The 71,052-nt window shown below is 51.4% G+C and overlaps 3 protein-coding genes across 11 annotated transcripts in view; 1 reads left to right on the top strand and 2 right to left on the bottom strand.

Annotated features, from left to right (window-relative positions):
* The window catches only part of LOC116973062 (polypeptide N-acetylgalactosaminyltransferase 14-like), a 26,029-nt gene extending 16,022 nt beyond the window's left edge, over positions 1 to 10,007 (bottom strand). The window contains 3 exon segments of the mRNA XM_033020718.1: positions 2,323 to 2,421; positions 4,245 to 4,414; positions 9,559 to 10,007. Coding sequence (XP_032876609.1) covers positions 2,323 to 2,421; positions 4,245 to 4,414; positions 9,559 to 9,705 — 416 coding nt within the window. The 5' untranslated portion in view covers positions 9,706 to 10,007.
* Positions 10,008 to 12,568: 2,561 nt separating this feature from the next.
* LOC116973061 (calpain-8-like) lies at positions 12,569 to 43,237 on the bottom strand. 3 transcript variants are annotated; one of them, XM_033020715.1, is made up of 22 exons: positions 43,020 to 43,237; positions 42,152 to 42,221; positions 41,330 to 41,448; positions 36,228 to 36,364; positions 35,645 to 35,819; positions 34,811 to 34,882; positions 34,472 to 34,560; positions 32,905 to 32,979; positions 31,900 to 32,060; positions 30,977 to 31,137; positions 30,600 to 30,611; positions 27,881 to 28,089; positions 27,039 to 27,105; positions 25,026 to 25,118; positions 24,197 to 24,280; positions 23,711 to 23,768; positions 20,679 to 20,740; positions 19,143 to 19,211; positions 17,342 to 17,420; positions 15,324 to 15,440; positions 13,877 to 13,932; positions 12,569 to 13,139 (listed from the first exon to the last, which is right to left on the bottom strand). In XM_033020715.1, exons 1-22 carry the CDS (start codon positions 43,218 to 43,220, stop codon positions 13,113 to 13,115), a joined length of 2,193 nt encoding a protein of 730 aa, XP_032876606.1. In that variant the 5' UTR covers positions 43,221 to 43,237; the 3' UTR covers positions 12,569 to 13,112. The 3 variants fall into 3 exon arrangements, with proteins under 3 accessions (XP_032876606.1, XP_032876607.1, XP_032876608.1); XM_033020716.1 differs by lacking the exon at positions 24,197 to 24,280 and having other exon boundaries at positions 12,570 to 13,139; positions 43,020 to 43,236; XM_033020717.1 differs by lacking the exons at positions 24,197 to 24,280; positions 25,026 to 25,118 and having other exon boundaries at positions 12,570 to 13,139; positions 43,020 to 43,236.
* Positions 43,238 to 70,129: 26,892 nt separating this feature from the next.
* Positions 70,130 to 71,052, top strand: part of cdc42bpa (CDC42 binding protein kinase alpha) — a 301,642-nt gene continuing 300,719 nt past the window's right edge. For all 7 annotated transcript variants that reach the window (XM_033020707.1, XM_033020706.1, XM_033020708.1 and 4 more), the window contains exon 1: positions 70,130 to 71,004. In XM_033020707.1, the coding sequence (XP_032876598.1) occupies positions 70,830 to 71,004 (175 nt within the window). In that variant the 5' untranslated portion in view covers positions 70,130 to 70,829. The remainder of the gene's footprint in view (positions 71,005 to 71,052) is intronic.

Below are 71,052 nucleotides of genomic sequence, written 5' to 3'. Positions count from 1 at the left end.
CTCAACTCCAGTGCCCCGCGAGGAAGCATTCTCTGTCCTCTACTATATAGTAGGGGGTATATAGTAGCGTTGTTACAAAACCTACCATCAGCGGCGCTCCAGATCTGTCACTGCCTGTGCGTGCAATTCCGGAGGCTTTGGGGGGGGGGGTGGAAGTTAAACACGACTTCTAACGTCTTCAACATCACGGATCGCAATATCAGGACAAAACAAAAGGTATGTCGTTTAGTTAATCTTATGATGCGAAAAATGTTATTTAGGCATTTTACGAATCGGCCGTGTCTTGCCTGCTGATATGGGCTTAAAATTTATGGCAACGTCAACATTCCAATCGTTCACATTCCAGAAACATCCACTCTCAAGATAATCAAATTCATTATTTTTTCGCACAATCACGTCATAAGAACATCTAAATCATCTATATTTTGTGTTATTGTCTATCCATGATCAATATTTTCATACTAAACAACAGTTTTAGTCAGATGTATTGTGCAAAAAATAATGATTTTGATTATCTTGAGAGTGGATGTTTCTGGATTAATTTATGGGAATTAAACATTAGATTCCTTCCCTTTGGCATATAAATTCATGACAAAGTGAGATTTAAAAAACATGTTATATTGTGAATTCTTGTGTGAATGGGATCAGTTTGTTATTTGGATACTTAGGCTATTTAAAATGTTTTGCCTTTTCTTAAGAAATGGATAGATGTTTCGATCTAGTAATTGAATTTAAATGATTCGATGAAACTGATGAATATGAACTTCATGAAACTGATGAATATGAATTTTTAAACTTTATAATTTCTACCTTTTTTTCCTAAAACTGCAAATAATAACTTGTTTCTGTTAATGCTGTTCAGTGTGTTTTTTTTCTTTACATTTTGAACAGTCTCCGAAGAAGAAATGCAAAATTGTCAACCCAAATGCCCAGCAAAGGAGACCGATTTAGACAGCATTCGCAGAGATTATCCGAATTTGGACTACTCCAAATGTGATGATCTACAGGACATTCTTAATGGGAAAGTAGAGGGAAGAAAGGCATGTCATGCGTGGTTTGAAGAGCAAAAACTTGTAGTTTACAATGCCAAAATTGAAAAGTTGAGGAAAAACAAGGTGTACAGAGTTGCTTATTGGTTACAATCTGAGGAGTATGATGATGCTACTGATTATGATATGCCAATGTACCAACTAGCAACTGATCTTCTCCATAAAGACTTGGTCTTTTGCTAGAAATTGTAATGTATTTACCTATCTGTTACGGACTTACAGCATATAATACAATAATATTAAAGATCTGATCTTGAGAATATCACATTTTTGAACTTTCAAGGCAGTCTGGGTGTGTTTTACTGTTTCCGTCACAACGGTCAATTTTGTAATTAGCTACAATAAGGTAACTAACTAATTATATGCTTTAATTTCAGCTCATCCAAGTAAGATGTTTCATATTTGTTTCAGAATGCTTCAATCTATAATAACTGAACATTTCATTCAGTTCTCTTAATTTTTAAGAAAGTTATGGGCTTTTGACTCTCCTCAATCACAGCTTTTGTGTTGTCAATGGAAAAGCAATAGGGAACAAGATGCTAATTACCGAGTATGAAAATGGCCATAACTTTTTTAATACTGAAGATATGAAAGTGAATTAGGTATCAAATTAAAGTTCTTTTTATGCTTTATCTGATGGGATAAATTTGTAAAATCTCAAAATGTTGTAACATTCCTATATATGGTCCTCTCCTATACTCCCTGCACAATCACCACTTCATCTCCATCTACCACTAAAGTGGGCCGGATCACAAAGAATAACCAGACCAAGTACAGGAAGAAGTTAGACAACTTAGTGGCATGGTGTCAAGACAACAACCTCTCCCTCAATGTCAGCAAGATGAAGGAGCTAGTTATCAACTTCAGGAAGCTTGGTGGAGGACATGCCCACCTCAGCATCAACTGTGGCGATAGAGAGTCTGGGAATACTGACAAGGTGCAGGGAGATTCTTACTGCAAACACTCACACCCTGCACTCTCCCTCACTTCACAACACCTCTCTCCACACATTCACACTTCTCTCACTCACCCTGCCTCTACTCACACCCACACTCTTGCCGTCACCCACTCGCATACTAGCCACCCTCACTCACTCCATCCCTCCCTCTCACACACAGCCCTAGCTCTCTCATTGCCCTCTCTCCATACCTCCTTCACACACTGCTCTTTGCCAACCTTTCCAGCCTCCCTCACCCCGTTTCCCTTCCACCCCCCCCCCCCACCTCCTCCAAGCAACCCCCTGTGCCCCTTGCCCGGCCACCCTGCCCCTGACCTGCGGATGGTGCGCAGCAGGGCTGCCCGCTCCTCATTGTGGACGGTGATGATGATGCTGGTCGGAGGCAACTCCCCCTCCCACGGCTGCAGGGAGCACCTGGGGTGAGAGAGGGGGAGAGGGGTATGGGGAAGGAGGGAGGAGGGAGGAGGAGAGGAGGGGAGACAGGGAAAGACAGAGGTGGGGAAAGGTGAGAGGGAGGAGTAGAGGGGAGAAGGGAGTCAGTCTGGGCACCAACCCCTCTCACCCCGTCCCCTCCCCCCCTTCTGTTCAACCCCAGACACCCACCACCATCGCCAGAGGTGGGGATTGATCCAGCACTACCCGCTGTGCCACAGTACCAGTGTCCGGACCAGAGGCAGAGCTCAGTGTGGGGGTAGAGTAGAAACACATGTCTCTCTTTCCCCCCCCCCCCCCCCCCCCACCGGCTCAGAAACACCGCCTGCCTCTCTCTCTCTCTCTCTCTCTCTCTCTCTCACCCACCTACGAGTACTTCCTGACCTGCAGGTGGGTGAGAGAGAGAGCGAGAGACATCCCTCATCCCGTAAACGTTTAAGTTCGTAGGTTAATTGGCCGTCTGTAAATTGCCCGCAGTGTGTAGGGCCTGTTTTTCTGCTGTATCTCTAAACTAAACTAGGGCAGCATGGTGATGCAGTGGTAGAGTTGCTGCCTTACACCTAGATTCGATCCTGACTACGGGTGCTGTCTGTACAGAGTTCGTACATTCTCCCCATGACCCAGGCACGGAAATCTCTATCAAAACATCGGGAGGACACAATTTCTTGGCGGCCGTGCATGCGCACACACGCAAGGCTTCGGCCGTGGGCCCTGTGGACGGTAACATCGGAAACTGACCTGGTTGGTGACCGACTCCGAACTCCAGCAACAGCAGCTTTGTCCGCCCCGAATCGTGGGGCTTGAAGCGGCCCGTTCGCGGGGGGCTTTCATCGGCCGGCGGGAGCTTCAACATCGGGAGCCTCAATCGCCTCGATGCAACAGTTTGATTTTAAGCCGGGCCGGGCGCAGAAAGGCCCCGCGAACGGGCCGGTTCAGCCCTTAGAAAGCGCCTGATAAAGTCCGGGTTACAAAACATGGGGGGAGTTGTCCCCCACCTCTCAAAGCATGGGGGTGTCCCCGCCCACCAGGATTTCCACCCATACCATGACCGGTGTGGGTTTTCTCCGGGATCTCCGGTTTCAGATTTGTAGACGCACAGGTTTGTAGGCTAATTGGCTTGGTATAATTGTAAATTGACCCTAGTGTGTAGGATAGTACTAGTGTACGGGATGATCGCTGGTCAGTGTAGACTTGGTGGATCGAAGGGTCTGTTTCCGCGCTCTATCTCTAAACTAAGAACTAAACAAAAGTGAATGAAACATCCTGTTGGGGGAAAAAAAGGCAATACTTTCACGATTTCTCCCCCACCCCCAGGTATTCCCAGCTGTTCCCTGTTAATCCCATAATTTGCAGCATTTGTATTCCCATCATTCCCAATGTACCTGTTACTCCGATATTCCTGGCGCTCACTGCTGATGCTGACATTCCCTGCTGTTCCCATCATTCCCTGTTATTCCCATCGTTTCCAATATTCCTGGCATATGTGATATTCCCAGTATAAGCGAGTTTGTTATTCCACCATTGCCGAGACTGTTTATAGCTAGTAACCTATGACCTGGGCATGCGCAGTTGGAATACCGAACTCGCTTATTCCCATCATTCCCAGTATTTCTAGTGTCCCCAGCATACCAACCATTCCCAACAATCCCAGAGCTCTGAGTATTTCTGGCCTTCCTAGTATTCCCGCTGTTCCCATCATTCACGGCATTTCCAGTATTCCCGATGTTCCCGATATTCCCAGCAATCCCAGTATTGTATTCCCGACATCCCTGCCGTTCCCGGGCAGAGCCCCGGACCCCACTCACCGGTAGTGCCTGGTGTCGTGGACGGTGCGGGTACTGGGCACCCGCCCACTCTCCCTCTGGTTGAAAGCGTGCCGTCGGTACGGGTCTTCCCCCCGCCTCCACCGCTTGCCCGCCAGGTAGCCCCGCTCATCAAACGCCTCCAGCTGCTCATCTGGCTCTTCCGGTAATTCCTGAGAGAGGGGGGGGGGGGTCATGTGCCGTAGGGGGGGGAAGAGTGTGGGAACAACATTAAACCAGCAATGCCGGGAGCAAAGGGCTCCTGTATATCGGCGAGAACAAGTGTAGACTACCTCCTCCTTGCCCTGCCTCCATCCCAGGAACACCTGCTTCTGCCTCCATCCCGGGAACACCTGCTCCCCCCCCCAACCCCCAGAAGCTGCTGGAGTTCTTGCTATTGAGGGAGTGCAGCACAGGTTTACAAGGTTAATTCCCGGGATGGCGGGACTGTCACATGCTGAGAGAATGGAGCAGCTGGGCTTGTATACTCTGGAATTTAGAAGGATGAGAGGCTATCTTATTGAAACATATAGGATTATTAAGGGTTTGGACACGCTAGAGGCAGGAAACATGTTCCCGATATTGGGGGAGTCCAGAACCAGAGGCCACATTTTAAGAATAAGGGCTAAGCCATTTAGAACGGAGATGAGGAAACACCTTTTTCCCCAGAGAGTTGTGAGTCTGTGGAATTCTCTGCCTCAGAGGGCGGTAGAGGTCGGTTCTCTGGATACTTTCAAGAGAGAGCTTGATAGGGCTCTTGAAGATAGCAGTCAGGGGATACGGGGAGAAGGCAGGAACTGGATACTTATTGTGGATGATCAGCCATGATCACATTGAATGGTGGTGCTGGCTTGAAGGGCCGAATAGCCTACTCCTGCACCTATTGTCTACTGAGTTTAGAAACATAGAAAAATAGGAGCAGGAGTAGACTGTTTGGCCCTTTGAGCCAGCACCGCCATTTAATATGATCATGGCTGATCATCTAAAATTATTACCCCTTTCCTGCTTTTTCTCCATATCCCCTGATTCTTTTAGCCCTGAGAGTTAAATCCAACTCTCTCTTGAAAACATCCAGTGAATTGGCCTCCACTGCATTCTGTGGCAGAGAATTCCACGGATTCACAACTCTGGGTGAAGAAATATTTCCTCATCTCAGTCCTAAATGGCCTACCCCTTATTCTTACACTGTGACCCCTGGTTCTGGACTCCCCTAACATCGGGAACATTTTTCCTGCATCTAGCCTGTCCAATCCTTTAAGAATTGTATTTGTTTCTATAAGATCCCCTCTCAGCCTAAATTCCAGTGAATACAAGCCCAGTAGACCCATTCTTTCCTCATATGTCAGTCCCACCATCCCGGGAATTAACCTGGTGAACCTACGCTGCACTCCCTCAATAGCAAGAATGTCCTTCCACAAATTAGGAGACCAAAATTGCACACAAATGCACTCAGCAGGGCACTGTACAACTGCAGTAGGACCTCCTTGCTCCTAAACTCAAATCTACTCACAATGAAGGTCATTAGTTTTCTTCACTGCCTGCTGTACCTGCATTCTTACTTTCAGTGACTGATGTACAAGCACACCCAGGTTTTGTTGCACCTCCCCTTTTCCTAATCTGACACCATTCTTGTAATAATCTGCCTTCTTGTTCTTGCCACAAAGTAGATAACCTCCCATATATCCACATTATACTGCATCTGCCATGCATCTGCCCACTCTGCCCAAGTCACCCAGCAACCTCATAGCATCCTCCTCGCAGCTCACGCTGCCACCCAGCTTTGTGTCATCCACAAACTTGGAGATGTCACATTTAATCCCCTCGTCTAAATCGTTAATTTATATTGTAAATAACTGGGGTCCCAGCACTGAGCTTTGCAGCACATCATTAGTCACTGCCTGCCATTCTGAAAATGACCCGTTAATTCCTACTCTTTGCTTCCTGTCTGCCAACCAGTTCTCTATCCATGTCAATACTCTACCCGCAATACCATGTGCTCTAATTTTACACACTAATCTCTTGTGTGGGACCTTGTCCAGATACACCACATCCACTGGCTCTCCCTTATCCATTCTACTTGTTACATCCTCAAAAAATTCCAGAAGATTAGTCAAGCATGATTTCCCCTTCATAAATCCATGCTGACGTTGACAAATACTGTCAAATTCTTCATCATATTCCCCTCTGCCATGTCAGCATGTTTTATGCTAACTAACACGTTTCTGATCCATCACACAGACCATACTTCCCACCAGTGACTCCATCTACACTTCACGCTGCCTCGGAAAAGCAGCCGACATAATCAAAGACTTATCCCACCCCAACCATTTCTTCTTCTCCCTGGTCCAGCTGAAGGTGCAGAAGCTTGAAAGTGTGCACCACCAGACTCAGGAACAGCTTCTTCCCCTCTGTTTGTCAGGCTTCTGAATGGTCCTTCCATAAGCGAGGGTTTAGTCCTGAACTCCTAACCTACCGCAATGCAGACATTGTCTCTTCAACTGTATATTTTGCACTCTGGTATCGTTCTCCCTGAACTGCCTATTGTATGGCTCGATTGTATTCATGTAGATCAAGATTTGACTGGATAGCACACGAAGATTCTCACTGTATCTCGGTACACATGACAATAATAGACCATGTCTGTGAGGTTGTAGGGACTAGTTAGGCCGAAGGGCCCGTTTCCATCCATAGGACCCCAAGTAAAAATGTCCTGGTAAACAAGCTCAGATTTGGTTCTTGATTAGTAAGGCAGTCAGAGATCACAGGGAGAAGGCAGGAGAATGGATTTGAGAGGGAAAGATAGATCAGCCATGATTGAAAGGCAGGGTAGACTTGATGTGCCGAATGGCCTAATTCTGCTCCTAAATTTTATAATCTAATCTCTGATGTTAACTAGACCAGACTGGTCTGTAATTGGGCGGCTCAGCGCCAGAGAACTGGGTTCGATCCTGATCTCGGTTGCCGTCAGTGCAGAGTTTGCACATTCCCTCTGTGACTGCGTGGGTTCCCTCCGGGTTCTCCAGTTTCCTCCCACATCCCATAGACGTGCAAGTTCGTAGGTTAATAGGCCCTCTGTAAATTGCCCGTAGTGTGTAGGGAGTGGATGAGAAAGTGGGATTACATGGAACTAGTGTGAATGGGTGATCGATGGTCGGCGTAGACTCAGTGGGCCGCATGGCCTGTTTTTCTGCTGTTTCTCTAAACTGAACTAGGGCAGCATGATGACGCAGTGGTAGAGTTGCTGCCTTACACCTAGATTCAATCCTGACTACGGGTGCTGTCTGTACGCAGTTCATACACTCTCCCCCTGACCTGTGTGGGTTTTCTCCGGGATCTCTGGTTTCCTCCCGCACTCCAAAGACATAGAGGTTTGTAGGCTAATTGGCTTGGTATAATTGTAAATTGACCCTAGTGTGTAGGATAGTACTAGTGTACGGGATGATCGCTGGTCAGTGTAGACTTGGTGGACCGAAGGGTCTGTTTCCACGCTCTATCTCTAAACTAAGAACTAAACTAAACTAAAGTGAATGAAACATCCTGTTGGAAAAAACCCCCCAATACTTTCACAGTGCAAAGGTGAAAAATATTCTGGACTAAACCCATGGCCAAGTTGTCAGAATGATTTATGAGTGGATTAGGAACTTCCTGCTGCCTAGTAACAGGAGGATATGATCAGTCACCCCATCCCACACCACCAGACTCAGGAACAGCAGGTGCCACCCTGCTGCCAGCCCAGAGTGGGGATTCCGGGAATAGAGATTCCTGTGGGTTAGACCCAGCCGCCGACTCACTCCCACAGAACGCTACAGCACCCTGTGAGTGGGAATGCTGGCCACGGAATCCACCTGAGAACACAGTGGCACAGCGGGAGAGTTACTGCTTCACAGCGCCAGTGACCCAGGTTTGATCCTGATTACGGGTGCTGTCTATACGGAGTTTATACGTTCTCCCTGTGACCAGGCTCCAGTTTCCTCCTGCACTCTAAAGACGTAAAGGTGTGTAGTTTAATTGGCTTCTGTAAATTGTGTATGGGATGCTAAGGTGGGATAACATAATTCTAGTGTACAGGCGATCGATAGTCATCGCGGATGGTGGGCCGAAGAGTCCGTTTACACACTGTATCTCTGAAACTAAAACTAAAATCTCCCTGTATAGATGGATGAGGGGAATAGATAGGGTGGATTCAGAGTATATTATCCAGAATACGGGAATCAAAAACCAGGGACATGGATTTAAGGTGAGAGGGGAAATGGGAAAGATTTAACAGGAACCTGTGGGGCAATGTTTTCACAGTGGGTGTGTGGAACGAGCTGCCAGAGGAGGTAGTTGAGGCAGGTACTATAACAACATTTAAAAGACATTTAGACAGTTACATGGACAGGAAAGGTTTGGTGGGAGATGGGCCAAACCCAGGCTGCAGGGACTAATGTAGATGGGACATGGTGGTGAACATAGACGAGTTGGATGCCTCTATTAACCCCCCCCCCCCCCCCCCCCCCTCTCCCCTCTCCTCCCCTCCTCCCCCCCTCTCCCCCTCTCCTCCCCTCCTCCCTGCAATTTCTCCAGATTCTAGCATTTGCTGTTCCTTGTGTCTGCATACAGAAACGCCCTTGTTCACACACACGGTATTCACACCAAAGATCCTATTCACAGACACACACGGGTTCTCAGACACACATGGACGCTCACTTGCATCCACATGCACCCACTGGTTCACACACACATATGGATAGGCTGATGTACACAATACACACGCACTCGGCTCACACTCATACACAAGGACAGACTGGTTTGTACACACACTGGTTGACACGCATATCGTGTACACACACAGGTTCTCAGACGCTCTCGTGCACACCCATTGTGCCCACACACTCACATAGGAACACACGCACACACGAGAATAGACTGGTTTGCACACACACAGGGACACAGCAAACTCTCTGGTGTCTGCACACACGGGTTCACTCACTGCCCACACACGGGGACGCAATGTTTTACATGCTGGGACATAGGGGTCACACACACGGGAACACACTGCCCCCACACACACACACTGCCCCCACACACACACACTGCCCACACACACGAGAACACACTGCCCCCCCACACACACACACACTGCTCACACACTGCCCCCACACACACACACACACACTGCCCCCACACACACACACACACACACTTCCCACTCCCACACACACACACACACACACATTCTCCTGCCCCCACACACACACACACACACTGCCCCCACACACACACACACACACTGCCCCCACACACACACACACACCCCGGTCGCTCGGTTCCTTACCCGACTCCGGTGCTCGGCTGCGTGCGGCCCCGGCTCGGCCCCCGGCATCAGGCGCCGCAGCTCCGGCCACAGGGAACAGAACAGGGCGGCGGCGGCAGCGGCAGCGAGGACCAGCAACATCGGCCCGGCTCTGCGGACCCGCCGCATCTCCGCTCTCTCAGCCCGGCTCTCTCTCAGCCCGACTCCCGCTGCCTCACTCAGAGAGAGGGGAGGAGGGGTAGAGAGAGAGAGAGAGGAAGGTGATTGGGGATGGCCCGGGGCAGTTTGGGGGGAGAGGAGGTAATGTTGTGGGGGGGGAGGGGGGGGGTAGCGGTTGTCGGGGAGAAAGTTGTGGAGGAAGAATGGGAGGAAAAGATGGGCGAGTGGTCGGCGGGAGACGGGTGAGTGGTGGGGAGGTTGGAGGGAGAGTGTTGTGTGCAGGAGTGAGTGGTGGGGGAGGGGGACTGATTGGGCGGAGGGAGTGATGTGAGAGAGAGAGCGCGGAGGGGGGTGGTCAATGTGGTTGGGTGGTACGGGAGTGCGATAGAGGGTGTGTGTGTGGTGGCCGGGGGAGGGTGTGTGTGTGTGGTGGCCAGAGGAGTGTGCGTTCTCTCTGCAGCCTGTATGTGGACTGAGCACAGCTTCTCTCTTCAGTTCTACCACCCGACCAGCTCTCACCCCCACATTACACGACCTGAGGAATACAATTGCCCTTGAGTTGCCCACTGATTTATGACTTATCCCACTGGCCTCACCCTACCTCACGTATTTCCAGTGCATTGTCCACCTCTCCCCAACGCCCCATGCAATCTATTAATCATTGATCAACTCTCTTTCCACTTCTGACAAATCCTCAACTGATTCACTCTCCACAGATGCGGCCTGACCTACTGAATGTTTCCAGTATTTTCACTATTATTGCAATGGTACACGGGCTTTGTGGTCATACATCACGGAAATAGTCCCATCTACAGTCATATTTGCCCTCCTTTGGCCTATAAACCTTTCCTATCCATGTACCTGTCCAAATGTGTTTTAAATGCACTTCCAGTACCTGCCTTAATTACCTCCTCATGCAGCTCGTTCCATACACAATGTGTGAAAACATTGCCCCCCAGGTTCCTGTTAACTCTTACCCCTATCACCTTTAATCAATGCCCTCTAGTTGCTTTAAACCTACCCTGGGTAAAAGACTGTGCATTCACTTTATCAGTTCCCCTCATGATTTTATACACCTCTATAAGATCACCCTCATCCTCCTGCACTCCAAGGAATAATGTCCCAGCCTGCTCAACCTCTCCCGATAGGGAGGTTGCACGGCAGTCGGATCACGACCCATGACCCGTAATGTTGCTACGCTACGCCAACTGGAGTACACGCGATGAACTGCAGGTAAGCACTGACCATTGTTTCCAGCGTAGCGGGCCCATTAAAACCCGCCGAAATGGTCAATTTTTGCGCTGTAAATAATTATGGAAATTGGGATAAGCGTGAGAGACATTTAGCCTACTGCAGAATTCCAAAAGTGAGAAGTGACGGTAGATAGAACCGAGAACTGAAGGGACAACAACAGCCAAAGTGCTTGGCGAACATTGGCCGTTTGCTCAGAAGTGATAAATCTGGATGTAAAATTTTAAAATCGGCCATGGTTCTCAAGTGGGTTTTTACATACAAAAAGAAAACGCCTCTGAAGCAAAATTTACAGCCAGATTTAACACTTCTGAGACTTTTTAGATACCAAAGGAATCAAGAAAAAACACAAATAATGCCTTACTGTTGATGAAATGCAATGAGCAAATGCGATAATTCCCAATATTTTCAATTTCAATATCTGCACAGCCAATGTTCGCCAAGCACTTTAGCTGTTGTTGTCCCTTCAGCTCTCGCTTCTCTTTACCTTCATTTCGCTTCACTGTTGGAATTCTGAAGTTGGGTACATGTCTCTCACACTTACCCCGATTTCCACAATTTTTCACAGTACAAAGATTCACCATTTTGGCGTTTTTTAACAGGTAGGAAAGTACGCGTTTTGTGTATTAACAACATATACCGGAAGCTGCGATGCCCTCCAGATGGATTGAGCGGCTCCGTGCGTCAAGCCCTATGACCCAGTGACCTTATGTGCAATCCCTCTATAGCTAAGACCCTCTAGTCCTGGCAACAAAATCGTCTCTGCACTCTTTCCAACTTAATGGCATCCTTCCGATAGCAGGGTAACCTGAACACAATACTCCAAATGTAGTTTCACCAATATCTTGTATAACTACAACATAACATCTCAACTTCTATACCCAATACAATGACTGATGCAAAAGACTTCTTGACCACTCCATCTACCTGCGACATCACTTTCATGTTCCAGGATCCTTCTACTCTACAACACTCCTCAGGGTTCTGCCATGGCTCGACTTCCCAAAATTGAGGTTGGGTTTATTATTGTCACAGGTACCAAGGTACAATGAAACACTTTGTTTTGCATGCAATCCAATCAGATTAGATAATACTATACATAAATACAATCAAGTGAAACTCAAGTACAATCGGTAGAGCAAAGGGGAAGATACAGAGTGCAGAATATTGTTCTTGGCATTGTAGTGCATCAGTTCCAGAGACAAAGTCCAATGTCCACAATGGGGGAGAGGTGAATCGGACAGTACCCTAGCTTATGGAAGGACCGTTCAGAAGCCTGATAAACGATAGGAAGAAGTTGTTCCCGAGTCGGATGGCGTGTGCTTTCAAGCTTCTGTACCTTCGGCTGGACGGGAGCAGGGGGAAGATGAATGACCGAGGTGGGACAAGTCTTTGATTATGTTAGCTGCTTTCTCTAGGCATTGTGAAATGTAGATGGAGTCGAAGGTGGGCAATTTGATCTGTGCAACATCTCACACTTATCTGCATTAAACTCCATTAATTATTCCTCAGCCCACTTGCCCATCTGATCAAGATCCTGCTGTAATTTTTGACAACCATTCACTTTAGTGTCATCTGTAAACTTACTACTCGCGCCTAGTTCATTCTCATCCAAATCATTGATGCAAACGCAAATTGATAAACACGACATAATACACGGCCACATGGTTTAATCTTTTTTTTAATCAAAAAGAGATGAAATACAGATTATTTCAAAGGTCAAAGGTGAGTGAGTAATATAAAAGTTATATTTATTCTTTCACCGTGTGAAATCAAGTGTCATTGCAAACTGGGTTGTGGGACGGGGCTGGCCAGTGTCTCAGGGGAGGGGTCACTGCGAGTGGGGGTCACTGCTGGAGGGGTCGGTCGGGGAGGGGTCACCAGGGGAGGGGCCATGGGGGAGTGGGCACTAGGGCAGTGGTCACCAGGAGAGGGTCATGGGGCACTGGTCACCGGGAAGGGGCCACGGGGGAGGGGGCACTTGGTTAGTGGTCACCAGGGGAGGGGGCACTTGGGTAGTGGTCACCAGGGGAGGGGTCACCGGGGGTGGGGGTCACCGGGAGGGCAGAGGAATCGCCCACGACCCCATGCTCTGATCCGGCCGATGGCTTCCCATGAACGGCGTCTCCGTGCCCGACTCTGACATGACACAGCTCCTCCAATCGTCAGAAGTAGGTGGTGAGGAGCATCCACTGCAGGGAGAGGACACATGGGGTTACTGAAGTGGACACTGGAGGGGAAACTGGGGGACGGGTTACGGCAGACACCAGCGGGGACTGGGGGACAAGATAGGGCCGGACACCAGCGGGGACTGGGGGACAAGATAGGGCCAGACACCAGCGGGGGGGAGGAGGGAACCCCCACCCCCACTCTGAGTTGAGGGTCCTGGACCCACCACGGTCATCCACTTCCTGCCCTGGGCTTCAGGAACCCGGAGCAGGAGTGCCCACCGGCCACTGCCCTCAGGAACCTTCACACTCGCCGCCACCCTGGGCCTCCGCCCCCAACTCCATCCCTGAACATAGACACCCTCCTCCTACCAGCTCCACAGGGATCTGGGCCAGGGGTCTGGGATTCAGTGAGATTTGGAATCCAGAGGGATCTAGGATCCTGGGATTCACAGGGGATCCAGGGGTATTTAGTTCTATAGGGATCTGGGATCCAGGGGATCTGATGATCTTTGAACCAGAGGGATGTGGGATCCAGAGCGGTCTGGGGTCCAGGAAGATCTAGGATCCAGAGGTATGTGGGATCCATGGACATCTGGTTCGAGGGATCTGGGATCCAGGGAATCTGAGGATCTTGGATCCAGAGGGATGTGGGATCAAGAGGGATTTGGGGTCCAGGGGGATCTATGATCCAGAGGGATGTGGGATTGACAGCCTGCTTTGGAGCGGAGGGGGTGGAGAGGTCCAAGATTCACCCTCACCTCTGCTGCATTTAGATGGAGACCGGCCCTGCCTCGACTTAACTGGGTGAACATCTCTGCAAAAAGCAAACACAGTGATTATGTTCTCCAGAAATCAAAACCGGGTAAAATCAGAAACTTGTGCAAGTGAAATAAACTCTGAGGATGTTGGGGATACTCATCAGGTTACAGAACTGTACAGTGCAGAAACAGGCCCTTCGGCCCACCTTATCCATGCCCTTACTGGGCTAGTCCCTTCTGCCTGCATTTGACCCATATCCCTCTGAACCCTTCCTATCCATATATCTGTCCAAATGTCTTTCAAAAGTCATAATTGTATCTGCTTCTTCAGCTTCCTCTGGCAGCTTGTTCCAGATACAGACTATCCTCTGAGTGAAAAGTAGCCCCTGAGGTCCCTATTAAATCTCTCCACTCTCACCTTAAGACTGTGCCTTCTAGTCTTTGAAACCTCCACTAAGACTGTGAGTGTTCACTTTATCCATGCCCCTTATGATATTGTACACCTCAATAAGATCACCCCTCAGCCTCCCTCGCTCCAAAGAAAAATGTCCAGCCCATCCAAACCCTCCCTACAACTCAAGCCCACAAGCTCAGGTAACTTCCTGGTGAATCGCTACTGCATCCTTTCCAACATAATGGTCAGGCAGCGGGAAATGGGACAATGTGGTTGGTGAGGTTTAATCTTCATTATTAGATTTAATTGGAGGGTATCAACCATGAGACGTTGCATAAATGGATTATTTTCTCTGGAATGCCTGCGGTTGTGGGGAAAACTGATAGAGGTACGTAATATTATGAGAGGCATAGATTGGGGAGTCAGTCAGAACCTTTTTCCCAGTGTGGAAATGTCCAACACCAGAGGGCATAGCTTGAAGGTGAGAGGGAGATATCTTAAAGGAGATGTGCAGAACAAGTTTCTTTACACATAGGGTGGTGGTGACTGGAACACGCTGCCAGGGATGGTGGAGGATGCAGATACGATAGTGACGTTTAAGAAGCATTTAGATAAACACATGGATTTGCAAGGAATGGAAGGATATGGATCACGTGCAGGCAGAGGAGATTAGTGTGCAGGAAGGGACTGCAGATGCTGGTTTACACCGAAGATAGACACAAAATGCTGGAGTAACTCAGCAGGTCAGGTACCATCTCTGGAGAGAAGGAATGGGTCAGATTTCACTCTGGACTCTCAGTCTGAAGAAGGGTCTCGATGCGAAATGTCACCTATTCCTTCCCTCCTGAGATGCTGCCTGACCCGCTGAGTAACTCCAGCATTTTGTGTCTATCTTCAGAGGAGATTAGTTTAACTTAGCATCGTTGGACACGGACTTGGTGGGCCGTAGGGCGTGTTTCTGTGCTGTACAGGTCTGTGTCTGTGGACCGGCAGAGGGCGAAGGGCCGAGCGGTCTGGCCAGGTCCCCGTCTCACGATGCAGGCTGACACTCACTGGTAGCGGTCTCCATGCGGAGGAAGCAGAGGATGAAGCTGTCCAGGCTCACTGACCCCCTCACGTCACCGTACCTCAGGGACAACAGCTTCTGGGCTGCACCACCAACCCGGTAACCTGGGGAGGGAGAGGGGGGGTGGAGAGAGGGGGAGATAGAGAGAGGGGGAGATAGATAGGGGGGGAGATAGAGAGGGGGGAGATAGATAGGGGGGGAGATAGAGAGGGGGGAGATAGAGAGGGGGGAGATAGAGAGGGGGGAGATAGAGAGGGGGGAGATAGAGAGGGGAGAGAGAGAGAGAGGGGAGAGAGAGGGGAGAGAGAGGGGGGGAGGGGGGGGGAGAGAGAGGGGGGGAGAGAGGGGGGGGAGAGAGGGGTGAGGAGAGAAGGGGGAGGAGAGAAGGGGTGAGGAGAGGGGGGGAGGAGAGGGGTGAGGAGGGGGTGAGAGAAAGGGGGGGGGGGAGTAAAGGGGGAGAGAGGGAAAGAAAGAGCGAGGAGAGGGAAAGAGCACTGCATTAGTGAGTCCCACCATAAAGTCAAACAACACAGAAACAGGCCCTTCAGCCCACCTAATCCACGCTGACCAACATGCCCCATCTACACTACTCCCACCTGCCCATGTCTGGCCTATATACCTGGAAACCTTTCCTGGCCATGTACCTGTCCAAATGTCTTTTAAATGTTGCTATAGTACCTGCCTTAATTCCCTCCGGTAATTCATTCCATATACCCACTGCCCTCTGAGGCCAACGGTTGTCCCCCGGCTTCCTATTAAATCTTTCCTCTCTCACCTTAATCCCATGTCCTCTGGTTCTTGATTTCCCTGCTCTGGGTAAAAGACCCTCTCTATTCCCGTCATGATCTTATACACCTCTGTAAGATCACCCTCAGCCTCCTGCGCTCTAAGGAATAAACTCCCAACCTGCCCAACCTCTCCCGTTAGCTCAGGCCCTCAAATCCTGGCAACATCCTCGTAAATCCCTCAATTGGTGCAGTGACAATAAATGTAAACTTGAACTTGAACTAAATCTTCTCTGCACCCTTTCCAGCAAGGCGATGTCAACAAAGAATCACCCAAGTTCATAGCTCACTAGGTGGAAGCACAAGTAGATATGGTGGTAAAGGAGGCGTATGTTATGCTTGCTTTCATTGCTAGGGATATTGAATATAAGTGTCAGGAAGTCATGATGCAGCTCTATAGGACTTTGGTTATGTAGCATTTGTGTGGAGATTTTGGAGAGGGTGCAGCAGAGGTTTATTCTGAGGGTTTCAGTAACAGGGAGAGTTTGGCTAAACTTGAATTGGAATTTCTCTGGAATCCCAGAGGTTGAGGGGAGACTTGATAGAAATATAAAATTATGAGAGGCATAGATAAGGTAGACAATCAGAACGTTTCCACCGGATGGAAATGTCAAAGACCAGAGGGCGTAGCTATTAGGTGAGAGGGGCAAAGTTTAAAGGAGATGTGTGGGGCAGGTGGGGGCTTGGAACACATTGCCAAGGGTGGTGGTGGGGGCAGATACGATAGTGACATTTAAGAGGCTTTTGGAACGGCACAATGAAGTGCAGGGAATGGAGGGATATAGATCATGTGCAGCAGAGGAGATTAATTTAAATTAGTATCATGTTTGGCACAGACATTGTGGGCTGAAGGGCCTGTCCCTGTGTTGAACTATGCTGTTCTACGTAACTGTTTCTCTGCAATTCCACCCCCACCACCACCCTCACCTCCCCAAAGGGCTTTTAACCTGGAATAAAGCAAATTGTTCATCTCAAACTCACAGAGGCACAGCAGTAGAGTCGCTGCCACACAGTGCTAGAGACGGTTTGCGGGGATCGCTGGTCGCCACGGACTCAGTGGGCCGAAGGGCCTGTTTCCGTGCTGCATCTCTAAAGTCTAAAACCCCTGCCCAGCTGAAAGAAGACCGCCTCAACAACCCCCCCCCCCCCCCCCCCCCCCCCCACACCCTGACCGGAGACTGTTGGAGCCCCCCTACCCCAGGGCACAAGACCCCACTCACCCACGTCATGGAGACAGGAGAGGAGGTCAGTCACATCCAGCAGGCCCAAGCCATCCACATCTCTCTTCTGGAAGAGCTCCTGAAACACAGCGGAGAGGCAGGGCCCAGCCCCATTACACTCACACAGTAGGGAGGGTGGGAGGAGTTGCGAATTGTGAAGTCAGAGGAAGCAATGTGGGTGGAAGGGAGGGGAAGGAGAGAAGCTTTTATCCAACCCCCCCACCACCTTCCTTCCTACAATCAGTATCCAGATGGGCCCTGACCGAAAACGTCACTTATCCAAGAAACTGCAGGTGCTAGAATCTTGAGCAAAACACAAAGTTCTGGAGGAACTCAGCGGGTCAGGAAGCATCTGTGGAGGGAAATTGACCCAGATCAGTCTGAAGAAGTGTCCCAACCCAAAACATCGTCTGTCCATTCCCTCCGCAATTGCTGGCTGTGTTACTCCAGCACTTTGTGTCTTCTTTTGTAAACTAGTATCTGCAGTTCATAAGTTGTTGCAGCAGAATTAGGCCTTTTGGCCCATCTAGTCTACTCTGCCATTCAATCATGGCTGGTCTATCGTTCCCTCTCAACCCCATTCTCCTTCCTTCTCCCCATAATCCAATACCCCTACCAATCAAGAATCTATTCATCTCTGCCTTAAAAATACCCAAATGAGTTGTCTCCACAGCCTTTGGTGGCAATGAATTCCCCAGATTCAGCACCCTTTGACTAAGATTCCACCGCATCTCCTTTCTAAAGGCGAGTCCATTCATTCTGAGGCTGCGCCCTCTAGTCCTAGACTCTCCCACTAGTGGAAACACCCTCTCCACACCAACTCTATCCAGGCCTTACATTATTCGGGAAGTTTCAATGAGGTCCCTTCCCCCTCATCCTTCTTAACTCCAGTGAGTACAGATCCAGCGCCTTCAAACGCTCATCGTATGTTAACCCACTCATCCCTATTTGTCCAGTTCCTTGTCCTTGTTTCTACAGAAAAACAGCATTGTTTTGCATGCTCCAAACCGATCAGATATCCTGTACATAAATACAATCAAGCCAAACTCAAGTCCAATAGGTAGAGCAAAGGGGAAGATAGAGTGCAGAATAGAGATCAGCATTGTAGCGCACCAGTTCCAGAGATTCTCCCGCGACCAGCACACAAATAGTTGCCACATGTCCCACCTTGAAGACACATGTTTAACTGCAACTTCCAGTGACATTTCACCGAGTTTAAGAAATGCTGCAAATCTCCAAGTTGGAATGTTAAAGATTCCGCATTTTAAAAAATCTTTAATTTTAACCATTAGCAAACTGATCAACTTTCTGAATATCAACACGTGGACCCCTTTCTAGCCTGAGCTGTGAAAAACGTTTTTGGGGATATGAGGAAATGGCACTGAAATCAGGGGTGAGGGATTGACCAAGATTCGCCACCTGTGGGATCTCCCATACTTTAGAATTTAGAGATGACTTTAAGCTTCAGAGATACAGCATGGAAACAGGCCCTACGCCCACTGAATCCATGCCGACCAGTGATCACCCCGTACACTAGCACTATCTTACACTTTAGGGGCAATTTAGAGGCCATTTCACCTACAAACCTGTAGGTCTTTGGAGTGTGGGAGGAAACCGGAGCACCCGGAGAAACCACAAGGGAGAACATGCAAACTCCATGTAGCCAGCACCCGGAATCAGGATCGAACCCAGATCTCTGACACTGTGAGATAGCGGTCCTACCCGTTGCCCCACTGCGCCGTGTTCTTCCCCACTGGGAATCACGCCCCCAGCCTTCTCCCGTTCCCGGCAACATCCCTACCTTCAGTGACTCCAGCTTCTTCCAGAGGCGCCTGAATTCATGTTTGTTGAGTCTCGCTGCACCGTCGAACTGTGGCTGCAGGTTAAGCCTCAACACATGGACCATGTAGTCCCCGTCTCGGTGATGCCCCCTCTCCCCCCCCCCCCCGTACTCTCTGCCCAGGGTCTTGCGTCTTTGATGTAAACCAGCATCTGCAGTTCCTTCCTGCACGCTAATCTCCTCTGCCTGCACGTGATCCATATCCTTCCATTCCTTGCAAATCCATGTGTCCATCTAATGCCTCTTAAACGTCACTATCGTATCTGCATCCACCACCATCCCTGGCAGCGTGTTCCAGCCCCCACCACCCTATGTGTAAAAAAAACCTGCTCTGCACATCTCCTTTAAACTGTGCCCCGTCACTTTAAGGTTATGCCCTCCAGTGTTGGACATTTCAAGGTGAAAAGGTTCTGACTGTCTTCCCAGTCAATGCCTCATATAATTGTATATACTTCTATCAGGTCTCCCCTCAATCTCCCCTGCTCCAGAGAAAACAATCCAAGTCAGCCCAACCTCTCCCTGTAGCTGAAATGCTCGAATCCAGGCATCGTTCTGGTAAACCTCCTCTGCACCCTCTCCACATCCTTCCTGGAACGGGATGAACGGAGGTGCCCGGATCAGTGTGGCGCATGTGTGGTCCACACCAAGGGAGTGCTGCCAATTCCCCCCACCCCCCCCCAACCCATCTCCCCTATGTCCCGTTCCCCCCCCGACCCATCCCCTTCTGACCCATCCCCTTCTGTCCAGTTCCCCCCCGTCCCATCCTTCCCCCAGTCCCATTCCCGGCCCCCGTTCACAAGTGATAGGAGCAGAATAGTCTACTCCGCCATTCATTCATGGCTGATGCATCTCTCCCTCCTAACCCCATTCTCCTGCCTTCTCTCCGTAACCCCTGACACACATACAAATCAAGAATCTATCTATCTCTGCCTTAACAATATCCATTGACTTGGCCTTCACAGCCTTCTGTGCCAATAAATTCCGCAGATTCACCACCCTCTGACGAAAGAAATTCATCCTCAGCCTTTAATTCTGAGGCTGTGCCTTCTGGTCCTAAACTCTCCCACCAGTGGAAACATCCTCTACACATCCAGAACACACTCTATCCAGGCTTTTCACTATTCGGTAAGCTTCAATGAGGTCCCCCCTCATTCTTCTATACTCCAGCGAGTACAGACCCAGTACTATCAAACGCTCATCATATGTTCACCCACACATGCCTGGGATCATTCTCATAAACCTCCTCTGCACCCTCTCCAGAACCAGCACATCCTTCATCAGATATTGGGCCAACAATTGCTGTGTTTCCTATCTCCCTCTGTACATCACCCCCCCCTCCCCCCCCCCCAAGCCCCCTGTATCCCACCATCCCATCTCCCCGGGTCCCAACCCCATCCTCCACTCCCGTAGCCCTTCTTCCCCCTCGGGGTCCTGCTCCCGTGGCCAACCCGACCCCCCCCCCCCCCCCCCCACCATCACCCAGCAGTCAAAGGATACAGACAGACGCATCAGCAAGGAGCGGCAGTGATCCAGGGAGACACCATCTGGAGCCTGGTCACCTGTGGCCGGAGAAACAGCAGATCAGAGCCCGTGGAGAGTGGGTTGGCCGTACAGTGACGGGGGGGGGGGGGGGGGGGGGTACAGTGACGGGGTACAGTGATGGGGGGGGGTACAGTGACGGGGGGTACAGTGACGGGGGTACAGGACGGGGGGGGGTACAGTGACGGGGGGGTTACAGCGACGGTGGGGGGTTACAGCGACGGGGGTACAGTGACGGGGTGGGGGGGGGTATCAGTAACGGGGGGGGGGGTACAGTGACGGGGGGGTACAGTGAAGGGGGGTACAGTGACAGGGGGGGGGACAGTGACGGGGGAGGGGGGGTACAGTGACGGGGGTGGTACAGTGAGGGGGGGGTACAGTGAGCGGGGGGGGGATACAGTGACGGGGGGGGGGTACAGTGACGGGGGCCGGGGGGTACAGTGACGGGGGGGGGTACAGTGAAGGGGGGGTACAGTGACGGGGGGGGGGGTACAGTGACGGGGGTACAAGGACGGGGGGGGGGGGGGGGGGGGGGTACAGTGACGGGGGGGGGGTTACAGCGACGGGGGGGGGGGGGGGTACAGTGACGGGGGGGGGTACAGTGACGGGGGGGTACAGTGACGGGGGGGGGGTACAGTGACGGGGGGGGGGGGGGGTACAGTGAGGGGGGGGGGGTAACAGGACGGGGGGTACAGTGAAGGGGGGGGGGGGTACAGTGCGGGGGGGGGACAGGACGGGGGGGGGGTACAGTGACGGGGGGGGGTACAGTGACGGGGGGGGGGTACAGTGAACGGGGGGGGGGGGGGGTACAGTGACGGGGGGTACAGTGACGGGGGGGGGGTACAGTGACGGGGGGGGACAGTGAAAGGGGGGGACAGGACGGGGGGTACAGTGACGGGGGGGTCCAGTGACGGGGGGGGTACAGTGACGGGGGGGGGGGTACAGTGACGGGGGGGGGGGGACAGGTGAAGGGGGGGGGACAGTGACGGGGGGGGGACAGTGACGGGGGGGGGATATGACGGGGGGGGGGGGGGGTACCAGTGACGGGGGGGGGGACAGTGACGGGGGGGGTACAGTGACGGGGGGGGGGGACAGTGACGGGGGTGGTACAGTGACGGAGGGGGGTAGTGACGGGCGGGGGGGGGGTACAGTGACGGGGGGGGACAGTGACGGGGGGGGATAGTGGCGGGGGGGGGGGTATACAGTGACGGGGGGGGGGATAGTGAGGGGGGGGGGGACAGTGACGGGGGGTACAGTGACGGGGGGTACAGTGACGGGGGGGGGGGGTACAGTGACGGGAGGGGGACAGTGACGGGGGGGGGACAGTGACGGGGGGGGGACAGTGACGGGGGGGGGGGTACAGTGACGGGGGGGGACAGTGACGGGGGGGGGGGACAGTGAAGGGGGGTAAGTGACGGGGGGGGGGGGGTACAGTGACGGGGGGGGGACAGTGACGGGGGGGGTACAGTGACGGGAGGGGGGACAGTGACGGGGGGGGACAGTGACGGGGGGGGGGTACAGTGACGGGGGGGGGACAGTGACGGGGGGTACAGTGACGGGGGGGGGGGTACAGTGACGGGGAGGGGGACAGGGACGGGGGGGGGGACAGTGACGGGGGGGGGACAGTGAAGGGGGTGGGGGGGACAGTGACGGGGGGGGGGGGGTACAGTGACGGGGGGGTACAGTGACGGGGGGGGGGGGGGTACAGTGACGGGGGGGGGGGACAGTGACGGGGGGGGGGGGTACAGTGACGGGAGGGGGACAGTGGACGGGGGGGGAACAGTGCGGGAGGGGACAAGTGACGGGGGGTACAGGGACGGGGGGGGGGGGGGGTACAGTGAAGGGGGGGTACAGTGACGGGAGGGGGGACAGTGACGGGGTACAGTGACGGGGGTGGGGTACCGTGACGGGGGGGGACAGTAGGAGGGGAGAGAGACAGTGACGGGGGGAGACAGTGACGGGGGGGGGGGTATACAGTGACGGGGGGTACAGTGACGGGGGGGGGTACAGTGACGGGGGGGGGGGTTAACAGTGACGGGGGGGGGACAGTGACGGGGGGGAGACAGTGACGGGGGGGTACAGTGACGGGGGGGGGTACAGTGACGGGGGTACAGTGACGGGGGTGGGGTACAGTGACGGGGGGAGACAGTGACGGGGGGGGGGTACAGTGACGGGGGGTACAGTGACGGGGGGGGGGGGGTACAGTGACGGGGGGGGTACAGTGACGGGGGGGGGACAGTGACGGGGGGGAGACAGTGACGGGGGGGGTACAGTGACGGGGGGGGGGGGGATACAGTGACGGGGGGGACAGGACGGGGGGGACAGTGACGGGGGGGGGGTACAGTGACGGGGGTGGGGGGGGGGTACCGTGAAGGGGGGGTACAGTGATGGGGGGGGGGGTTACAGTGACGGGGGGGGGTACAGTGACGGGGGGTACAGTGACGGGGGGGTACAGTGACGGGTGGGGGTACCGTGACGGGGGGGGGTACAGTGACGGGGGGTACAGTGACGGGGGGTACAGTGACGGGGGGTACAGTGACGGGGGGGTACAGTGACGGGGGGGGGTACAGTGACGGGGGGGACAGTGACGGGGGGGGGTACAGTGACGGGGGGGGGGTACAGTGACGGGGGGGGGTACAGTGACGGGGGGTACAGTGACGGGGGGTACAGTGACGGGGGGGGGGTACAGTGACGGGGGGTACAGTGACGGGGGGGTACAGTGACGGGGGGGGTACAGTGACGAGGGGTAGTGACGGGGGGGTACAGTGACGGGGGGGGTACAGTGACGGGGGGGTACAGTGACGGGGGGGTACAGTGAAGGGGGGGGGGGTACAGTGACCGGGGTACAGTGACGGGGGGGTTACAGTGACGAGGGGGGGTACAGTGACGAGGGGTGCGGGGGGTACAGTGACGGGGGGGGTACAGTGACGGGGGGGGTACAGGACGGAGGGGGCTACAGTGTCAGGGTACAGACTCCCTCCGTCTCTCACCGCACAGGAAGACTTCGTTCATAACTCTCTGTAACCCAGCGGCATACAGTTCTGCACTCTGAGGGTCAAGGGAAACGACACACGTAAACAACATGGAATCACGGGCATTCCCCTGCCCACCTCTCCCTTCCCCTGGGACCAAGTGCCCGTACCTGGGACGACAGATGGCACAATGGGCTAAGTGTTCGGCTGGCGACCGGAAGGTAGCCGGTTCGAATCCCGCTTGGAGTGCATACTGTCGTTGTGTCCTTGGGCAAGACACTTCACCCACCTTTGCCTGTGTGTGAATGTGTGTGAGTGATTGGTGGTGGTCGGAGGGGCCGTACGCGCAGAATGGCAGCCACGCTTCCGTCAGTCTGCCCCAGGGCAGCTGTGGCTACAGAAGTAGCTTACCACCACCGAGTGTGACTGAGGAGTGAATGAATAATGCGATGTAAAGCGCCTTGAGTATTAGAAAGGCGCTATATAAATCCCATCCATTATTACCTGTGTCGGCGGCGGGGATGTGGGTGAGGTGGGCAGAGGAATACCCTCTGTGCTGCTGTTCTGTTGCCCCCACGAATGCCACATCTGGAAGGGAAGCAGATGTTTGTTCAGATTTTGCCAGGTGATGGTCAATGGGAAGCGGAGGGAGGGGAGGGGTAGAGGGCTGAGGGGGGAGGGGTAGGGTGGAGGGGGGCGGAGGGGTAGAGGGCTGAGGGGGGAGGGGTAGGGTGGAGGGGGGCGGAGGGGTGGGGAGGATGGACCGGCCACATTGATGCAATGGCCAAGAAGCCGCACCAACACCTCTACTTCTCGAGTAGACTGAGGAAATTCAGCCCGTCTCCAGTGACTCTCACAAACTTCTAGAGGCACCGCAGAAAGCAGACTGTCATGTTGCATCACAGCTTGGTTTGGGAACAGCTCTGCCCAAGGCCACAAGAAACTGCAGAGTTGTGGATGTAGCTCAGTCCATCACACAGATCACTCCCCACCATCGACTCCATCTACACTCCCCACCCCACACACCTCCCCTTCCTCCAACCCGATCTCTCCATCTCGTCCCCCCAAACCACCCGTACACCTTCTCCCAGCCCCTCTCTCGCCACCTCTCCCCTCCCCACCTTTCACAACAACCTCCCCTCCCTCCCCCTCCTCCGACCCATGATCACCACAGCCATCCCCCCCACATTCTCACCCCGGACCCATCCCCCAGCCCCTTACTCGCCACCTCACCCCTCCCCCCTCCCTCTTACACCCTCCGGCACTCTCTCCCAAACACTGAGGCCCACCCACCCAATGACTCCCGGCGTGCTAGGGGGAGGGGGCATCTTACCTGCACGGCAGTGGGAGACATGGGGTTGGGGGAGAGGGGTCTCCTCTCTTCATGCTGGCTATGCTGAGGGGGCGGCCACCTGGGCTCTGGAACCTGCACAGAGCCAAGGAGGAGGGGGTGAGCGCGAGGAGATCTTCCAAACACCACCCCCCTCCCTCAGAATACCCCATCCCACTCCGGATTTCCAACATTCTCACTTTAGAAATCAGACCCTGACCTAATCTCCACTCCCTCACCCGGATTCACTCCTATTTCTTCCCTCCCCCTACATTCCTTTCTCTGGCTTCACAATTCGCGGCTGTTCAATCCTTTTGTCACACCCTGCTTCCACCTATCACTTGCCTGGTTTTGTCCTGCTCCTCCACTCTCCCAGCTTTCCCCTTCCCCACAATCAGTCTGAAGATAGATCCCGACCCAAAATGTTAGGACGGCACGGTGGCGCAGCGATATAGTTGCTGCCTCACAGCGCCAGAGACCCGGGTACAATCCTGATTACGGGTGCTGTCTGTATGGAGTTTGTATGTTCTCCCTGTGACCGCGTGGGTTTTCTGTGGGTGCTCCGGCTTGTGGGGTACCGCAAGGCTCGGTGCTGGGACCCCAGCTATTTACAATATACATCAATGATTTGTATGAAGGGATTCAAAGTAACATTAGCAAATTTGCAGATGACACAAAGCTGTGTGGCAGTGTGAACTGTGAGGAGAATGATATGAGAATGCAGGGTGACTTGGACAGGTTGGGGGAGTGGGCAGATGCATGGCAGATGAAGTTTAATGCGGATAAATGTGAGGTTATCCACGTTGGTAGCAAAAACAGGAAGGCAGATTACTATCTAAATGCCATCAAGTTGGGAAAAGGAGAAGTACAACGGGATCTGGGGTCCTTGTTCATCAGTCTATGAGAGTAAGCATGCAGGTACAGCAGGCAGTGAAGAAAGCGAATGGTATGTTGGCCTTTATAACAAGTAGTCGAATATAGGAGCAAAGAGGTCCTTCTGCAGTTGTACAGAGCCCTAGTGAGACCACATCTGGAGTATTGTGTGCAGTTTTGGTCCCCTAATTTGCGGAAGGACATTCTTGCTATTTAGGGAGTGCAGCGTAGGTTTACAAGGTTAATTCCCGGGATAGCGGGACTGTCATATGCTGAGAGAATGGAGCGGCTGGGCTTGTGCTGGAGTTTAGAAGGATGAGAGATCTCATTGAAACATATAAGATTGTTAAGGGTTTGGACAAGCTAGAGGCAGGAAACATGTTCCCAATGTTGGGGGAGTCCAGAACCAGGGGCCACAGTTTAAGAATAAGGAATAAGCCATTTAACACGGAGACGAGGAAACACTTTTTATCACAAAGAGTTGTGAGTCTGTGGAATTCTCTGCCTCAGAAGGCGGTGGAGGCAGGTTCTCTGGATGCTTTCAACAGAGAGCTAGATAGGGCTCTTAAAGATAGCGGAGTCAGGGGATATGGGGAGCAGGCAGGAATGAGGTATTGATTGGGGATGATAAGCCATGATCACATTAAATGGCGGTGCTGACTCGAAGGGCCGAATGGCCTACTCCTGCACCTATTGTCTATTGTCCCTAGTGCATAGGATAGTGCTATTATACGGGGTGACCACTGGTCGGCACGGACCCGGTGGGCCAAAGGGCCTGTATCCATGCTGTATCTCTAACCTGTAATAGAAAGAGACACAAATCTTAACCTACAATTTATCGCATTGGAGACTCTCGGACTATCTCTAATCGGACTCCACTGGACTTTATCTTGCATGAAACGTTATACCCTTATCCTGTATCTGTACACTGTGGATGGCTTGATTGTAATCATGTATAGTCTTTCCGCTGACTGGTCAGCACGCAACAAAACACACGCGACAATAAACTAAACTAAATTAAACGGTGTTGGGTCTGGGGGTGAGTATCGGAGCCCCCTGCCCCCACTCGGTGCCCGGACGGGTACGCCCCGGTTCAGGTGAATCCCTCCTCCCCAACCTACCGGAGACGGGGCGCAGCCTCACCTGGGCGTACTTGTCGAACGTCTGCTCCCACGCACTGTAATCCTGACGACTCAGCGATGAAGTGGAGCTGGGGTAGAGACACGGGGGGACGGGACAGAAACACAGGGTCAGGAACAGGGGAGAGGGTCAGGTCTGGCCCGTTAAACCTGGCCTCTTGCTCAGTACCACCCCTCACATGCCTCCCCTGCCACTCTCCCCTCCACCCCCAGGCCCCTCTCCCCTTCCCCATCCCTCCACTGCTCCCCCCCATCCAGCCCACCCCTCACTCCATCACCCTCCGCCACTCATCCACCCCTCCCCCCTCCCCCAATCCCCACTGCTCCCCCATCCCTCCCCACCCTCCCACCCCCTTCTCCAACTCAGCCCAACCCCACCAGGACCGATGATGGATGGAGGGAGAGAGAGAGACAGCAGGGGGAGGTGGAGAGTGAGGGAGGGGACAGAGAAGGGGGAGGGAGGGAGGGATAGAGGGAGAAGGTGAATGTGGGAGGAGGCAGAGAGAGGGAGGGATAAGGGGGAAAGGAAAAGGGGGAAAGGAAAAGGGAGGGGGTGAGAGGATGGTGGGGGTGAAATGAGGAGTGTTAGAGCAGACAGGACAGACAATGAGTTGGAGGGGAGAGTGGGAGAGAGAGGATGAGGGGAGAGGGAAATAGAAAATGAGAGAGAGTGTGAGAGGAAAAGATTGAGAAAGAGAGTGAGAGACTTACCCAATGGAGGGAGACGGAGAGAAAAGGGTAAGGGGGGAAAGGGAATAGGTGGGGGAAGAGAGATGACAGACGGTAAATGAGGGTGGAGACCGTACATAGTGTGGAGGGGGAGTCCCCGGGCTGAGGGGCTCCTACCTGTGGTGGCGGCTCCTCTGGATGTAGGCGCGGAGGATGAAGTCTCCGGCCTGGTTGGGCTGCAAGGTGCTGGGCACCATCAGGTAGGTGCCGGGCCCCAGCTGGTAGGTGTAGCTCACCTCCCGGGTGTTGCAGTAAACCAGGGCCCGGCTCACCAGGAAACGATCACCGAAGCTCGAACAGGCCAGCTTCTGGTTTAGTACCTTCACCTGGAGCCGAGGGAGGTCAGGGGTGAATAGAGGTCTTCTGGGAGTCGGGGGTGAGTACAGGCCGTCTGAGGGAGGGCCGGTGTGAGGGAGACCGTCTGAGAGAAGGCCCACAGCCTACAGGACTCTGTCTGCACCGGCAGTGTGTGTAACACAGTCTCACTCTCTCTCCCTCCCTTACCCTCCACCCCGCTTCCCCCTCACTATTCATTCTCTCCCTCCCTCCCTCCTAACATAATCAAAGTCTTGGGGGCGATGTCCTGTGCACGGCTGCCCAGCCAGCAGCTGTCTGTCACTTCATCTTTGTATTTCTTATTTTAGTTAGTTAAGTGTTTTGTTTGGAGGTCTAGACTTTTTTTATGTGGGGGGGAAGGGGGAAACTACCTTTCAGGGTCCCTACCTGGTCGGAGAGGCAGCTTTTCTCCGGGCCGTCCTCGCGGCCTACCAGCGGGCCTGGAGCGGCGTTTCCTGTCGGGGACCGCTCAGAACCTTGGCTTCGGCGGCGGCACAGCGCTGGAGCGCTATCGCGGAGCGGGCGATGCCTTGCCCGGGTCGCCGCGCTGGAGCTCCGGTGAGCTGAGACCGCCGGGAACAACATCGCGGAGCTGCGGGACTGTGGAGCGACCAGCTGCGGGCGGCGGCGCTGAACTTAACATCGGGAGCCTGGGATCTCTAGATGAGATCGCCAGTTGTGGAGCTCCAACCGGCGCGGCCTTGTTGGCTTCGGAAGCCGCGGCCTCCAGTGCGGAAGCGGCCGTTCCAGGGTTCCCAGGCCGCTGGGAGGACTCTCCCGACGCCGGAGCAACATCACCCGGCGAGAACGGCCAGGAACATCGGGCCTCCGTAGAGGCAACTGTGGAGGCCTCAATGGGCCCGACTATGGGTGAACTGGGGTTGGGGACTGGACTTTGTGCCTTCCCTCATGGTGGGAGCCATTGTGGGGGGATGTTCTATGTGTTTAAGACTCTCATTGGTGTTGTGTCTGTATTCTTTTTTTGTGTGCTGCAAAATGGCAAAAAGCATTTCACTTCACTACACCTGGGTGTATGTGAATGTGACTAATAAAATACCTTTGATGCCTTTGTCCCAAAGAAGCAATAATGCAATACTATAGCAGCCTGAGATACATCCCCCTGGGCTCTGTGGAGTTATTCACCCTTAAGCCAGCTGAATCATCAACCATCGGCAAGGCCAGCAGCATAATCACGGACCAGTCTCACCTCAGTCACTCCCTCTTCGCCCCTCTCCCATCAGGCAAGAGGTACAGAAGTGTGAAAACGCACACCTCCAGATTCAGTGACAGTTTATTCCCAGCTGTTATCAGGCAACTGAACCATCCTACCAAAACTAGCTACCATCTACATGTTTGGAGACCCTTGGACTATCTTTAATCGGACTTTACATAGCACTAAATATTATTCCCTTTATCATGTATCTGTACACTGTGGACGGCTCGATTGTAATCATGTATTGTCTTTCCGCTGACGGGATAGCATGCAACAAAAGCTTTTCACTGTACTTCGGTACACGTGACAATAAACTAAACTAAACTTGTTAATACAAACACATTCTAACATCACTGACCAAGAATTCTCTAACCACAGTGAGTGTGGATGGGTTTGTGCCTGAGAGGGTGTGGTGTGTGTCAGCGCATCTCTGTAAAGGAGTGCCTTTGAACACCAGGCTGATGGAAGGCAGACATGAAATGACCGGAAATATTCCACTCACGGACCGGGGCTGTTGCTCAACTCCAGTACATTGGGTGCAGCATTATCTGGGGGTGTTGGTTAATTAGTACTCCAGTAGGTTGAGTGCAATAGACAATAGGTGCAGGAGTAGGCCATTTGGCCTTTCGAGCCAACACCGCCATTCAATGTGATCATGGCTGATCATCCCCAATCAGTACCCCCGTTCCTGCCTTCTCCCCATACCCGACTCCGCTATTTTTAAGAGCCCTATCTAGCTCTCTCTTGAAAGCATCCAGAGAACCTGCCTACACCGCCCTCTGAGGCAGAGAATTCCAGACTCACCACTCTCTGTGAGAAAAAGTGTTTCCTCGTCTCCATTCTAAATGGCTTACTCCTTATTCTTAAACTGTGGCCCCTGGTTCTGGACTCCCCCAACATCGGGCACATGTTTCCTGCCTCTAGTGTGTCCAAACCCTTAACAATCTTATATGTTTCAATGAGATAACCTTTCATCCTTCTAAACTCCAGAATGTACAAGCCCAGCTGCTCCATTCTCTCAGCATATGACAGTCCCGTCATCCCGGGAATTAACCTTGTAAACCTACGCTGCACTCCCTCAATAGCAAGAATGTCCTTCCTCAAATTAGGGGACCAAAACTACACACAATACTCCAGGTGTGGTCTCACTAGGGCTCTGTACAACTGCAGAAGGACCTCTTTGCTCCTATATTCGATTCCTCTTGTTATAAAGGCCAACAGTGCAGCATTAACCATGGACAACTCCGTCCATGACACTCTGAGTGAGGGAGGGGGAGATGTACTCACCGTGGGGGGCACCTGTGGGGAGAAGAGGAGATGGTGAGTCGGTGCTGGAGTCAGTATCTCTGCCTGCCTCTGCCCACATCCCTCTTCTCTATCCATAAACCTGTCCAAGTGCCCTGTAAATGCTGTCATCGTACCTTTGATTGATTGATACTTTATTCAATATAATCCCGATGGGCTCTTCCCTCTCCCCCCCCCCGCCGTTCCTTTTACTGCCTCTCATTACACCCCCCCCCCCCCAGTTTCGACACACCCTCCCTCTTCCCCACCCCCAACATCCACCTCCTCGCCCCTGGCTCTAGCCCCATTACCCCTCATCACATCCCCCCCCCCAAGCTCCCCCTCACCATCCCTCCCTCCCCCCTTGCGGTCCCGCTCACCTGGAAGAGGTGACATGCGATTTGCAGCCTGCAGTTGTTGTTGCGTCGCTGTGCCTGCGGTTTCTGCAGCAGGCTGAGCAGGAAGCAGCTGGTGCCGGAGTCGGGCTCCATATCCGCCTCCCCCAGCGTCACGCAGTACTGTGGGTTGCTGCAGTAGTTGTCTGCACCACAAGTGAGACAAGAGGTTGCAACGCTGCTTACTGCACTGCTCCCCGCATCTCTCCATGCACCGTTCCCTGCACCTCTCCATGCATCGTTCCCTGCACCACTCCTGCATCGCTCCCCCCTGCACTGCTCCCCGTCTACCCAACCCCAACGCAGCAACGCAGCCGTCGCAACACTGTTCCTTGCACCACGGTGCTTCCTGTGGCGTTACTGCACCCCTCCCTACCTCCACCCCTCCCTCCCTCAACCCCTCCCTCCCTCCGCCTCTCCCTCCCTCCCTCCGCCTCTCCCTCCACCATCAGGGAAGGGAGATAAGGGGAAGTGGGAAGGGCAGGGAAAGGAACAGGGGCGGTGGGGAGAGGCTAGGCGGTACGAGGAGGGGAGGGGAGGAGAGTAGAGGGGTGGGAAGGGGAGAGTAGAGATGGGGAGAGTAGAGGGGAGGGACGGGCAAAGGGATGTGAGGAGGGTTGGGGAATGGTGGGGAGATGGAGGGGAGGGATGTACCAGGGGAGATGATGGGGAAAGATGGGGGGAAAGGCAGGGGAGAGAAAGGAGAGGTAGGGAGGGGAGGGGAGAGATGGAGTGAGAAAAGGTGGGTGACGGGTTAGGGGAGGGGATGAATGGAGATAAGGAGGGTGTGAAGGGGAGAGACGCGGGTAGGGAGGGCGGGAAGGTGGGCGGAAGGGGAAGAGAAAGTGGGGGAGAGGAGGGGTGGGACGGGGGATGAGGGAAGGTGGGTGACGGGACCCCCAACCCACCATTGTTGTGCAGGGGTCCCCCGGCGCTGTAGCCCCGCACCCAGGAGCCGTGGTGAGTGGACAGGGCCCAGCGGTGGGTGCTGCAATCCTGCAGGAAGTCGGGAGTCAAGTTGCAGATCACCAGCTGTGAGAAATGCTCCCTGAAGTCTTGCAGTGACATCCTGTGTAGGGAGAGAGGAAGGGTCACTTCCACACACGGCCTCTGACCCCGAGGGGAATCGCCCTCGCTCTGTACCTCCGTGTTCCTCCCCCACCCCAACCCATCACAGCTTGGTTTGGGAACAGCTCCTACCAAGACCACAAGAAATTGCAGAGTTGTGGATGTCCATCACACAGACCAGACTCCCCACAATGACTCCATCTACACTTCACGCTGCCTCAGGAAAGCAGCCGACATAATCAAAGACTTGTCCACCTCGGTCATTCCCTCTTCTCCCTGCACCCGTCTGGCAGATGGTACAGAAACTTGAAAGTGTGCACCATGAGACTCAAGAACACCAGACTTCTTCCCCTCTGTTATCAAACTTCTGAACGGTCCTTCCACAAGCTAGGGTAGAGTCTGATTCACCTCGACCCCATTGTGGGCATTGGACGTCTCTGGAACTGGTGCGCTACAATGCTGAGAACTATATTCTGCACTCTGTATCTTCCCCTTTGCTCTATCTGTTGTACTTGAATTTGACTTGATTGTATTTATGTATAGCGTTAACTTCGTTTTGCATGCTATCCAAACCAAAGCTTTTCACTGTACCTCGTTACATATGACATAACAAAACCTAAACCTAATCCAGGCATCATTCTGGTAAACCTCCTCTGCACCCTTTCCAAAGCCTCCACACCCTTCCTGTAATGGGGTGACTGCACACACCACCAAGAGGGCACTGGTGGGAGGTGTGTTGCATGCGATGCCCCCAGTTCTTGGTGAGTGCGGAAGAGGGCTGTGTCCCGTGACCCATGACCCTGGGAAGGAGGGTCCCAAAGAAGGTCGTGGCAGAGTTTCCGTACCAAAACTCCCCGTCGTTCTGCTGCTGGAGAAGTCGCTGCCTGGTGTCGGGGCTGATCCTGCCCCACTCTGCCGACCTGTGGGTGGGGGGGGACACACACAGACAGACAGAGAGAAACAGTGTGAGTGCCCAGAGCCCCTCCTGCACCATATTCCCCTCCCACATGCAACAACCTACTATCACACATTTAAGAGACATTAGACAGGTACATGGGTAGGACAGGTTTAGAGGGATATGGGCCAAATGCAGGCAGGTGCGATTAGTGCGATCATGTTGGTCAGCATGGGCAAGTTGGGCCGAAGGGCCAGTTTCCATTGACTCTATCCAATGGTTTAGTTTAGAGATACAGCATGGAAACAGGCCCTTAGACCCACCAAGTCCACACTGACCATCAATCACCCATACACACTAGTTCTATGTTATCCTACTTTCTCATCCACTCCCTACACACTGGGGGCAAATTTACAGAGGGGCAATTAACCCACAACCCACACATCTTTGGGATGTGGGAGGAAACCAGAGCACCCAGAGGAAACCCACATGGTCACAGGGAGAATGTGCAAACTCCACACACAGACAGCACCTGATGTCAGGATCAAACTGGGTCTCTAGTGCTATGAGGCAGCGACTCTACCACCAATGCCCCTGCATTAACTGGTACCACATTCCTTTCAATCAAACTAAAAACAGTAATGGGTTTGAATCCCTTCCCCCTGTTGAGAATTTAGATTCAGATGTGACAGTCATAGGGAGATACAACACAGTAACAGGCCCTTCAGCCCATCGAATCTGTGCCAACCATCGACCACTCACTGACAATAACCTCATTCTGACTCGTTTTATTCTCCCCATGTTCCTATCACCTCCCCCCAGATTCTATCTCTCACCTACACGCAATTCCTGGTGACCCATTAACCCACTGATCCTGCAAGTCGATGGGACATGGGAGGGGGCCGGAGCAACAGGAGGAAACCCAGGGGGCTGAACGTGCCAACTCCACGCAGACAGCGCTGGTGGTCGGAGTGGGACTGCGGTCTCTGTCGCTGCAAGACAGCGGCTCTACCCGCTGTGTCACTGCCGCCCCGTTAGGCAGCATCGTCCTGTGAAGTTAGTCTCACTTCTCTCTCGTTCCCCAGACTTTGCCTGACCTGGTGGCTCTCTCTGCCTTTATTTCAGAGACCCAGCCCCACAGTGAGCACAGTGGATGGGGCCGTCACACAGACCAGACTCTCCACCACGCTGCCTCCTGTCCTCTGATGGCATCTGTACTATGGACACGCATGTTGCCCCATCGCCCACACATGTACAAGACGTGTTGTTGGTGCCGTGGTGACGTCCCCACTGTTCAAGCGTGTGCACTGTGTGTTGCTGTTGCCATTGTGATGGCTCCACTGCTCACACGTGTACAACCCACACTGGTCACACATGCACACCGCGTGTTGCCGATGCCAGTGACATCCCCACTGGTCACACCTGTCCACAATGATGATACATGTATACTGCATGTTGCCGGTGCCATGGTGCCGTCGCCACTGACCACACGTGTGCACCGTGTGTGCCGTACTCACCCGTCGCTCCAGGGCCCGTTCCACTCCACATCATTGCCCCAGGGGTTCCTCACTCTCACCAACTCCTCCAGCTGGTTCTGGCATTTCACCTGGTGCAGGGGGAGAGAGGGCGAGACACGGCTCTGGGTCACCACAGGTCCTGACCTTCTCCCCCCTCAACGCTGGACATCACTCAGCCAACAACACCCCCCTTCCAGCCCCCTGTCCACCTCCCCACGCCACCCACTCACCCCCTCCCCCCCTCCCCACACTGCGGTCTGCTTCCTCTCCCCCACCCCACTATCCACCCTCCCCCAACTGGCTCCAAACTCCCACCCTGCTCCATGGGGGGGGTCTCACCTCCTCGGCTGCGGTGAGGGAGTACGCGTGCGTCATCACCAGCCCGCTGTCCAAACGCCGCTCCCCGTCTTTCTGGGGAGGGGGGGGAAAGAAACGACACAGGCATTAGAGTCACCGAGCGAACCCCCCCCCCCCCCCCCCCCCCACCCACGTCACTGGATCACCAACCCTGGTTACCAGGTTAATATCACTGGTTCAACCAGGCCTAGTCACTGGGTTAGTATCTCCGGCTTGTTACCGCCGGTTACCGGGTTAACATTACCCCTTCACCACTTGCTGTTACCGGTTAAAATTACCGGGTCACTGCACCTCGTTACTGGGACAATGTCACCGGTTCAACCCCCCCCCAAAACCCACACCCCGGTTACCGGGTTAACCGCGCCAGTTCACCAACCCCGGTTGCCAGGTTACCATCACTGGTTTATTGAGCTAATTTTGGGCTAATATCAGGTTCACTGTTTTGTGGGATCTTGCAGTGCCGAAACAGCCTGGTGATTAGTGATTGAGGGTGGGGTGTCAGAACACCCCTGAATTCCTCCCCACACCGCCCCCCCCCCACCCCCTCCAGCCTGAACCCCCTCCCCTCTCTGTCCCCATCTGCCTTCACTCCTCCTGACCTAAATACGCTGCATTCCCCACCGGAAGCCCCCACCACTCATCCCCCCCTGAACCACCTTCCCTGACGTTTCCCCTCCATCCTCCACTCTTCCCAGTCTGAACCCCCTCTCCATAAAGAGCCCTCCTCCCGACTCTTCCCCCCCCCGCCCAAATCCCCACTCCACCCCTCTTCCAGGAGTTACCCCTCCCCCTGGCCTCCCCCCTCCCCAGACGTACCACCACGGCAGTGCTGCAGCCCAGGAAGGATCCGAGGGTGATGGCTCTCCTCAGGGTCCTCCACAGGTCCGGAGGGGGGTTGTCCAGCCGGATCTCCCTCTTCACACCCCCCGTGAAGTCCACCATGGCCTCCGCCATATGCCCCATGTGCAGGTCCCCGTAGGAGCCGTACAGCCTGGACACGTACAGACACACACACATCAGTCCACGCATGGCATGGTGGCGCAGTGGTAGAGTTGTTGTCTCATTGTGCCAGAGACCCAGGTTCAATCCTGACTACGGGTGCTGTGCGTATGGAGTTTGCACATTCTCCCCGTGACCAAGTTTCTCCAGTTGCTCCCTCTACTCCCTCCCCGCGTGCCCTCTCTCCACTCCCTCTCCCCTCCTGTCCCTCATGCCCGTATCCTCATTCCCCGCCCCATTACCCCCCCCCCATCCCCCACAACTCCATACCCACTCCCTGTGCGCTGGCCCCTTTGCCTCCCCTCCTTGTCAAATCCCCCCTCCCCTGCCTGTCTCCCCTCCCTATCCCTCCTGCCCTTAGCCCCCTCCCTGCGCCCCCCCCCTCTCCGTCCCCCCTCACTTGGCATAGGCTTTCTCCAGGAGGCAGACCCAGAACTCATTACTGTCACATGATCGGACGAAGATCAGCTGACCCTTGTCGTCGGTGGGCAGCCGATCGTCCACGACAACGTCCACCCAGTCGCCATAGTACCAGAACTGTGGGGAAGCAGAGGTCACAGGGTCACGGACACCAACACGCAGTCATGGCATCATGTATTCAGTGTCACGTGTTCATGGTGTCACATGTTCACAGCGACACGTGTTCATGGCGTCACGGGAACGCATTTTCGCGGCTACACAATCTTGTGTAGTCTTTCCGCTGACGGGATAGCATGTGACAAAAAAGATTTTCACTGTACCTCAGTACACGTGACAATTATAAACTAAACTAAAATTTAAAGAGACAAGATAAAGATTTGAAAGCTTTGAACATCCCCAAACACCAACAGTGGACAAACCATCCCCTGCGTTATCATGGCCCCGTTTCTTGTGCTTTACACTGATGTCTTGTGTATTCTAGATGGGCCGTTACTTTTACTGTCTTGTAGAATAAGCAAGTTCGTTATTCCGACTCGGCAGGTTATGGGTCACTTGAGAAAAACATTCCCGCCAGCTGAGCTGCTGCGTTATACAGATCTGCGTTTCATCCGTAGTCAGGATCGAACCCGTGTCTCCGGCGCTGCAAACGCTGTTCAATTGCAACTGGAGTTAGCGACACAATTTCTTCCTTCTCCACTGGTCCATGCAGAAATCTCAGCAGTGACAATCTAAGGAATCATGGTCCGGTCCCCCTCAGCCTGGGTGTATGGGTTCCATTCTCACTTGGCTGCCCTCCCGGGTTACACAGGGTTATTATACAGGGGCGAACCATGTAGCCCTCTCCTGTATAACCCCAGGGGGCAGATTTGTGAGCGGAGTCTCACTACTGTCCCCGTCCCCTCACGAGAGTCCCATCCCTGTCCGGGGGCGGCTGGAGATGTCCGGGGTGACCCTGGACTGACGGGACATCGGCCTGGAGCACTGGCGGTTAAGGCTTACAGCCAGCGCAGAGAAGAAGCGCTAACTCCAGCTCAACTCTGCTCCAACTCCCGAGGAACCCGTTCTCCGGTTGGCCAGGGACGGTCAGCTGCACCTCTCGCCTTATCCAGTGGCTGTCGGTTAACCCGAGCACCAGTCATCAATAGCGACACACACAAAATGCTGCAGTAACTCAGTGGGTCAGGCAACATCTCTGGAGAAGGGTCTCGGCCCGAAACGTCACCTATTCCTTTTACCCCGGACATCTCCGGCCGCCCTCGGACAGGGATGGGACACTCAGGAGGGGACGGGGATGGTGCAGTAACAACTCAACAGTGCTTGCAGCGCTGGAGACCCGGGTTCGATCCTGACTACGGATGAAACGCAGGTCTGTACACACGCAGCAGCTCAGCTGCCAAGAATGTCTCTCCGCCGGTCCAGTCTCTCCCACTGTCTCCCACTCGCACGTGCCCCCTCTCTCTCACTGTTACACCCCATTCTCCCGCTAACTGGCACCCCGTTCCTCAGATTAAATATATTTTTACACATAAATTATGAATAAAGATAAGAAAATGTTTCAAACACAAGTAATATTTTCTTATTCCAATAGCAAACATTGAGGATTAAGTGAAAATAATTAATTCTTTAACTTTTTGAATATCTCATAATTGCAGCATAATGAACTGAACTAGAACTGGGACTGTGTAAGTGGTGTGTGAACAGCAGAACAAGAAAGGAAACTATTGAGTTGACAGAATTCTAGATTAATAAATTGGTAGAATAGTTAACAGTTTATACAGTTTATACAGCCAGCGCTTCGTTCGCTTTTTCGTTATCACAAATGACCTTTGACAAATCCCATGATTCCTTGCGTTTTTCGGAATACCAAACTCACTTATTCATGGGTAATCTATATAGAATTTCATAATTTGAATTTTTTGTAATTTTTAAAATGTATAAACAAATTATGTAGAATTCATGTGTGACATGTAGAATGTAGAATTTAAGTTGAATTTTCTGAAAATTACAGTATGTAGAATTTATGCAATGTACGTGACATGCATGTAAACGTATGTAGAATGTATGCACAGATTATGTAGAATTCATGGAAAAACAAGATGAATTTATGTTCTTTATGCAGCAATTAATGTAAAATGTATGTAATTTATGTACCATTTGTGTGATTTATGCATAATGTGTGATGTATGTATAATTACACATAATATAATAATAATAATAATAATAATAATAATAATAATAATAATAAATACTTTATTGATCCCCTCAAGGAAATTCAGATGTCCAGAAGCCCCCAACCAACAAACCCACAGATTCAAAACGAACGCAGACAGAAAATACATAGAATACAATGTGGACACTACCTGAGAGCAATAAATACTTAAAAAGACCAATAATTAACAGTTAAAAATTAAAAATTGCAAAATGCATCCCCCTACAGCCTAGCGGTCCGAATTATAAAATCTAATGGCTGCAGGGGTGAAGGATCTCCTGAACCGCTCCGTTCTACAGGGCAGGGAGAGGAGCCGGTTGTTGTTCCGAGTGCTCTTTTGACTCTCCAGAATTACATGGAGGGGATGCCCGGGGTTTTTCAGGATGACCTGCACCTTGTGCCTCATACGCCTCTCAAGCACATCCATCCCAGAGTCTACTCTCCCCTCCAGCACTGAGCTAGCTCGTTTAACCAGTTTGTCCAGCTTCTTGTTGTTTTTTGCACTAATGCTGTTGCCCCAGCAGACAACAGCGTAGAAAATAACACTTGCAACCACAGTGTTGTAAAACATGTGCAGCATAGCATTACACACATTGAAGGATTTGAGCCTTCTGAGGAAAAAGAGTCTGCTCTGGCCTTTTTTGTAGAGGGAGTCAGAGTTGACAGACCAGTCCAGTTTGTTATCAAGGTGCACTCCAAGGTATTTATATGTCTGCACCACCTCAATGTCAGCCCCTGCAGCGTTGACCGGCTGAAGGGGGAGCTTGGACCTGCCAAAGTTAACCACCATCTCTTTAGTCTTAGTTGTGTTCAGGATGAGACAGTTCTCTTCACTCCAGGCACAAAAGGCACTGGTCAAGTTCCTATATTCCTCCTCCTGCCCGTTCCTTACACATGCCACAATCGCTGTATCATCTGAATATTTCTGTACGTGGCATGTGTCAGACTTACAGTTAAAGTCTGCTGTATACAGGGTGAAGAGGAACGGGGCCAGAACTGTTCCCTGTGGGGCTCCAACATTGCACACCACTGTGCCAGAGACACTGTCCCCCAGCTTGACAAACTGTGGTCGACCCGTCAGGTAGTCATATATCCAGGAGATAAATGTGGAATCCACCCCCATCTTCTTAAGCTTGTCATTCAGAATCAGGGGTTGGATGGTGTTGAACGCACTTGAGAAGTCGAAGAACATAATCCTCACATAGCCACCGGGTTTGTCCAAAAAGGAGTAGATCCGGTGCAGCATGTAGAGGACTGCGTCATCCACCCCAATGTTCTCCTGGTATGCAAGCTGTAGTGGGTCGAGTGCGTGCTGGACTTGTGGTCTCAGGAGACGAATGAGTAGCCGCTCCATTGTTTTCATGATATGGGATGTAAGGGCCACCGGTCTGTAGTCGTTGATCTCGGTCGGCCGCCTTGCTTTGGGAACCGGCACGAGACATGATGTTTTCCACAGACCTGGTACCCTCCCTGACTGGAGGCTCAGGTTGAAAATGGTCTGGAGCGGCTCCGCCAGCTGAGCCGCACAGTCTTTTAGTAGCCTGGGACATACACCATCAGGGCCAGCTGCTTTACCAGGGCGCAATATGAAGTAATATACGAACATAATATACGTTATACATAATATGTATACTTAGGTATGTTGTCTGAATCTATGTGCCTGCTGCTAGTAAGAATTTCATTGTACCTGTACCTCACTGTACTCATGCAGACGACAGTAAACTGAGCCAGTCCAGTCCCCAGTCTCCTAGTATCACAGCAAGGGATCACTACGTCTCATTCCAAAATCACCCTCTCCCTAACAACAGGACCGAAGTCTCCACCTTTGACCGTGATGCTAATTCCGCCCGGCTGTGAACGGTTTATTGAATCCACCTGCTGATTGTCTTCAACACAAAAGCATGTTTGTAATGACGGATTCAAACTAATCTTAGTCACACAGTATGAAGGAACAAGCTCAGGTCTCTATTCACCTTTTGTCATATTCACAAAAATCCAGCCCTGTAAAGTAAATATCAAACCTTCTGTAAACCTAATTTGCAAAGCAGCCACTTGCGAGCAACTGTGGGAACAGGAGACCAAGATATGCCTCGCCTTCACACAACGCAGCGAAACAGGGGCAGGAGTAGGACATACAGACACTCAGGCCTGCCCCACCACTCGATGCCAGCCTCACCTCCTCCTCTATACCAGTTCTCCAGTGCCCTCCATTCCTGCATCTTTCAGATAATTAACCAGTTCCACTTTAAATGCATCCAATGTTCCTCCCCCACAACCCTCTGGCACAGCACTCCAGAGATTCACTGTCCTCGGAGAGAAACCTCAACACGCCTTCTTCTCTCCTCTCTTGTAGGGCAAACATACAGAAGCCTGAAAGCGCGCACCACCAGACTCAGGAATAGCTTCTTTCATGCTGTAATCACACTACTGAATGGCCCTTCCATAAGCCAAGCTGAGTCGTGAGCTTCGTCATTGTAAGATTTGGACTTTTTCTCTGTAACTGTAACACTTTATTCAACTCTGGTATTTTCCTCTTTTCACGACCAATTGGACTTGTGTACGGCTTGATTGTACTCATGTACATTTAGTTTAGTTTAGTTTTGTTTATTATTGTCACGTCTACCAAGGTACAGTGAAAGTAGACAAACAATTAAAAGCTTTTTGTTTAGTGCTAACCAGTCAGCGAAAAGATAATACGTGATTACAATCAAACATCCACAGTGTACAGACACAGGATAATGGAAATAACATTTAGTGCAAGATAAAGTCCAGTAAAGTCCACTTTAAGATAGTCTGAGGGTCACCAATCAGGTATATGGTAGCTTAAGACTGCTCCTTAGCTGGCGATAGGTGCCTGGATCACACTGACTAACCCGGAAGTGGAAGAGCCCGCAGTAATCCCGCTGGAAGTCCTGGCCCGGAGGCACGACGTGCGCAAAGAGATCACGGCGAAGAGTCAGCGAGGCCAAAGCTGCCAGGAACCAGCAGTCCCCTGGGGAGGAACGGGGGAGAGGGCTGTCAATACCAGCCACAGCTCACCGGGAACCCATTCCCTCCCACCACTCTATCCATTTCCCCACCCTAACCCACCTTGCTACCCCCACCACCACACCTTGCTACCCCCACCACCACACCCCCTCGATCCTCCCCCACCCCCTCATTGCCACCCCACACCTCTGCGGGACCTCCACCTACACCATACAATGGCCGCACATCTCCATTAAACTCTGTCCCTCTCACCTTAAAGCAAAACCCACTACCATTGGACATTTCCATCTGGGAAAAAGATTCTTACTGCCAATAACAATTGAGGATTGTACAACCTCTTCCTGTAGCTAATCCAGGCATCATTCTGGTAAAGCTCCTCTGCATCCTCTCCAAAGCCGCCACATCCGTCCTGTAATGGGGTGACCCGGACTACACACAATACTACAAATGCGGCCTGACCAAAGTGCTGGAGTAACTCAGCGGGTCATGCAGCATCACTGGATAAAAGGAATAGGTGACGTCTTGGGTCAGATACCTTCCTCAGACTGAACGATAGAGAAGGTCTCTCTAACTTTCGATTTGGAAGCGTCACCTATTCCTTTTCTACAGAGATGCTGCCTGACCGGCTGAATTATTCCAGTACTTTGTGTCCATCTTCGGTTTAAACCAACATCCGCAGCTCCTTCCTTAACATGTTTGCACCTTACCTACGTTTCCTTGACACACATCGAAGCGACTGACCCCTCCCACGAAGAACTGGGGGTTGCCATGGATGTCCTGGAATTAGAGGAGAGTTTCAGATGCTGGAGTGAAGCACACAGTGGGCGAAGGTGGCACATAGAGGCAGCACCTTATCGATTCCTTTCCCAGAGGTGAATCAAGGACTAGAGGATATAGGCTTAAGGTGAAGGGGAAAAGATTAATAGGAATCCGAGGGGTAACCCTTTCACACAAAGGGCGTTGGGTGTATGGAACAAGCTGCCAGAGGAGGTACTTGAGGCAGGGATTATCCCGATGTTTTTACGAAGATACATGGATGGGAAATGTTTGGAGGGATATGGACCAAATGCAGGCTAGTGAAGCTGGGACATGTTGGCCGGTATGGGCAAGTTGGGCCGAGGGCCCGTTTCCACGTTGTATGAGATGGGCGTCACGGGTTCCTGTCCCTGTGAAGCCCTGGGCAGCAAGTGTACCGCTGTGCCACCATGCCGCCCTGTTTGCCCCGCTCTGTCCCCAGCTCCATGGACGGCTTGGTTCAGCACGGTGGCGCAGCGGTAGAATTACATAGGTCCGATCCTGACTACAGGTGTTGTCTGTACCTTCTCCCCGTGACCTGCGTGGGTTTTCTCCGGGATCCCCAGTTTCCTCCCGCACTCAAAAGTTAGTGTGTGTGGGATAGTGTAAATGTGCGGGGATCGCTGGCCGGCGTGGACTCGGTGTTACCGCGCTGTATCTCTAACGTTTCAAGTCTAAAGGCTCCCTCAACCCCTCCCTCCCTCCGCCCGGGTCCCCTCCCTCCGCCTGGTGCCCGGAGCCCGGCCGGCTCTGTCCCCTCTGCCCGCTCACTGAACTCACACGAGGTCGCCTCCACTGAGCCACGGACACCGCCACGTCCCCCAGCGCCGCTCCGCCGGCCGGGAAGAGCGGGTCGTCGAAGAGTTGCTGAGTCCGCAGGCAGTCCCGCCGCAGACAGCCGTGCAGCTGGCCCCGGAACGGCCGCGGGTTCCGCCGGCTGCCCACCGCCCCCTGCCCGCTGTGCCGGGCCCCGACCTCCATGCCGGCACACAGATCCCAACCAAAGATCCTACAGGATCTCTGCTCTGTAATCTTTGATCCCAACTGCGGGGCAGAGACTGCACACAAGCCTGAACCCGCCCACTCACCCTCCCTCTCGTTCACTCCCTTTCACTTTCACTCTCTCTCTCCCTCCTTCCCTCTCTTCCTCTTTCCCTCCCTCTCCTGCTTCCTCACTGTGTATAGGGTGATTTCACGAAAGGTCACTGGAGCATAGATCCTCACCCACGTGACCGCAAAATCCAACTGGGGTACAAGCGTCACTTCCATACATGTTATTGATGCTGAAAACACGCACTTTCACACCCGTTAAAAACCGCGAAAACGGCCCGTTTTTGAGCTGTAAATAACTGTGCCAGTCGGGGTGACCGTGAGACACAGTTATCTTACTTTACAGTCCAGAAGATATAAAAACGAAGGTAAATACAAGAGGGAGCTGAAGGGGCAACAACATCGGAAGTGGTTAGCGGACATTCGCCGTGGAGATATAAAGATCGAAAATATCGGGAATTATCGCGTTTGCTCGCTGCATTTCATCAAAAGTAAGGCATTATTGACGTTTTATCTTTATTCATTTGTTATATGAAAAGTTTTAAAAGTGAAAAATCCGTCAGTAAAATTGCAAAATCGCCCATGGTTCTCAGGTGGGTTTTAACATGCAAAATGAAAACGCTTCTGAAGCTCCATTTACCATTTAAATAATCGTAAACTATCAATGCGTTTTGAAATAAATTTTACTCAGATGCAAGCTAAGGAATGGGATAATTGTCAGCTGTTAATTGGACAAAATCAGGACATTTTATTATTATTATCCAATTAACAGCTGACAATTATCCCATTCTAGCTTGTCCAGTCCTTTTATAATTTTATATGTTTCTAAAAGAGACCCCCTCATCCTTCTAAACTCCAGTGAATACAAGCCTAGTCTTTTCAATCATTCCTAATATGACAGTCCCGCCATCCCAGGGATCAATCTTGTGAACCTATGCTGCATTGCCTCAATCACAAGGATGTCCTTTCTTAAATTAGGAGACCAAAACTATACACAATACTCCAGATGTGGTCTCACCAGAGCCCTACAACTGCAGAAGAGCCTCTTTACTCCTATACTGAAATCCTCTTGTTATGAAGGCCAACATTCCATTAGCTTTCTTCACTGCCTGCTGTACCTGCACCCCAACTTTCAGTAACTGGTGTATAAGGATACCCAGGTCTCGCTGCACCTCCCCCTTACCTAACCTAACCCCAATGAGATAATAATCTGCCCCCTTGTTTTTGCCGCCAAAGTGGATAACCTCACATTTATCTATATTATACTGCATCTGCCACGCATCTGCCAACTCACTCAACCTGTCCAGGTCACCCTGCAACCTCCTAACATCCTCTTCACAGTTCACACTGCCACCCAGCTTTGTGTCATCCGCAAACTTGCTAGTGTTGCTCTTAATTCCCTCTTCCAAATCATTAATATATATGGTAAACAGTTGAGGCCCCAACACCGAGCCTTGCGGCACTCCACTCGCCACTGCCTGCCATTCTGAAAAGGACCTGTTCACTCCTACTCTTTGTTTCCTGTCTGCCAACCAATTTTCTATCCATGTCAACACCCTACCCCCAATACCATGTGCTCTAATTTTAGTCACCAGTCTCCCATGCGGGACCTTATCAAAGGCTTTCTGAAAGTCTAGATACACTACATTCACTGGCACCCCTTCATCCATTTTACTTGTCACATCCTCACAAAATTCCAGAAGATTAGTCAAGCATGATTTCCCTTTCATAAATCCATGTTGACTTGGACTAATCCTTTTACTGCTATCCAAATGCCTCATTATTACCTCTTTAATAATTGACTCCAGCATCTTTCCCACCACCGAAGTCAGGCTAACTGGTCTGTAATTCTCTGTTTTCTCTCTCGCTCCTTTCTTGAAAAGTGGGATAACATTAGCTATCCTCCAATCCCCAGGAATTGATCCTGAATCTATTGAACATTGGAAAATGATCACCAATACATCCACTATTTCTAGAGCCACCTCCCTGAGGACTCTGGGCTGCAGACCATCCGGCCCAGGGGATTTATCATCCTTCAATCCCATTAGCCTACCCAATACTATTTCTCGCCTAATGAAAATGTCTTTCAGTTCCTCTACCCCCTTGGATACTCTGTCCTCCAGTACATCTGGGAGATTGTTTGTGTCTTCCTTAGTGAAGACAGATCCAAAGTACCTGTTCAACTCTTCTGCCATTTCCTTGTTGCCCATAATAATTTCACCCGTGTCTGCCTTCAAGGGACCCACATTTGACTTTGCTACTCCTTTTCCCTTAACACATCTAAAGAAGCTTTTACTGTGCTTCTGTATATTCCTGACCTGCTTCCCCTTGTACTTCATCTTTTCAGCCTGTATTTCCTGTTTTGTTTCCTTCTGTTGTCCTATGAAAGTTTCCCAATCCTCTGGATTCCAGCTACTCTTTGCTGTGTTATACATCTTTTCTGTTAGTTTTATTCTATCCCTAACTTCTCTTGTCAGCCACGGTTGCCTCCTACTCCCCTTAGAATCTTTCTTCCTTTTTGGAATGAAATGACCCTGCGTCTTCCGGATTATGCCCAGAAATTCCTGCCATTGCTGTTCCACCGTCCCTTTCCAGTCTACCTTGGCCAGCTCCTCTTTCATGCCTTCATAGTCCCCTTTGTTCAACTGCATCACTGACACTTTCGATTTAACCTTCTCCTTCTCAAATTGCAGATTAAAACTAATCATATTATGATCACTACCTCCAAGCGGTTCCTTTACCTCGAGTTCTCTGATCAAATCTGGTTCATTAGACAACCCCAAATCCAGAATTGCCTTTACTCTGGTCGGCTCCATTACAAGCATCCATCTCGGAGGCACTCTACAAACTCTCTTTCTTGGGGTCCTGAACCAACCTGATTTTCCCCAGTCTACCTGCATATTGAAACCCCCCATCACCACAGTGGCATTACCTTTGTTACATGCCAGTTTTAACTCCTGCTGCAACTTACACCCTAAATCCGGGCTACTATTTGGGGGTCTGTAGATAACACCAATTAGTGTCTTCTTGTCTTTACAATTCCTCAACTCAATCCACAGTGACTCTACCTCGTTAGTCCCTATGTCTTGAATTACATTGAAGGTGTAATCTCAAGAGAACCACCAGCCTGTCTCCTTATCTACGCTCTATCAAGAACTAGACATTGGTTTAAGGTGAGAGGGGAAATATTTCATGGGATTCTGAAGGGAGCATTTATTAAAAAAGGGTGGTGGATATATGGATTGAGCTGCCAGAGGAGGTAGTTGAGGCAGATAATATCACCGTATTTAAGACATGTGGACAGGAACATCAATAGGAAAGGTTTATAGGGATTTGGGCCAAACGAGGGCAGGTGGAACTAGTTTAAATGGTTAAATAGGGTATCTTGGTTAGCATGGATGAGTTGAGCTGAAGGGCCTGTTTCAATGTGGTGTGACTCTGTGACTTTGTATGGATTTCCAAAAGGCATTTAATAAGGAGTTGCATGATAGGCTTGTCATGTGACTTCAGACCACGGGATGAAAAGCAACTTAGATAGAACATGATGCCAAGTTAAACTAATCCCTTCTGCCTGCACGTGATCCATATCCCCCATTCCCTGCCTATTCATGTGCCTATTGAAAAGTCTCTCAAAATTCCAGTCTCTGAAGATCTGGGCCTGAACTCTTCCCTCCCCAACCTGGGATCCATGCCATCGGACCACGTGACTTCTCCACCTGATGGAAGCTAGGCTTTCTGTAAGCCCTCTGTGGTTTAGAAACATAGAAAAGAGGTGCAGGAGTAGGCCATTCAGCCCTTCGAGCCAGCACCGCCATTCAATATGATCATGGCCTTTTTTTCCCTCTATCCACATACCTGTCCAAGTGTCTTTTAAATACTGTTTATAGTACCTAATAATAATAATAATAAATTTTATTTATGGGCGCCTTTCAAGAGTTTCAAGGACACCTTACAAAAATTGAGCATGTAGAGGAAAAACATGTAAGGGGAATGAAATAAATAGTAGAGACATGACTAGTACACAAAGTAAAGACAGAATTCAATACAAAACACAGTATGAGGCAATTAATGCACAGATGAAAAGGGACGGGGACGTGGGGCTAAGGATAGGCAGAGGTGAAGAGATGGGTCTTGAGGCGGGACTGGAAGATGGTGAGGGACACGGAATTGCGGATCAGTTGGGGGAGGGAGTTCCAGAGCCTGGGAGCTGCCCTGGAGAAGGCTCTGTCCCCAAAACTGCGGAGGTTGGACTTGTGGATGGAGAGGAGACCGGCTGATGTGGATCTGAGGGACCGTGAGGGTTGGTAGGGGGAGAGGAGGTCAGTGAGATATGGGGGGGGGGGGCAGATGGTGGAGGGCTTTGTAGGTGAGGACCAGGATTTTGTAGGTGATCCGGTGGGAGATGGGAAGCCAGTGAAGTTTTTTGAGGACTGGAGTGATGTGATGCCAGGATTTGGTGTGGGTGATGAGTCGGGCGGCTGCGTTCTGGACCAGTTGGAGTCGGTTGATGTAGGTGGAGCTGATGCCAAGGAGAAGTGAGTTGCAATAGTCCAGTCGGGAGGAGATGAAGGCATGGATGAGTCTTTCAGCAGCAGGCGGTGTGAGAGAGGGTCTGAGTTTGGCGATGTTGCGGAGATGAAAGAAGGAGGTTTTAATGACATGGCGGATGTGAGGCTCAAGGGAGAGGGTGGAATCAAAGATCACGCCAAGGTTGCGGGCCTGGGGAGATGGGGAGACAGTGGTGCCGTCGATGGTGAGAGTGGGGTTATTGATTTTGCTGAGTGTGGCTTTGGAGCCTATGAGGAGGAATTCTGTCTTATCGCTGTTGAGTTTGAGGAAATTATGTTGCATCCAGGTTTTTATAGCTGACAAACAGGAGTTGATATGGGAGAGGGGGGGGGGGGGTGTGGGGGGATTTGGTGCCAAGGTAAATCTGGGTGTCATCAGCGTAACAGTGGAAGTCCAGATTGAAGTGGCGGAGTATTTGACCAAGGGGGAGGATGTAGATGATGAAGAGGAGGGGGCCGAGTACGGAGCCTTGGGGAACGCCTTGAGTGACTGCGGCTGTAGCAGAGGTGTGGTTGTGGAGAGAGATGAAGTGGAATCTGTTGGAAAGGTAGGAACGGAGCCAGCTGAGTGCAGAGCCTTCAATGCCGAGGTCTTTGAGTCTGGTGAGCAGGATGTTATGGTTCACTGTATCGAAGGCTGCGCTCAGGTCGAGGAGGATGAGGATGTTGAGGGAACCAGTGTCAGCAGAGGTGAGGAGGTCGTTGAGGACTTTGAGGAGAGCAGTTTCTGTCCTATGGAGGGGGCGAAAGCCAGATTGGAGGGGTTCAAGTAGGTTATACGCAAGGAGGTGGGAATGAAGTTGCGACGCAACGATACGCTCCAGGGTTTTTGAAAGAAAGGGGAGGTTTGAGATTGGGCGGTAGTTAATGAGAGAGGAGGGATCAAGACCAGGTTCCTTTAAGATTGGTGTAACGGCAGCAGTTTTGAAAGCGGAGGGGACAATTCCTTGGGACAATGAGGAGTTGAAGAGATTAGTGAGGTAGGGGCAGAGAACGGGGAGGCAGGACTTCAACAGGGGAGTGGGGAGAGGGTCGAGGGAGCAGGTAGTGGGTTTGGAAGAGCTGATGAGTTTGGAGATTTCAATAGGGGTGACCAGGTCAAACTGGGAGAGGACGCAGTGTGAAGGAGGGGTAAGGAGGTCAGTGGAGATGTTGAAAGGAGGGGCCTTGGTAGGTGGTGGAGTAGATGCTGGGGAGTCGGGTACAGGGGATAAAGATTGATAGATGGTGCTGATTTTATCAGCGAAAAAGTGGAGGAATGAGTTGCAGAGAACCGGAGTAGAGGTAGGGAGAGTGTTGGCTCGAGGCTTGAGGAGGTTGCCCATTGTGGAGAAGAGGGTTCTGTGGTTTAGGCAGGGATCGGTGAGTATGGAGGAGAGGTAGGCAGATTTTGCAGCAATGAGAGCATCTTTGTAGTCAGTGAGGTGGAGTTTGTAAGCTTCAAGGTGGACTGTGAGAGATGATTTCTTTATAAGTCGTTCGACCTGCCTCTACTACCTCCTCTGGCAGCTAGTTCCATATACCCACCTATGTGAAAACCTGCCCTTCAGGTTCCTAGTAAATCTTTCCCCTCTCACCTTAACCTATGTCCTCTGGTTCTTCATTCCCCTACCTTGGGTAAAAAGCATCTGTGTATTCGCCCTATTTATTCCCCTCATGATTTTATACATCTCTCTATGATCACCCCTCAGCCTCCTGCGCTCCAAGGAATAAAGTCCTCGCCTGCCCAACCTTACCTTACATCTCTGGCCCTCGAGACCTGGCACCATCCTTGTAAATCTTCTCTGCACTCTTTTCAGCTTATCCTCTTCCCAGCTTATTATCTTTCATGTGCAGTCTTTCCTTTAACTGGAAAACACACAAACAACAGATTTTCACTGTTACCCTGGTACATGTTACGATAATATAATAAACTGCTTAATGACATCCTCCCTATACTGAAAACAATTCTCCCAGTGTGGCCTCACCAATATCTTGTACAACTGTAACATAATATCCCAACATCTATACTCAATACTCTGACTGATGAAGGCCAATGCATTGAAAGTCTTCTTGACCACCCTATCTAGCTATGACACTATTTTCAGAGAATTACCAGTACATACCTGCACTCCTAGATCCCTCTGCTCTACAACACTCCCCAGTGCCCTGCTTTTCACTGTGAAGGTTCTGCCTTAGTTTGACTTCCTAAAATGAAACACCTCATAATTATCTGCATTAAACCCCGTTAACCATTACTCAGCCCACTTGCCCAGCTGATCAAGATCCTGCTGTAATTTTTGATAACCATCTTTGCTATCTACGATACCATCTACTTCAGTCACCTGGAAACTTACTAATCATGCCTTCTACATTCTCATCCAAGTCATTGATAAGCACTAAACAGCAATGGCCCCAGCACTGATCCCTGAGGCACACACCATGTCACAGGACGGTATAGATAGGTATATTTTTGCCCTGAAGGTCATTTTGAGCTCCCTTCTCGAACTGCGCTGTCCTTCTGATGAAAGCTTATGGGGACAGAGTTCCAGGAATTAGGCCCAGCGAAGGTGAAGGAATGGTGATATATTACCATATATTACGTTGGACGACGACAGAAGCCAACTGCAAGCTATACGTCGTCTGACACATGAGCGAATGAACCATGTTGTGTTGGCGTGGGACTTTGTGGTATTTCCTTGCACATACTGCCCTTGTCCATGATGGTGCATTTGGGAAGTGCTGTCGGAGTGGCCTGGGTGAGTAATGCATATTAATACCAAAGGCCTGGACAGTGTGGATGAGGAGAGAGAGAGGATAGAGTGGCACGAGAATGTGGTTAGAAGGAAGAGATAGATCAACCATGATTGAATGGCGAAGGCTAGATGGGCCGAATGGCCTAATTTTGCTCCTATCACTTATAACTTCATGACATGTGTACTCCAAGTGCAGACAGGTATGTAGAAGGAAAGGTTTAGACAGTGATAGAGTTGCTGCCTTATCGCTCCAGAGAGCCGGGTTTGATCCTGACTACGGGTGCTGTCTGTATGGAGTTTGTGCGTTCTCCCTGAGACCATGTGGGCTTTCTCCGGGTGCTCCAGTTTCCTCCCATATTCCAAAGACATGCAGGTTAGTAAGTTAATTGGCTTATGTAAATTGTCCCCAGTGTGTAGCTTGGAACTAGTAAATGCATGAATGAATGATACTTTATTATCACATGTGACATTATCACAGTGAGATTCTTTATTTTGCATATACGTATGCAAAGAGTCACCACATAAAGGGCACCGACAAAGTTACAAAGTATTTTGGGGCGATTGCTGGTCAACGAGGACCCGGTGGGCCAAAGGGCCTGTTTCCATGCTGTATCTCTAAACTGAACTAAACTAAACTACTTTGGATAAATGCCAGCTAATCCTATGTGTAGGGAACTGCTGGGGGTAACCTGACCTATCTTGGCCATACAAAACATAATCCCTCAGTAACATACATTCTCTGAACCGCTGCCAATGTGTGTGGTTATTGTGGAGTGAACCATCCCTACAGGTTCCTCCAGGTTTACCGTGCAAGTCACACAAAGGCACCAGAGTTAGATGCCTAGCCTCTTGGCCTCCTCTACCATTTAAGTAGCCATGACAACTCTCTTCCCTAATCCCCTATCCAATCCCTGCCGTTTTGCCTTTGTTCCTTTGATCCACTGATTAGTTCTGCCTGCTACTTGGCAAGGCCGTCCTCCCACATACAGTACATCAGTCAGAGGGGCTGGCATGCCCAGCCGAGAAGGGGCAATGTTGACACATTCTTTAGATTGATTAACAAAACTGCAGATGTTGCAAATATGAAACTGAAGCAGAAAATATGAGAAAAATTCAGTAAGTCAGGAAGCATCTGTGGAGAGAGAAACAGTTAATTGGGCAGCTTGCGCACCATATAAACCCAGCGGTATGAGTATTGATTTCTCTAAATTCAAGTAACCCTTGCATCCATTCTCCCTCCGTCCGTCCCCCAGTCTCAGACTCTACTATACTCCAAGCACACTCACGGCTGTGCAGCCAAATTCTGCCCTAACCCCATCTGCAAGTTTGCGGATGACACCACTGTGCTGGGCTGACTCTCCAACAATGAGGAGATGGAGTACAGGAAGGAGATAGAGAGCTTAGTAACAAGGTGTCAAGACAAAACCTCTCTCTCAATGTCAGCAAGATGAAGGAGCCTCATTATTGACTTTATTGACAGAGAACATGCCCCAGTCAGAATCAATGGAGGTGGTTAAAAGGAGATATGTGGGCAAATCTATAAAAGGTGCCTGGAACACACCGTCAAGGGTGGTGGTGGAGGCAGATACAAGAGCGCCATTTAAGAGGCTTTGAATAGGCAGATGTTTATGCAGAGAATGGAGGGATATGGATTAAGTGCAGGCAGAGGAGTTTAGTTTAACTTGACATCATGTTCGGCATGGACATTTTGGGTTAAAGGGCCTGTTCCTGTTCTGATATGTTGTATGTTCTTTGTAAGAGCTTCAATTTCCAAGGTGTAATTATCACCCATAATTTGTTTTGGTCCAACCACCTTGTAGCAAGGTTGGCCAAGAAACCACACCGACACCTCTACTTCCTCAGCAGACTAAGGACATTTGGCATATCTCCAACAACTCTTACCAACTTCCACATATGCCCCATATCTTGTTGCATCACAGCTTGGTTTGGGAACAGCTCTGCCCAAGACTACATGAAATTGCAGAGTGTTGTGGATGTAGCCCAGTCCATCACACAGACCAGACTCCCCACCATTGACTCCATCGACACTTCATGCTGCCTCGGGAAAACTTTCGTCATAATCATTTTTTCACCCCTGTCATTCCCTCTTCTCTCCTCTCATGACTCTATAAATATCTTGGTGTTGGCATGGTCAGGAGAGCGGTTAGTTAAAGTATCACATAATTTGAAGATGTTACTTTGAAATTGGAATCTCTGGAAATTCAAATCTGCTCTCCTTACTTTGGGAAGGATGTGACAGGGGCAGAGAGGATTTACTGGTGAATGCACAGAGCCTCTTGCCCAGAGCAAGGGAATCAAAAACAAGAGGACATGTGTTTACGGTAAGAGGGACAAGATTTAATACAAAACTGAGTGGCAACTTTTTCACTGGGTTTATGGAACGAGCTGCCAGAGGAGGTCATTGAGGCAGATACTATAACAGAATTAAAAAAACACGGCCAGGTACATGGATAGGAAAGGCTTAGAGGGTTATGGGTCAAATACGGGCAAATGGGACTTGCTTAGATTGGTCATCTTTGCAGCCTGGATGAGTTGGGCCGAAGGGCCTATTTCCGTGCTGTATGATTCTATGATTATAGGGTATGTAGAACAATGAGAAAGATACAGAATGCAGAATATTGTTCACAGCATTGTAGTGCATCAGTTCCATAAACAAAGCCTAATGTCAGCAAAGGGGTAGAGGTGAATCAGTGCCCTAGCATATGGAAGGACCATTCAGAAGAGAGGGGAAGAAGCTGTTCCTGAATCTGGTGTTGCACCCTTACAAGCTTTTGTACCTTCCGCTTGATAGGAGTTGGGAGAAGGAGGAATGGCCAGGGTGGGACAAGTCTTTAATTATGTTGGAAAAGAAGACAGAGTGCTGGAGTAGCACAATGGGTCAGGCAGCATCTGATTATGTTGGCTGCTTTCCTGAGGCAACGTAAAGTGCAGATGGAGTCAATGGTAGGAAGTATGGTCTGTGTGGTGGACTGGGCTACATCTACAATTCTCTGCAATTTTTTTAACGGTCTTGGGCAAAGCTGTGATGCAACCCGATGGTATGCCTGCTATGGTGCATCTGTAGAAGATGTGATGAGGTTCAAATGTCGGGCTGTTCAAGGGATATTGGGAGAAAGCAGGTACGGGGTACTGATTTTGCATGATCTGCCATGAACATCTTGAATGGCGGTGAAGGCTTGAAGGGCCAAATGGCCTACTCCTGCACCTATTTTCTATGTTTCTATGTTCCACGCACAAACCTCTGGGTATACGTGTGACTGAAGCTCCCCCTTGTGGACACTGTCAGCAAGCACATTACCAAGCTCGGTAATTGTTGGGAATCGCACATAACTCTGGGTGTGCTTGCTATCATCTATCCCACAGCCAACAATGAACCATTGTAGACTCCACATTTCCTTGATTATTGTTGCTTTCTGCTTATTTTTCATTAATTTGTCCAAAGTACTATCTATATCTCTCGTTCCCCTTTCCCCTATCTCTCAGTCTGCCGAAGAGTCTCGACCCGAAACGTCACCTATTCCTTTTCTCCAGAGACGCTGCCTGACCCCATGAGTTACTCCAGCTTTGTGTGTCTGTCTGGGTGTGCTCAGTGGGGCAGAGGCACCTGTAGAGGGAAACGGGACTGATGCATAACCCTGGTGTCACTTGTCTTGTTGTTCAGCAGCCCAGCCAGATCTGGTGTGCAATCATTCACCTTATGCCATCTCCACGGATGCTGCCCGCCGCACTGAGTGTTTTCAGCTGGGGAGTAAGGCACTCCCCCTTACTCCCCAGCTGTAATGTCGGCGCTCTGCAGACTCAGGGGTCTGCTGTCTGTGTCTGGTGAACTGAGATCTGCTAGACCCCCAGTGTACTCCAAGCTGGCCTTGAGGGTGAGCAATAAATGCTGGCCTTGGATAAATGAGAACAGTACAGCACTGGAACAGGCTGTTCGGCCCACAATGTCTGTGCCAAATATGATGCCAAAATAAACAAATTTCCTCTGCCTGTCCCTCCATTCCCTACACATCCATGTGTTTACCTAAAAACCTCTTAAAAGCCATGATCGTATCTGACTCCACCACCTTCCTTAGCAGCACGTTCCAGGCACCCTCCACTCTCTGTGTCAAAAACTTGCCCTGCTCATTTCCTTTAAATTTTGCCCCTCTCACCATAAAGCTGTGCCCTCTTTGACAATTCCACCCTGGGAAAAAGGTTCTGACTGTTTACCCTATCATAATTTTATATATCTCTATCAGGTCTCCCCTTGGTACCCGGATGGGATGCCAAAGCCAAGAAGTGGAAGCCAAGATACTGAAAGTATATCACGCCGAAAAGCCAAGATACCAAAAGTACATCACGCCGAAAGGACATGAAGCCGAAAGTGCATCATGCCAAAAGAATACGAACCCGAACGGACACCACGCCGCAAAGACAAGACGCAGAACGGACATGACGTCGAAAAGCAGCCGAACGGACATGACGACTCCGGAGATGGGATTGGTCCAACACCTTGTCAGTCATCGACAAAGGTCAGCGATTGGTCCAGCCACCTGAGTCCATCACATCATTGGTCGGGGGGAGACGGGAGGGTGGATGGTGCTTGAGCTTGTGTTTGTAAAATGGTGGCAGTGACCAAGCTGCTGCGATTGCCACAGAGGCTTTTCAACGTCATGTTCGTTCCCCGTCAGATTTTAAGCCGAAAAAAAATCTGATGCCAAATGCACATGAAGCTGAAATGATAAATAGGTATGAAACACTGAAACACTGAAGCACTTTAAAAAATCTATATTTGCGACAAGAATTGTTGTACCTTGTTACATTTTGAAATAGTTAAATTGTTGTACCTTCAGGCTAATCTCCAGGAACGGGATTGGTCCGACACCTTGTCAGTCATCGACAAACGTTAGCGATTGATCCAGACACCCGCGGCGTCCGTAACATCAATGCCTCTGTGGCAATCGCATCAGCTTGGAGTCACTGCCACCAATTTACAAACACAAGCTGAAGCTCCCCCCCCACCCTCCCCCCGGCCAGTGATGTGATGGACGCGGGGTTCTGGACCAATCTGCGTCTTGTCTTTCAGCCTGAAACGTTGCCTATTTCCTTCGCTCCTTGGATACTGCCTCACCCGCTGAGTTTCTCCAGCATTTTTATCTACCTATAATTCTGGTAAACCTCCCCTGTACCCTCTCCAAAATCTCCACATCCTTCCTGTAATGGGGCAACCAGAACTGCATGCAATCCTCTGAAAGCAGCCAAACCAAAGTCCTTTAAAGCTGCAACATGACTTCCTGACTCTTATCCTCAATGAAGGGAAGTGTATCATACGCCTTCTTATTATTCATGGGTGATTCTGTGCCTTCCCCAACAGCATCCCCAGACCCCTTCACACGCAGTCTGTGCCACACCCGAGATCTGACACTTTTGCCATTAACTGTATCTATATTACTAAAAGTCTGATCTTGACCGCTTTTTGCTCGCTGTGCTGTGATTTCCGAGAGAACGGCAGCCACCTACAGCCGTCATTTTTGGCCATCTCGCTCAGAGCCCCTCTCTGCCTTCCGGGACCGGAGGATTTTTCCCATCGATGAAAAATCAGTGAGATATTAATGTTTTTTTTAAATTTGCCATTCCCTCTGCTGCCCCTGCTGGTGGGTGGGGGGAGCGACTATAAAACCTGGAAGTGGTGTGCCTCACTCAGTCTCTGCAAGAAGGAGGAAGCCAGAGGGTCAGGTCTCTCTGAGCTCTGAATAACACTGAACACATGTCCACTCAACTGTGAGTCCCCTTAATGTGGTTTGAAAATGAAAATATGGTTGGTTTGAAGTAAAAAGGCACTGCCTGCAAATGGTTGTTTGGGTACTTTGGGTTGAAGTAAAAAGGCACTACAGCAAATGGTGGTTTGGGTGCTTTGGGTTGAAGTTAAAAGGCAATACTGCTAATGGTGGTTTGGGTGCTTTGGGTTGAAGTTAAATGGCACTACTGCTAATGGTGGTTTGGGTGCTTTGGCTTGAAGTTAAAGCACTACGGCAAATGGTGGTTTGTGTGCTTTGGGTTGAAGTTAAATGGCACTACTGCAAATGGTGGTTTGGGTGCTTGGGGTAACTTCCTGTTTGCACTGTATATTGATTTTAGATAAAACGCTACCACTTACGGCTTTGATTTTTTGGCCATCCTACTCAGTCCCCCTCTGCTCAGCAGGTGCGAGGATTCTTCCCATCAATGAAAAATAAAAGTGTTATTAGTGTTTAAAAATGTTGAGAATCTCTCTCCTGTCAATCACGCCATGAAGGCCACACCTTTTCCGGTGTGAGGGGGAGGGGTTATAAAACCCGGAAGTGTGGGTGTGGCTCAGTCTCTGCATGACAGGGGAGGGAGAGGTCACGACTGTCTGAGCTGTGAATCAACTGAACACACTGAATGTCTACTGAACTGTGAGTTTGGTGTTTTGTGTGGTTTTATGGTGGTTTCACTCTGCTTGAAATGGTATGAAACTGCATTTGAATGTGGTGGCGTTGCACCCTGCATGAAATGGTATGAAGCTGCATTTGAATTTGGTGGCCTTGCAACCTGCTTGAAGTGGTAGGAAACTGCACTTGAATTCGGTGGCCTTGCACCCTGCTTGAAGTGGTAGGAAACTGCACTTGAATTTGGTGGCCTTGCACCCTGCTTGAAATGGAATTTCAAGGAATAGCCATGAGTCAACTGCCAGCCCACCAGCCGTGAGTGAGCTGCCAGCACATCAGGCTTGAGGGACTGAGCTGCCACCCCAAGAACCCATACCAGCACTCCAGAAAGCCCCCCACTGGCCTCCAATATTGGAATTGGTGGAGAGGTGGAATATTGCGTCGGGGGACCAGCCCTCCCATGTGAACATGGGACCCAACGGGTCCCACTTAGTCTAGTTTGTTATATAGCTGTATAAGACAAACAGGAAAGGGCGATAAATGTAGGTTTGATGCTCAAACTGGGAACATTAATAAATAAATAAGACAGTCTTACTTCTCACTAAGCTGATGCTTAATTAGTCTTCAGTTCCTTAGGCAGAGAGAGAGAGAGAGAGAGAGAGAGAGAGAGAGAGAGAGAGAGAGAGAGAGAGAGAGCACTTCTCAGGTTCAGCCAACTTTAGATCAATCTTGTAGATGCCATTCAAGCCAGGTTGAGTTTGTCATCATCTGCACAAACACAGTGAGGTTCAGGTACAATGAAAATTTTGCTTTCAGCAGCATCACACGCATATAGGCTCAGACAACACACACAAACATAAATCATACATACATTCAACAGGACAGTGAAAATGAACATATGATGTAAAAAAACAAAACTTGAGTGCAAAGTACAATTAGAAAACAAGTCTATGGTACTGCAAGACATGGTCCGTAGTGTTCCATTATCAAGGTAGGATTAGGATTGTGCAGGCCTGTTCAAGAACCTGATGTTTGCAGGGAAGTAGCTGTTCCTGAACCTGTTGGTGTGGGACTTCAGGCTTCTGTACCTCGTGCCCAACGGTAGCAGCGAGAAGAGGGCACGACCTGGATGGTGAGGATCCTTGATGATAGATGCCGCCTTCTCAAGGCAGTGTTTGGTGTAATTTAGTACGGGTGTCAGAGGTTATGGGGAGAAGGTAGGAGAATGGGTTTGAGGGGGGAAAAATAGATCAGCCATGATTGAATGGTGTAGACTTGATGAATGGCCTAATTCTGCTCGGAACTAGATGCTTTCCAAGTTATCATGTCGTAGATCTTCTCAAAGTTCACAGATGCTACTTAAAGATAGACAATTGTTCCTGGCCTTTTCCTTGCACCATGCAGTGCAAAGAACATGTTGGTGATGGCAGTTCCAGCCCTGAATCCACGAAGAGCTCTGGATTATCCAGGGTGGTGGGTGCCTGGAACATGCTGCCAGGGGTGGTGCTGGAGGCAGATAATGGCGTCTAAGAGGCTTTTAGATATGCATCAGGTGCAGGCAGCGGAGATGTTTAACTTGGCATCATGTCCGGCAAAGACATTGTGGGCTGAAGGGCCTGTTCCTGTGCTGTACTTTCTCTAGGGTTAGAGATGAATGGTTAGAATAAAACCTTTCTCCAAACGTGATGTAAAATTGAATATAAAAAGCCGAGACCTACCGAACATGTACTTTCTCTAGATTCAGTAGGGGGCGCCGTCGAGTATGGCTGCCCTGCCAGCAGCTGTTAGTCTTTTCACCCTTTTAAAAAATTTTAGTTAGTTAAAAGTGTTTGTGCTGGAGGTCTTTTAGTCTTTTTATGTGGGGGGTGGGGGAAAGGGGGAAGCTATTTTTCTCAGTCCCTACCTGGTCGGAGATGCGGCTTTTCTCCGAGCCGTGTTTTCGCCCCTTTCTCGCGGCCTACGGGCAGACTGGAGCAGCGTTTTCCTGCCGGGACCGACCAGGACTTCAGCTTCGGTGGCGGCTCAGCGCTGAGGCACCATCGCGGAGCGGGCGATGCCTTTCCCGGGTCGCCGTGCAGTAAGCTCTGGAGTGCTTTGACTGCCGACTCCAACATCGTGGAGCTGCGATCTGTGGTCTGTGGAGCTTCCAGCCGCGGGCGGCACTGAACTTTAAACACCGCGGAGCTTGGGATCTCACGACGAGATTGCCAGTGTCGGAGCTCCGACCAGCGCGGCCCGTGGACTTTGGGAGCCGCGGTCTCCAGGGAGGAAGCGGCCGCTCCAGACACTCCGAGTCGCTAAGAGTGTTCACCCAACGCCAAAACTCCATCATCCAGTGAGAGGGCCTGAAGCATCGGGCAGCCGTATTGGCGACTGCAGAGGCCTCAATAGGCCCGACTATGGGTGAACTGGGGAGGGGACTGGACTTTTGCTGCCTTCCCCCACAGTGGGAACCATTGTGGGGGGATGTTTTTATGTTTATTGTTAAATCCTTTGATGTTGTTATTTGTGTGCTGCAATGGCAAGTCAAATTTCACCACACCAATTGGTGTATGTGATAATAAATGTTGTTTGTCCTTTTGTCCTTTGTCTCACTAAGGGCTCCGACCTATTGAAAAAATTCTAATTGGCTGCTTATTCCCCTTGCAGTCTACTGGTGTACCAGCAGATGTCAGTGAATCACATCGATCAGACACAAAGTGCTGGAGTAACTCAGCGGGTCAGGCAGCATCTCTGGAGAACACGGATAGGCGACGTTCTGTGTCACGACCCTTCTTCTTCGGAAGAAAGTGTGAGTTAAGGAAATAAGGATAGAAGCGTGAAATGTGAAGCCAGAGGAAGAGACGGAGGTGGAAGGGTGGGGGAGCGGGATGAAAGGAAAAAGGAGAATGGGTGCGCATCAAGGTGGGTTACTGAGGAAAGAGGAGGATAATGGAAATTGTATGTATGGGAATAATTGTATGTATGTTAGTCACCTAAAATGAGAGAATTCCACGTTAATATCGCTGGGTTGTAAGCTACTGAAGAATTGTAAACTATAACCCTTTCAGCAACGTTCTCACTCACTGTCCTCATGCCCCTGGCAAAACCCACCACATCTCAGGCCTCCCGACTACCCCCCTCAAAAATCTGGATTCTGCCAAATTCAGACCCCCTCCACTCGGGTCTCCTTCCTTATGCATTATGAATGTTTGTTGTCTTGGGTCCACTATCCATGGGGAGCGAGGTCCCAGGTTTCTGCTGATCTTTGAGCAATAAAAGTTTCCGACTGCACACGACTGAGCTTTAAGAGTCAACAGAGTATCGGCAATGGGACAATGAAATTCTTAATTGCTGCACCTTTACAGGCCCATTAACGCAATAACACACAAATAAATGTACAACAATGATCAGTTATATTGTGGCGGCGCCTACTGGCGCACGCAGGTATCGAACCCGGCGTTCGGAAGCCGCGGTCACGTGACTCGGGAGGGGCTGCTTGTTTTCGCGCGGTTTTGCTTTCGTGTGTTAGTTCAGTGCTGACCACCGTTGTGGCTAGACGTGTCGTGAGAGCCTGCAAACTGAGAAGTGATTTTCTCAATAAAAATTCGTTTGAAAACTCAGTTGTCGTTCTTGCGACTGCCAAATTGGTGACCCCGACTTGTCTAGCTGTCGTTAGACAAGTAGTTTATGCAGGAAGACTACGTTCCCGCAGAATCGGCTGGCACGTGGCAGGGCTCACCGGGCTTCAAATTGCCATCGTTTTGGACCGACCAACCTCAGGTGTGGTTCGCCCACGTTGAGGCACAGTTTTACCTCCATCGCATCATAGCTGACGATACCATGTACTTCCATGTGGTGGGTGCTTTGCCACAAGACTGTGCCTCGAGGCTGTTGCCTTACATCAGGGACCCGTCGACCATCGCCAAATACGAAGGGCTGAAGGCCCTGCTGCTCCACACTTACAGTCTCAGTCGCAGAGACAGAACGGCGAAGATACCACACATAAATGTACAACAATGATCAGTTATATTGTGGCGGCGCCTACTGGCGCACGCAGGTATCGAACCCGGCGTTCGGAAGCCGCGGTCACGTGACTCGGGAGGGGCTGCTTGTTTTCGCGTGGTTTTGCTTTTGTGTGTTAGTTCAGTGCTGACCGTGCAGCACATCCGGTAGGCGGCGCGACTCTCGTCAGCTGCGGCCTCAGCAGTCCGTCTGCGTTTTTATTATTTTATGTCTATGTTTTTATGTAGTTTTGTTATTTTTGTTGGGGTATGTGTGTGGGGGTGTGGGGGGGGTTGGGGGTAACTTTTAAATCTCTCCCTGCACGGGAGACCCGACCTTTTCTTTGTCGGGTTTCCATTGTCGTTGGGGCTGCAACGAGGAGCGGCCTCCAACAGGAAGACCGGGGGCTGTGGTGCCGACTACTCACCTCACCGTCGCGGAGCTGGCCGAGTCCAGAGCGGGTGGAGCTGTGGTGGACGCTGCTGCGACCCGACCCCCGGAGATTCGGTGGCTGCAACTGCGGGTTTGGCGGACGGCACCGGGAGCCCGCTTTTCGGGGCTTCCGCAGCGGCGACTTCTCCCGCCCGAGTTGCGGGGTTGAAGAGCTCCTGGAGCGGGGCCTTACAGCACCGCCCCGCGCGGCTTGGAATGGCTGCGGGCTGCGAGCGCACGCCGGGTCTCTAACACCAAGACCCGGTGTGCGACCTTGCATCACCCGGCGTGGCGTTAATGGCCAAGGGACAATCGCCATCGCCCGCCGGGGGCTTTGACTTTGACTCTGACATCGGGGGGGAGAGTGCAGTGGAGAGAGAAGTTTTTTTGGCCTTCCATCACAGCAATGTGATGGATGTTTATGTAAATTATGTTGTGTCTTGGGTCTATTTGTTTGTAATGTATGGCTGCAGAAACGGCATTTCGTTTCGACCTCAAGGGGTCCAAATGACAATAAATTGAATTGAATTGAATGGACAGTGTCGGCGATCGGCGGCCATCCACCATCATGGCGAAGATGTTAGCCCTGATGGACGGGCACCGCCCATGTCTGCTCTTCGAACAGGCGTTCCTGGAGCAGATGCCTGACGAAGTCCAACTGATGCTCTCCGGAGCTGATTTCAGCGACCCCCAGCACCTCGCGGAGAGAGCCGACGAATTGTAGGCACACAGACGGCGGGACATTTGTGCCTTCACCCGCTCCCCTGTCACAGTGTAACCGAGACGACATCGGGAGGAAGAAGAAGCCCAGCCCAGCACCGAAGAAGCATCGCCGCTTCCAGTGGTCTACAGCCGGCATCGTTGGTGCTACTACCATCAGCGCTACGGACCCGAAGCCCGAAGATGCCGGAGCCCCTGCTCGTATCAGGGAAATGCCTCGGTCGGTCATCCATGGAGGCGAACGCGATGGGCCCAAACGAACTACTCTACGTCCGTGATCGCCATTCCGGCCACCATTTCCTGGTGGACTCCAGTGCCATAGCCAGCATCATGCCTCCGAGCGCCCGAGAGACACGCGTCGGTAAGGTAGGACCCGTCCTCTCGGCTGTTAACGGGAGCGACATTCGCACTTGCGGTACGCGGACCCTGGACTTAAATTTCGACTCCCACCCATACAGGTGGAAGTTCACCGTTGCTGACGTCGCCCAACCGATCCTGGAGGCCGATTTCTTGCGCGCGTTCTCCCTGTTAGTCGATGTGCGAGGCGAACGCATGGTCCCTGTGTCGGACCTGTGCCCTGCCAAGCCGCGCAATCCGTCCACGCCCCAACAGCAACTCGACGAGGTGGCCGAGATCCAGCCACCTTTCGCAGCCCTACTCGCCGATTTCCCAGGGTTGCTCATGCCTCGGTTCGACGGGGCCGCGCCCCATCATGGCGTGGTCCACCACATTTCCACCGAGGGCCCACCGGTACACGCCCGCGCGCGCCGCCTCCCGCCCGATAAACTGCGAATCGCGTGAGAACGAGTTCTAGCTTATGGAGGACATGGGGATTGTCCGGCGGTCGGATATCACTTGGGCTTCCCTTCTGCATATGGTGCCCAAAGCGTCCGGGGGTTGGAGACCTTGCGGTGATTACAGGCGTTTAAACGCGGTAACCACAACAGATCAGTACCCAGTCCCGAACATCCAGGATTTCTCGGCTCATCTGGAAGGCGCAACCTTTTTCTCGAAGGTCGACCATATTCGCGGGTATAATCAAATTCCGGTCTATCCCGACGACGTCCAAAGTACGGCCACCATCACCCCTTTCGGCCTTTTCGAATGGCTAAGAATGCCTTTTGGCCTGAAGAACGCTGCTCAGGCATTCCAAAGGTTAATGGATCAGGTCGGTCGGGGTTTGCCGTTCATATTCATTTACCTCGACGATATTCTGGTGGCCAGCAGCTCACAGGCAGAGCACGTCAGGCACCTCCGCCTGCTTTTCGAATGGCTGCGCGAACACGGGTTGGTGATCAACCCCGCGAAGTGCCAGTTCGGATTGCGTTCCATTTCCTTTTTGGGTCACAGCATTGCCTGCCACGGCACGCAGCCGCTGCCCGAGAAGGTCGACGCTATCCGCCACTTCCCAAGGCCTCTATCTGTCAAGGGCCTACAGGAGTTTATCGGGATGGTTAATTTCTACCACCGATTCGTCCCGTCAGCAGCCGCCATCATGTGGCCGTTGTTCCAACGCCTGGCCGGTAAGCCTAAGGACCTGGTCTGGTCCAAGGAGGTGGAGAAGGCGTTCGAGGGGGCTAAGACTGCATTGGCCAACGCCACTATGCTGGGACACCATAGGGTGTCAGCCTAAACGGCCCTCACCGTGAACGCATCCAACGTCGCGGAGGGTGCCGTCCTCGAGCAATGAGTAGGTAGCCGCTGGGTGCCGCTGGCATTTTTCAGCAGGCAGCTGCGAGCCCCCGAAGTCAAGTATAGCGCTTTCGACCGGGAACTCCTCGCGCTCTACCTAGCGATCCGCCCTTTCCGTTACTTCCTGGAGGGGCGCGCGTTCTCCGCATTCACGGACCACAAGCCACTCACGTTCGCTTTGACCAAAGTGTCTGATCCCTGGTCTGCCAGGCAACAGAGGCACCTCGCCTACATTTCCGAATTCACATCTGATATTCGGCATGTGGCGGGGAAGCTGAACGTTGTGGCTGGCGCGCTGTCCCGTCCGGAAGCACTAAGTCTAGGCGTGGATTATGAGGAGCTGGCCGCTGCCCAACAGGCAGATGCCGGCATGGAGGTTTACCGCAATGCTGAATCAGGACTCAAGCTGGCTAAGGTGCCCTGCGGCGCCGCCGGCGTGTGGGTCCTTTGCGATGTCTCCACGGGCAAAGCCTGTCCTATTGTCCCGGTTGCATGGAGGCGTCGGATTTTCGACACTATCCACAGCCTAGCGCACCCGTCCATTCGCGCCACCTCTGCCTTGGTTGCACCAAGTTCGTCTGGCATGGGTTGCGGAAGCAGGTCGCAACATGGGCCCTTCTTGCATCCCATGCCAGACTTCCAAGGTACAGAGACATGGGCGCCCGCCCGTGCAGGATTTCGCTGTCCCGGACAGCAGGTTCCTGCACATCCATGTCGACCTGGTGGGTCCCTTGTCGTGTTCGCGCGGGGTTACTCACCTACTGACTATCGTGGACAGGTTTACCAGGTGGGCGGAGGCGATACCGTTAACGGATACCTCCGCTGAGGCTTGCGCGCGGGCCATCGTCTGGCACTGGATCGCTCGTTTCGGGGTTCCTTCCGATATCACTACTGATCGAGGGGCCCAGTTCACGTCCTCCCTGTGGAGTGGTATGACGCAGCTGTATGGCGCAAAGCTGCACCAGACCACCACATATCAACCAAAGTCCAACGGTTTGGTTGAGCGTTTCCACAGGCACCTCAAGTCGGCGTTGAAAGCTCGGCTCGGCCGAGCTGGTTTACAACTCGGTTTTGCGAGTACCTGGGGATTTTCTGCCCCTCCCCCGGGATCAGGAGATCCCGGCTTTGGCGGTGTTAGCTGACCTTCGCGAGCGGGCGTGCGCTTTGGTCCCAGTTCGCACTTCCCGGCATGGTTCGTCTGCGGTGCATGTGCCTACTATGTTATGGGATTGTGCTTATGTTTTCCTTCGTAGGGATGCTCACCGTACGAAGGTCCGTACACGGTGTTGATGACAGGTACCTTGACGTTTACGTTGGACATGGGTGGCAAGGAGGAGTTCGTCTCCGTGAGCCGCCTTAAGCCAGCACATGTCAACGAGGATAGCCCGGTGACAGTGGCCACTCTGCGGCGTAGAGGACGTCCACCGGCCGTTTTGCCGCCCTCTGCACCTGTTACCCCCGGTTATGTTTCTTCGGTCCCCTCTGTTACGCCTGTCCCTCGTTCGCGTTTTTCGCGTCCCTCTGGTTCTGTTTTGCCGGCCCCTACTGTTACGCTCGCCCCGCGACCTCGGACTACGCGTTCCGGTCGAACCACCTGGTTATCCGTGCGTTTCCGTACTGCGGATTCTGGGGGGGGCCATGTAGCGGCGCCTGCTGGCGCACGCAGGTATCGAACCCGGCGTTCGGAAGCCGTGGCCACGTGACTCGGGAGGGGCTGCTTGTTTTCGCGCGGTTTTGCTTTCGTGCGTTAGTTCAGTGCTGACCACCGTTGTGGCCAGACGTGTCGTGAGAGCCTGCAAACTGAGAAGTGATTTTCTCAATAAAAATTAGTTTGAAAACTCAGTTGTCGTTCTTGCGACTGCCAAAATGTAGTAAATTATCTAGTTAACTAGATCATAATAATGCAAAACTAAAGTCCATAGTGTAACACTAAAGTCCAGAATAGATCATAGTTGCTGAGGTACAAAAGACATGGGAACAGAATTTGTCCATTCAGCCCATCGACTACTCCATCATTCAATCATGACTGATCTATTTTTTCCTCTCAACCCAAGCCATTTGCCTGTAACCTTTGATGCCCTTATGAATCAAGAATCTATTGATAGACACAAAAAGCTGGAGTAACTCAGCGGGCCAGGCAACATCTCTGGAGAGAAGGAATGGGTGATGTTTTGGGTCGAGACCCTTTTTAAGACCCAACCCGAAACGTCACCCATTTCTTCTCTCCAGAGATGCTGCCTGTCCCAGCCTGTTCCAGCTTCTTGTGTCTATCTTCGGTTTAAACCAACATCTGCAGTTCCTTCCTGCACAATCTATTAATTTTTGCTTGGTGCAGTCATGGTTAGTGTTGTTGGTGCAGTGTGCAAGAGCTTGATGGTTGCAGGCAAGAAGCTGTTCTTGAACCTGGAGCTCACAGTTTTCAGGGCTCCTGTGCCTTCTTCCTGATAGTAGTAGTGAGATGAGAGTGTGGCCAGGGTGGTGTAGATCTTTGATGATGTTGGCTGCCTTTCTGAGAGCGCCTCCTGTAGATTCCTTCGATGGTGGGGATGTCAGTACCCATTTCACGATGGTGGGCAATTGCCTTTGGTAGTGTTTCCTGACTATCCCTTTAAATGCTCAATATTCCCCTTGTTCTACCATTATCAAGGCAACAAAAGGCCAATCTACATCAGCAAGGACCTGGCCTGGCTCCCACAGCCCACATTTGCTGTCATTTGGTGTCATACCTTTACGTTGGTTAATCAATACACTGGGGAGGCGCTGTGACGCAGTAGGAATAACCGCTGCCTCACAACGCCAGAGACCCGGGTTCAATCCTGACCTCCAGCACTGTCTATGTGGAGTTTGCATGTTCTCCCTGTGACAGTGTTTGTTTCCTTCCTGTTCGACCTGCTGCCCTCTGGAAAGCGCTATAGGTGCATCAAAACTAGGACAAATAGACTCAGGAACAGTTGTTTTCCGAAAGTCATAACTACTCTTAACTCACACATGCACTGACTTCACAGCCCAACACCCGGACTTCCATCTATTCTATCCACGTACTGAAATTTGGAACTGTAATGTGTATTGTAACTGTAATTTTTAATATTTTTTTAAATAATTTTTAATATTTTAATATAACTTTTAAACATCTGCCTAAGAATACTACCTATTCATCCTTCACCATTTTGCCTTTATAGATATGTATATAGCGCTGCAGAATTGTGCACCTATCCCCCCCCCCCCTGTTTTGTTTTCTGTTTCTTGTTTTTTGTACTAAATTATATGTATGCACTGAGTACGAGCTGCTTTTAATCTCATTGTACATGTATAGTGACAATAAATGGCATATCTATCTATATCTATCTATATCTATCCCAAAGATGTGCAGAGTTGGTGGGTTAGTTTGCTGCTGTAAATTGCCCGTAGAGTGTGGGGACAGGTAGAACCTGGGGGAAGTTGACGAGAATGTGGGGAGAATAGATTCCAGGAAAAGTAGTCAGGGGGCCTGCTCGCAGGTCAATTCGTCATGGATTGAGCTGTTAGCAGTCAAAGGCTTGATGGGCCAAATAGCCTTTTTCTGTGTCATAAGGAAATGTATGGGGAATAAGTGAAGGGAGAAATGGAGATCCAGAGCAACATTTAAAAGAGACATTTGGACAGGTACATGGATATGGGGTGGGAGATTGGAACCTTCACGTGGTCCGCCCTGTTTCAACAAATGCAATCAACCTGGTGTGCACAATCAAGTAAAATCAAATAGAACAAGTTGTCCTACAACCTTCGGCTGTGCACGCCATACACAAGAAGAAGAAGTACATGGATATGAAAGGTCTTGAGGGATATGGACCAAGCGCAGGCAGGTGGGACTAGTGAAGATGGGCATTATTGGTTGGCATGGACAAGTTGGGCCGAAGGGCTTGGATCAGTGATGTATGACTCTTTGACTTGTCCATTAAAGGGCTACGTCATCACAACTCTCAAGCCCCTGGGAGAATGTATTAGAGCCTCAATTGCATTATCAGCTCCTAGTGTTGCTGCCAATGTTCAGAATATTTCATGAAGTCAACTGTGAGGAAGGTGAAGGTAGATTAAAGTTTAACAACAGCCATAAAAGGTTATTCCACAAAGAAAGATGTGCAATTATGATACGTAATTCTGTGAAGCATTCCATACTTGCTTTAATTCATTGGAGCGCAGGATACTTGAGGGATGATCTTATAGAGGTGTATAAAATCATGAAGGGAATAGATAGGGTGAATATACAATCTTTTACCCAGAGTATGGAAGCCAAGAAAGACTTAATAGGAACCTGAGGGGCAATCTTTTTTTACATAGTGGGTGTATGGGACGAGCTGCCAGAGGAGGTAGTTGAGGCATGTACAATAACAACCTTTAAATGACTTTTGGACAGGTACGTGGAAAGGAAAGGTTTATAGGAATATGGACCAAACGCAGGAAAATTGGATTAGCGTAGATGATCGGGTCGGCGTGGACAAGTTGGGCCAAAGGGTTTGTTTCTGTGTTATATAACTATGACTAAGAATAAAATGGCTGATTTTTTTCTAAACATCCTCTTTAACTCCAATCCCAAAGACACAATTAATTACTAAGCCAGGAGAACAGACACAAGGAACTGCAGATGCTGGTTTACAAAAACACCCCCACAAAGTGCGGGAGTAACAGCGGGTCAGACAGCATGGACAGGTTACGTTCACGAGTTGACAATGTGTTGGGCAGAGCGAAGATTTAGGTTTATTATTGTCATGTTTACCAAGGTACTGCGTAAGCTGTATTTTGCATGTTATCCAAGTGTCGAATATAAAACTCAGCATTATTGTGCATCCGCTCCAGAGACTGGCGTAGACATATGCTCTGCATTGAAAGGTTTCGCGTCTCAAGGTGACACCAGCTGGCTAAAACCGGAACGTTAGCAAAATAAATAACAGCAGAAGGCGGCAATTCTCGACTTGCCGGGCGCTGACCATTAATTATTGCTTTGCAATGCTAATTTAAAGCAGTCCTGTGGAGCATGTTCTCCAGGGATGCAGCCTGACCCGCTGTGTTACTCCAGCACTCCGTGTCCTCACTGGTGTCATCACGTCCATTTATTACATATCCCTGCTGACTGCGTGCGATACTTGCAAACATACCAGGGCAAATGCCCTTGAGTGGAAGGGAGCGGGCCGGGGCGGGGATAATGGCTCATTGATTCATGCTTTTCATTCTCAATTTCAATCCAGCGCTGCAGCGTAGCAACAGCCGCCGTCGCTGTTTAGTGCTCCGCGCCCGGTCTCGCTGGTCCTCCAGCATCCCGCCCTCCCCCTCCCCCGCTGGAGGACAGTCACCCGACAGCTGCCCACATCTAAAAACATGCCAATCTCCATTCAAACTACCGCCCTCTTTTGCAGGAAAACACCCACAGGGGGCTTCCCAATGGAAAGATGTAGTTGACGTAACCCCGCCTCTCGACTCTAAAATGCCCCGAAGAGGAAACAAGTCCAGTGTCCTTCTGATTAATGTTACTGTTTGTATACCTCAGGGGAGAGGGAAACGAGATATAGGCGGTGATATAGAGACACAGAACACATAAATGAAAGATTTGCAAAAAGGTAACGACGATCGATGAAACGATCCATTGTTAGCTGTAGGCTAGGTGAAAAGGTTCTGCATTTCCTTGTCAATGTCTGCTGTGATCTGTTGTCTTCACACCTTACCCTTCCATATCTCTGACTCTCAGTCTGAAGAGGGGTCTTGACCCGAAATATCACCCATTCCTTCTCTCCAGAGATGCTGCCTGTCCTGCGGAGTTACTCCAGCCTTTTGTGTCTATTTTCAGTGTAAACCATGGCCTTTGAGGGTAAACAATGCCAAATGATTGGCAATAAGGTGAAAGGGACAATATGGAACCTGAGGGGCAACTTTTTCACTGAGTATATGGAACGAGCTGCCAGAGGAGGTACTATAACAACATTTACCAGATATTTGGACAGGTACATAGATGGGAATGGTTTTTATGGAACTGGGCCGAATGGAACGAAGGCGAAGGTTTATGGAACAAAGTGCCAGAGGAGGTCGTTGAGTTCTTTCCTACACAAGATTGAATATCCCAGTTTCTTCCGACACACGTGTCCACTCAGTACCTCATCCCCGCCAGAGGTCGTGTCCCGGGCGGTCCTCCCAACTCCCAACCCGCGGTCCTCCCAATCCCAACTCCCACCCGTGTTCCTCCCAATCCCAACCAACCCCCCAACCCGCGGTCCTCCAGCATCCCGGCGTGCTGTGGGCCGCGCTGCCCCTCCCCCCCCGCCCGCTGTCCGTCCGTCAGTCTTGGTCCGTCCGCAGGGAGCGGCCGCCATGTTGGAGCCGACCGGCGGGTGGGCAGGACGGAGCGGGGAGTGGGCGGTGGAGCATCTCGTCTAAGAGGCAGTCGGCTTCAGTCCTTTTAAAATCTCTCCCCACCCAAACACACACACCCGTGCAAAGGGGAGCAGTGCCGCCAGTGCTTAATTGTTAACAGCTTCAACCGAAGAGGGAGAAGAAAAAATAGGAAGAAGAGGGGAGGGGAAGGGAAGTGGACGATCATACCCGGAGCAAACAATAACACGCCGGGCAGATGTCGCCGTGTGTGTGCGGGCCATGGTGGCGGGGAGGGGGATGCTGAAGCTCGCTGTCTCTGGAAGGGTTGAATGAGATTGAGCGGCGGCGGAGGAGGAGGCTGCAGCAGGTCACCCGAGTCCGGGGCGAGTGGCCGAGGCCGGAGCCGGGCTGTGAACACGCCGGCTGGGCTACTGGCCGGGCCCTGCGGATGTCTTCACCGGCGGCGAAGCTGGCTCCCAGCGGGACAGTGGCTGCCTGGAAATAGTGGAGGCGCCGGCCGGTTAGAAATCAAGGAGTAACCGAGCTGCGGACTCTTCTCCCCACATCCCCATCCCCCCCCGGAGCAGGGCTGAGGAGACGGCCCGACCGTCCCCCCCTGTACCCCGGGCGCTGGAGGCGGCGAGCAGCCGGCCGGCCAAGATGTCGGCCGAGGTGCGTCTGAAGAGGCTGGAGAAGCTGCTGCTGGACGGGCCGCGAAGGAGCGGCCTGGCCGTTAGCCTAGAGACCCTGCTCGACATCATCGTCTGCCTGTACGACGAGTGTGCCAACTCGCCGCTCAGGAGGGAGAAGAACATCTCCGACTTCTTGGAGTGGGGTGAGTCCCGGAGACGACGCCTCAGCCTGCTTGCCGTTCCGTCCCGGT

Source organism: Amblyraja radiata, chromosome 5 (genome assembly GCF_010909765.2).
Source record: "Amblyraja radiata isolate CabotCenter1 chromosome 5, sAmbRad1.1.pri, whole genome shotgun sequence".
Taxonomy (NCBI): Eukaryota; Metazoa; Chordata; class Chondrichthyes; order Rajiformes; family Rajidae; genus Amblyraja; species Amblyraja radiata.
The sequence above is the reverse complement of the archived record's forward strand: the minus strand, read 5'-3'. Positions and strand labels throughout refer to the sequence as shown.

Bases quoted from the DNA above. Each gene is read 5' to 3' on its own strand.
- LOC116973061 (XM_033020715.1), bottom strand. From the start codon at position 43,220: ATGGAGGTCGGGGCCCGGCACAGCGGGCAGGGGGCGGTGGGCAGCCGG. The intron at 34,883-35,644 runs GTACGTCTGGGG...CCCCCTCCCCAG, and splicing joins GCTGCAGCACTGCCGTGGTG to AAAGACGGGGAGCGGCGTTT. The intron at 23,769-24,196 runs GTAATAATGGAT...CTTGACCCTCAG, and splicing joins CATCCCCGCCGCCGACACAG to AGTGCAGAACTGTATGCCGC.